Below are 60821 nucleotides of genomic sequence, written 5' to 3' on the forward strand. Positions count from 1 at the left end.
TTAGGAATCTGGAGAACTGGTGCCAGAGGAACAACCTCCTTCTAAACGTCAGTAAGACAAAGGAGCTGATAGTGGACTTCAGCACTAAGCAGGAGAGGAACTACCAGACCCCCGTCATCAACGAGTGCCCAGTGGAGAGAGTGGACAGCTTCAAATACCTCGGAGTTCACATCACGCAGGACCTGTCATGGTCCTGTCACATCAACACCGTGGTGAAAAAGGCCCGACAGCGTCTCTACCACCTCAGACGCTTGAGAGACTTCCAACTGCCCTCCAAGGTGCTCAGGAACTTTTACTCGTGCACCATAGAGAGCATCCTGGCGGGAAACATCTTAACCTGGTTCGGGAACAGCACCATGCAGGACAGACGAGCTCTACAGAGGGTTGTGCGGTCAGCTGAGCGCACCATCCGCTCCGAGCTCCCTGACCTGCACTCAATCTACAGCAGGCGGTGCTGGACCAAGGCCAGGAAGATGGTGAAGGACTTCAGCCATCCCAACAACAGACTGTTCTCTCTGTTGAGGTCAGGAAAGCGATTCCGCTCCCTGAAGACCAACACAGAGAGACTGAGGAGGAGCTTCTTCCCGCAGGCGATACGGTCTCTCAATCACACCACCACACAGTACTGACCCACACATATGGTTCTTACACACACACTGGACTTTCTAGACTTTGGTTTTGCACAACACTGGTCACTATATTCTTCATTTCCGGTTAATACTTGTACAGCTGCTGTTATTGTGTATATATTTATTTATATTTAGATTTCTTCATACATTCTTATATAGTTCTATATTGTGTCTTTTGTTGTACAGTTATTTTATTTTCAACTTTAATTTATATATTTATCTTTATCTTATTCTTCCCAGTTAAATTTACCCTTCATTCTAATTTGTGTTGTACAGTTATTTCATTTTTAACCTTAATTTATATTTTATTCCTTCCTAGTTAAATTTACCCTTTTTAATTTTTCATATTTATTTCCTATCTTATTCATAGCCTTTTCCTTTTTTGTTCTCTTTAGGTCACGAGCAGTTGTCCAAGCATTTCACTACATATCGTACTGTGTATGACTGTGTACGTGACAAATAAAATTTGAATTTGAATTTGATGGCGTTGCAAATATTCCTTTCATTCCTTTAATATTCCTTTAAAACCAAGGAAATATTTGGTTTCAACGCTCAGTTTATTTTCAGGGAATATTCCAGCAGTTAAAAGTGTTGATAAATGAACTCGAGTGTCTAAAAATGGGCAAAAAGGGCAAATTGCAAACATATGTACATTGTGTGTAATGGGATTTGGCAAGATTGAGAGATCTGCCGGACATAAAGAAAAATGTAAATATGAGACTGACAAAAAATTGATAAAAAGAAAGACTAAATGAAGCAAAACACTGGATGGTACAGCTCATGAAGGCACAAACATGGCCTGCTACTGGATGTGTGAGAGGCAGAGAGAAGGGGGTGGGCTCCCAGACATCGCAGTGAAGGTCAAAGGTGAAAATAAGACATGCAGAGATTCAGCAGAGAGAAGACGCTCACTGTCTGTGCATGTTAAGAATATCATGATTAAATAAAGTTCGTTTAGGGATTTTTATACATTGCAACGCTCTATTAAGAGTTGGCCCTCCATGTAATAATGGGGTAAAAGCGTGAATTTAGCTCTTTGATTGAACTGAATTTTTGAGACTGACATGCAAAGCTGCAGAGGGATTTCCAAACATGCTTACATATCATAACCAGTTAAAGTCAGGGTGCAATTTTCCTGGGCTAAAGGAGTCTGAACACAATATCCCAGACTTAGATAATAAGTACAAAATAAGGTTATTTTAGTTACTCTCATAAATTCTGTGTAATTATCTGCGGGCGGTTTATCCTTCAAGCTCGGGTCCTCTACCAGAGGCCTGGGAGCTTGAGGGTCCTGCGCAGTATCTTAGCTGTTCCCAGGACTGCGCTCTTCTGGACAGAGATCTCCGATGTTGTTTCCGGGATCTGCTGGAGCCACTCGCCTAGCTTGGGAGTCACCGCACCTAGTGCTCCGATTACCACGGGGACCACCGTTACCTTCACCCTCCACATCCTCTCGAGCTCTTCTCTGAGCCCTTGGTATTTCTCCAGCTTCTCGTGTTCCTTCTTCCTGATATTGCTGTCATTCGGAACCGCTACATCGATCACTACGGCCGTCTTCTAATGTTTGTCTACCACCACTATGTCCGGTTGGTTAGCCACCACCATTTTGTCCGTCTGTATCTGGAAGTCCCACAGGATCTTAGCTCGGTCATTCTCCACCACCCTTGGGGGCATCTCCCATTTTGACCTCGGGACTTCCAGGTTATACTCGGCACAGATGTTCCTGTACACTATGCCGGCCACTTGGTTATGGCGTTCCATGTATGCCCTGCCTGCTAGCATCTTGCACCCTGCTGTTATGTGCTGGATTGTCTCTGGGGCATCTTTACACAGCCTGCACCTGGGGTCTTGTCTGGTGCGATAGACCCCAGCCTCTATGGATCTTGTACTCAGAGCTTGTTCTTGTGCTGCCATGATTAGCGCCTCTGTGCTGTCTTTCAGTCCAGCTTTGTCCAGCCACTGGTAGGACTTCTGGATATCAGCCACCTCCTCTATCTGCCGGTGGTACATACCATGCAGGGGCCTGTCCTTCCATGATGGTTCCTCGTCTCCCTCCTCTTTCTTGGGTTTCTGCTGCCTGAGGTATTCACTGAGCACTCGGTCAGTTGGGGCCATCTTCCCAATGTATTCTTGTATTCTTGGGGCTACATGAATAGGATGAGGGACCTATGGATTCTTCAATACCCAACATCCACAATGACGGCGAAACAACTAGTAGCTCAGTGTTCCAACATTCGAAAGAAGGGACTGCTCTCACAGCTAGAGATTGACGAGGTACAACATAAATGCTACGGCAAGGAGGAGTCAGGACGCCAGGTCAGGGGGGAGATATCATCACCCCCACCCGAGATTGGGTACATAGCCCCAAGTGCGATAGGAGAAGGATCGTTGAGTGCGAGAGGAACTGACCTGAAAAATAGGATCATGGCCAAGCTTGAAACCTGGATCCCTGGATTACGTGAAGTACCCTCAGAAGGTCTGCTAGATGATGTTAATGCAGCACTACGGGCAATACCTACAACCACGATTACCGACACTAACAAGCTGATCTACAATACGGCAGCAGTGATCAGTGAGATGCTTGGCTACAAGTTGAACAGCGACAAGGGGCAGTACCCTCCATGGAGAAGGAGGTTAGAGGACAAGATCAAAGTAGCACGGAGGGAGGTTAGCCAACTAACGGAGTTGCAGAAAGGTGCGACAAATAAGGTGCCTAAGAAATACAGCAAGCTGTCCATACCTGAGACCTTGGAAACTGCCAAGCAAAGACTCACAGCCTTGGCCAGCCGCTTGAGGAGGTACACCAGAGAGATAGAAGGCAGGAGAATAAACCAGCTGTTCTCCACAGAACCAGCAAAGGTGTACTCTCAGTGGCAAGGGAACAATAAGAGAACAGCACCACCAAGGCTGGAGACGGAGCAATACTGGAAGAGCATATGGGAGAAGGACGCAACCCATAACGGCAATGCTCAGTGGCTAGAGGATCTGAGGGCAGACCACAGCGACCTCCCTGAACAGGGTCCAGTAACCATCACAGTGGCAGATATCCAAGAAAGGGTCTCCAGTATGAAGAGTTGGACAGCACCAGGGCCCGACATGGTTCACGCCTACTGGCTGAAGAAGCTGACTGCACTCCACGAGCGTCTGGCAGCACAAATGAACCAGCTGCTAGTTAACGAGAGACACCCGGAATGGCTAACTGAAGGCTGGACGGTCCTGATCCCCAAGGACCCCAAGAAGGGACCGGTCCCCTCCAACTACCGACCAATAACCTGCCTCAGTACTACATGGAAGCTCCTGTCAGGCATCATATCGGCTAAGATGAACAGGCACATGGGTCAATACATGAGCGGGACACAGAAAGGAATTGGCAAGAATACCAGAGGCGCAAAACACCAGCTACTGGTAGACAGAACAATCAGCCGAGACTGCAAGACCAGACTGACCAACCTGTGCACTGCCTGGATCGATTACAAGAAGGCCTATGACTCAATGCCCCACAGCTGGATACTGGAATGCCTAGAATTGTACAAGATCAATGGGACCCTAAGAGCCTTCATCAGGAACTCAATGGGGATGTGGCGTACAACACTAGAGGCCAACCTCGAGCCCATAGCACAAGTCACCATCAAGTGCGGGATCTACCAAGGAGATGCTCTGTCCCCACTGCTGTTCTGCATAGGCCTGAACCCCCTCAGTGAGATCATTAACAAGACTGGCTACGGATAATGACTACGGAACGGAGCAGTTGTCAGCCACCTCCTGTACATGGATGACATCAAGCTGTATGCCAAGAGTGAACGAGACATCGATTCACTGATCCACACTACCAGGCTATACAGCAATGACATTGGAATGTCGTTCGGACTGGAGAAGTGTAGTCGGATGGTAACAAAGAGAGGGAAGGTAGTCAGAACTGAGGGGATTGAACTACCAGAAGGCAACATTGCAGACATAGAGGACAGTTACAAGTACTTGGGGATCCCGCAGGCAAATGGGAACCATGAAGAGGCCGCTAGAAAAGCTGCAACCACCAAGTACCTGCAGAGGGTCAGGCAAGTCCTGAGGAGTCAGCTGAATGGTAAGAACAAGATCCGGGCCATCAACACGTACGCCCTGCCCGTGATCAGGTACCCTGCTGGGGTAATAGGCTGGCCAAAGGAGGAGATAGAAGCCACTGACATAAAGACAAGAAAGCTCCTTACCATGCATGGAGGGTTTCACCCCAAGTCCAGCACCCTGAGGCTGTACGCTAAACGGAAGGAAGGGGGCCGGGGACTGGTGAGTGTCAGCACCACAGTCCAGGATGAGACAACGAACATCCAAGAATACATTGGGAAGATGGCCCCAACTGACCGAGTGCTCAGTGAATACCTCAGGCAGCAGAAACCCAAGAAAGAGGAGGGAGACGAGGAACCATCATGGAAGGACAGGCCCCTGCACGGTATGTACCACCGGCAGATAGAGGAGGTGGCTGATATCCAGAAATCCTACCAGTGGCTGGACAAAGCTGGACTGAAAGACAGCACAGAGGCACTAATCATGGCAGCACAAGAACAAGCTCTGAGCACAAGATCCATAGAGGCTGGGGTCTATCACACCAGGCAAGACCCCAGGTGCAGGCTGTGTAAAGATGCCCCAGAGACAATCCAGCACATAACAGCAGGGTGCAAGATGCTAGCAGGCAAGGCATACATGGAACGCCATAACCAAGTGGCCGGCATAGTGTACAGGAACATCTGTGCCGAGTATAACCTGGAAGTCCCGAGGTCAAAATGGGAGATGCCCCCAAGGGTGGTGGAGAATGACCGAGCTAAGATCCTGTGGGACTTCCAGATACAGACGGACAAAATGGTGGTGGCTAACCAACCGGACATAGTGGTGGTAGACAAACAGAAGAAGACGGCCGTAGTGATCGATGTAGCGGTTCCGAATGACAGCAATATCAGGAAGAAGGAACACGAGAAGCTGGAGAAATACCAAGGGCTCAGAGAAGAGCTGGAGAGGATGTGGAGGGTGAAGGTAACGGTGGTCCCCGTGGTAATCGGAGCACTAGGTGCGGTGACTCCCAAGCTAGGCGAGTGGCTCCAGCAGATCCCGGGAATAACATCGGAGATCTCTGTCCAGAAGAGCGCAGTCCTGGGAACAGCTAAGATACTGCGCAGGACCCTCAAGCTCCCAGGCCTCTGGTAGAGGACCCGAGCTTGAAGGATAAACCGCCCGCAGGGGCGTGCTGGGTGTTAAAATATATATATATAGGCTGGGGTCTATCACACCAGGCAAGACCCCAGGTGCAGGCTGTGTAAAGATGCCCCAGAGACAATCCAGCACATAACAGCAGGGTGCAAGATGCTAGCAGGCAAGGCATACATGGAACGCCATAACCAAGTGGCCGGCATAGTGTACAGGAACATCTGTGCCGAGTATAATCTGGAAGTCCCGAGGTCAAAATGGGAGATGCCCCCAAGGGTGGTGGAGAATGACCGAGCTAAGATCCTGTGGGACTTCCAGATACAGACGGACAAAATGGTGGTGGCTAACCAACCGGACATAGTGGTGGTAGACAAACAGAAGAAGACGGCCGTAGTGATCGATGTAGCGGTTCCGAATGACAGCAATATCAGGAAGAAGGAACACGAGAAGCTGGAGAAATACCAAGGGCTCAGAGAAGAGCTGGAGAGGATGTGGAGGGTGAAGGTAACGGTGGTCCCCGTGGTAATCGGAGCACTAGGTGCGGTGACTCCCAAGCTAGGCGAGTGGCTCCAGCAGATCCCGGAAACAACATCGGAGATCTCTGTCCAGAAGAGCGCAGTCCTGGGAACAGCTAAGATACTGCGCAGGACCCTCAAGCTCCCAGGCCTCTGGTAGAGGACCCGAGCTTGAAGGATAAACCGCCCGCAGGGGCGTGCTGGGTGTTAAAATATATATATATACACACACAGGGAGTGCAGAATTATTAGGCAAGTTGTATTTTTGAGGAATAATGTTATTGAACCCAAAAAACTCATTAATATCAAAGCTGAATGTTTTTGGAAGTAGTTTTTAGTTTGTTTTTAGTTTTAGCTATTTTAGGGGGATATCTGTGTGTGCAGGTGACTATTACTGTGCATAATTATTAGGCAACTTAACAAAAAACAAATATATACCCATTTCAATTATTTATTTTTACCAGTGAAACCAATATAACATCTCCACATTCACAAATATACATTTCTGACATTCAAAAACACAACAAAAACAAATCAGCGACCAATATAGCTACCTTTCTTTGCAAGGACACTCAAAAGCCTGCCATCCATGGATTCTGTCAGTGTTTTGATACCAGCCCAAACCAGTACTCCACCTCCACCTTGCTGGCGTCTGAGTCGGACTGGAGCTCTCTGCCCTTTACCAATCCAGCCACGGGCCCATCCATCTGGCCCATCAAGACTCACTCTCATTTCATCAGTCCATAAAACCTTAGAAAAACCAGTCTTGAGATATTTCTTGGCCCAGTCTTGACGTTTCAGCTTGTGTGTCTTGTTCAGTGGTGGTCGTCTTTCAGCCTTTCTTGCCTTGGCCATGTCTCTGAGTATTGCACACCTTGTGCTTTTGGGCACTCCAGTGATGTTGCAGCTCTGAAATATGGCCAAACTTGTGGCAAGTGGCATCTTGGCAGTTGCACGCTTGACTTTTCTCAGTTCATGGGCAGTTATTTGGCGCCTTGGTTTTTCCACACGCTTCTTGCGACCCTGTTGACTATTTTGAATAAAACGCTTGATTGTTCGATGATCACGCTTCAGAAGCTTTGCAATTTTGAGACTGCTGCATCCCTCTGCAAGATATCTCACTATTTTTGACTTTTCTGAGCCTGTCAAGTCCTTCTTTTGACCCATTTTGCCAAAAGAAAGGAAGTTGCCTAATAATTATGCACACCTGATATAGGGTGTTGATGTCATTAGACCACAACCCTTCTCATTACAGAGATGCACATCACCTAATATGCTTACTTGGTAGTAGGCTTTTGAGCCTATAGAGATTGACAGACCACGTGACTTTTGCGCATTGCATGCTGGGAACTTGTGGCAAAACAATCCAAGTGTCATGGTCCTGGGTCGGTGACCCAGCGCTTTTAGTTTGTTATCATTTTCTAGATGATGATTGTTTAAGTTCTGTGTTCTATTCAGTCTGCCTCTGAGTCTGCGTCTGTATCTGTCTGTCTATGGTGTCACCCCATCTGTTTGTGAATCTGTCTGTTTAGTTCAATGTCTTGTCTGGTTCCATGTGTCTGAGTTTCCTGTTTTATTGTGAAGGTCCGTGTCGTATGTGAGTGTGATCAGTTTACGTTTCCCCTGTCCCATCAGCCCAGATTCCTCCCAGCTGTGTTGCCCTCCTGTCTCTCATCCCCTGATTACTGGTGTGTGTATTTAAGCCCTGTGTGTTCTCCTGCCTGTTGCCGGTTCGTCTGTGTAACTCCGCGTCAGTCTGTGTTCCTCGGTGTCCTGCTCGTCTCTCTGCCTCTCTTCCCTTTTTGTTTCATCTCAGGTTTGTCATTTAGCTTTCCCAGTTCAGGTCTTTAGTTTTGTCTTCCCTCTTGCCTGTTTTGCCTTCTCACCACTGTGTAAATAAACTCACCGGCATCTCATCCACTGCCTGCATCTTGGGTCCTTCTTCTAACTCCACACGGCTCGCCTCGGCAGCCGTGACACCAAGTACCGCATCAAATGCAAGCATTTGCAGCACCGCAAAACGTTCATTCTTCGGTTCCAATAAATTCTTGCTTTTTCTTTGCCCCCCAAAAAGGTATGTACAAAACGAAGGAGAACAATGCCGGTCCGTACAAAGACAGACTTGATGAAAAGTCAAAGAAAAGATACGAGGAAAAAAATCAAACCAGTGAAAGGGTTAGATCCTTACGAGCACACAGAGGGACAAAATACGTTAGCGTGCTGCCCAACTTTCACCATGCTCATATTTATAATTATACGGTTCTTGGAGTGAGTGCATACACTCATGAAGTTTAGTAACTTCAGGTCACTGCAACAAGCCCAGGTACAGTTTACCGACGGATGGGTACAGGACCTTGAAATGCACCGTGTAGAAAGTAAAGACCATCGTACGTATCATAAGTTTACCAGTCTCACAAATCGTCTTCATAAATACACATTCGTTAACAGTTTATTAATAGGACCTTTGAGCTCAATGGTAATTAATTAGTAGTGGAAATAATTTCTGGTACGCGTTACAGAAATGTAGCAGTGACAATAATATTGTATGCTGTAATCGTACTGGGCAATTAGTGATACAAAACAACTGTTTTATCCTGTGAATAAAAGTATGTTTTTGTCAATGTACCATAATAACAGAAGCGAAACACAATATTGTGTCAGGACAATTTACTATTTATGCACAATAAACAAAGGAGCATAGCACGACAATTTCTGTTCGGCGCCAGACTTGCTTGTAACCTATATCACCAATTATGTTATGAAAAATGACGTATTAACTACAACAGCAGACTGACGTCACATTTTCAATCTCTATACAGCTTGGAGTAAGACAGCATGCATGAAGAGGATGATGTGGACAAAATACTCATTTGCCTAATAATTCTGCACTCCCTGTATACAGTGGGGCAAAAAAGTATTTAGTCAGCCACTGATTGTGCACGTTCCCCCACCTAAAATGATGACAGAGGTCAGTAATTTGCACCAGAGCTACAAATCAACTGTGAGAGACAGAATGTGAAAAAAAAATCCATGAATCCACATGGTAGGATTTGTAAAGAATTTATTCGTAAATCAGGGTGGAAAATAAGTATTTGGTCAATAACAAAAATACAACCCAATACTTTGTAACATAACCTTTGTTGGCAATAACAGAGGTCAAACGTTTACTATAGGTCTTTACCAGGTTTGCACACACAGTAGCTGGTATTTTGGCCCATTCCTCCATGCAGATCTTCTCGAGAGCAGTGATGTTTTGGGGCTGTCGCCGAGCAACACGGACTTTCAACTCCCGCCACAGATTTTCTATGGAGTTGAGGTCTGGAGACTGGCTAGGCCACTCCAGGACTTTCAAATGCTTCTTACGGAGCCACTCCTTTGTTGCCCGGGCGGTGTGTTTTGGATCATTGTCATGTTGGAAGACCCAGCCTCGTTTCATCTTCAAAGTTCTCACTGATGGAAGGAGGTTTTGGCTCAAAATCTCACGATACATGGCCCCATTCATTCTGTCCTTAACACGGATCAGTCGTCCTGTCCCCTTGGCAGAAAAACAGCCCCATAGCATGATGTTTCCACCCCCATGCTTCACAGTAGGTATGGTGTTCTTGGGATGCAACTCAGTATTCTTCTTCCTCCAAACACGACGAGTTGAGTTTATACCAAAAAGTTCTACTTTGGTTTCATCTGACCACATGACATTCTCCCAATCCTCTGCTGTATCATCCATGTGCTCTCTGGCAAACTTCAGACGGGCCTGGACATGCACTGGCTTCAGCAGCGGAACCCGTCTGGCACTGCGGGATTTGATTCCCTGCCGTTGTAGTGTGTTACTGATGGTGACCTTTGTTACTTTGGTCCCAGCTCTCTGCAGGTCATTCACCAGGTCCCCCCGTGTGGTTCTGGGATCTTTGCTCACCGTTCTCATGATCATTTTGACCCCACGGGATGAGATCTTGCGTCGAGCCCCAGATCGAGGGAGATTATCAGTGGTCTTGTATGTCTTCCATTTTCTGATGATTGCTCCCACAGTTGATTTTTTCACACCAAGCTGCTTGCCTATTGTAGATTCACTCTTCCCAGTCTGGTGCAGGTCTACAATACTTTTCCTGGTGTCCTTCGAAAGCTCTTTGGTCTTGGCCATGGCGGAGTTTGGAGTCTGACTGTTTGAGGCTGTGGACAGGTGTCTTTTATACAGATGATGAGTTCAAACAGGTGCCATTCATACAGGTAACGAGTGGGGGACAGAAAAGCTTCTTACACAAGACGTTACAGGTCTGTGAGAGCCAGAGATTTTCCTTGTTTGAGGTGACCAAATACTTATTTTCCACCCTAATTTACGAATAAGTTCTTTACAAATCCTACCATGTGGATTCATGGATTTTTTTTCACATTCTGTCTCTCACAGTTGAAGTGTACCTCTGGTGCAAATTACTGACCTCTGTCATCATTTTAAGTGGGGGAACTTGCACAATCGGTGGCTGACTAAATACTTTTTTGCCCCACTGTATATATATATATATATATATATATGTGTGTGTATAACTAGACTTTTTGCATATTATGTAAGGTGTGGCTATATAAATATATGTACAACTCTGTGTATATGTGTTTATGGACAGGCATGCAATGTAGTGACAAGAAAGTAGCCTTGCAGGGAAGGAAAGACCTGAATCTCTCATGGTTGGGGGTTGGGGGATGGTGTGTTTGCACAACAAAAGCAGGAGAACAATGGAGCTGAAGACCTGTGAAAATCTCAGCGGGGTGCCAAGAGGTGTTAGGGTCGGGGGAATTTGCGCAGGGCTAGTAAATCTAGTAGTAGGGACTTGCACCAGGGAAAAAAAGGCTCAGTAATTCTAGTGTTATGGATCAAACCTCTACCAACATGACATTGATTATGCAACTCTAAGCATATATGAGTAGATATTTCTAAGCATAAATGACAATCAACAATACAAATCTAACATCTGCAGTTCCACACTCTCATGGGAAACTACATTCTCCCCCTCCAGTCTCTTATCCTCCTGCTCCTGCAGTAACAAAACAACACAAAGCATCCACCGTCTGTTGCAGGCTGGATGAATTGTTGCTCAACATTTACTACTCCTAAGGTCGGCTCGGGACTCATGTGATCAGTGTCCCCTATAAGTGAATTTCTCCCAAGCCCATTATAATCATGGAGAAGCACACTTTGCGACTGTTTTCAGTAAGAACATTTCATAGCGCTTTAAATTTCAATCTTTCAGGCCTGGTTTAAAGAGCTAATTATTAAATCACGAACTCACAAAATATCAAAATATCACCTCTTGTGGATCACACCTCTCAGTGCACTGTAACAAAAGCAAAAACAAACGTAACCAATAAAATACTAATATAATAACATATACTAGGGCCCGTTGCAGACATGTCCAAACATAAAACCATCTCTCTCTCTCTCGTAGAGAAAGAAAACAACCCAAACCTCACTGATAAAATCAACCTACTACTCAGCAAAACCCAAAAATCAGTGAGACATTCACAGGAAGGTTTTGCTTCCTCCCGGGACAACATTGTGTGGGAATGAGAACATCAGGTACTGTAGCACCTTTTGTTCCTTCTTGAATTAAGTCTCAATCACAGAAAATGTGGCGCTCCGAAATAAAACTTACATTCAAACTTCATCATTTTCACTCTGTACCACTGCTCCTCATCAGGGCTGTGTCAAGCACAGTAAACATTTCAGTCGAGGCCTTGAGCCATAAAGAGACATCACGCACAGACATTCTTTTCATAACCAGACAATTTTAGACCTTGTTCCTTAAATCTACCTAAATGCCCCCTGGGTGACATAAAACACATTCTAAGTAATCAATGGCTTCTTGTAACAGATTCTGTATTTGGATGTTTGTGTGCAGCATTTCACATATCAGCATAAGCATTTGTTAGCAAAGCATTCTTCATTGCATCAGCGTGTGTGTGTGTGTGCATCACTCTTCATTGCATGAGCATGTGCACGTGTATTTGTGTGTGTCACTTCTCAGTGAATCAGCGTTTCGGTTTAGGTGTGTGTGTCATTTCTCACTCAATCAACGACTGCGCACGTGTTCATGTGTGTGTATCACTTCATTCTGGATCAGTGTGTGTGTGTGTGTGTGTGTGTGTGTGTGTGTGTGTGTGTGTGTGTGTGTGTGTGTGTGTTCATCACTTTCCTGTTTTTGTGTTTTGGGTAAACCACTGCCTGAAGCATACAGAGAAAAAACAAAAAACAAAACAAAAACAGACGAACAGGAAAATGATGTTGTGTTGGTTGTGTTACAAAGAGAGGGAAGAAACACCAAGCCAGGCCCTGTGTCAGCCTTCCCTTCCCCCCCTTTTTTTTCTCACAATATAATCAACTCCTAGCCCACCAAGTTGACAGGACAACACAGATACATGTTTAAATTCTTAAGATCATGTTTAAACTCACAAAAGAGAATTTTCCTTCCTTCATTAATTACTTGTGTTGTTCAATCAGCAGAAAACCTCTCACAATTTGACTCTCTTAACCACTAAATTTATTGTTTCATCACTGGTTGGTCATACCAGTCTCTTTCTTTTCTTTCTTTTTTAAGTTGTTGTCCTGCAACCCAGAGAGTTCATTTATTAGTAGCATATAAACTTCACCATTTAATAACAGGTGTATTTTAAGTTCTCTCTCTCTGTGCCTCCCCAGGCCAAACATTGTTCAGACTTGTTATGATGGGGCTTATGGGCACATTCTTATGGGTACCAGCGCATCGTGGAGGTAAAGGAAATGAAATGGCAGATAGGACAGCAAAAGTCGCAACAAGGAGACCGATGGTAGATATGGTTATTAGTGTGAGTAGGACGGAGCTCAAGAGTACAGTACGATACAAAATGAAGGAAAGGTGGCAAAAGCAATGGGAGGAAGAGAGGAAAGGGCGATGGTTTTATAAAATCTAAAGGAAAGTGGGGAAAATGAGAAGTACAGGCCGAAACATGATAGAGGATACGATTATATCTCGACTGAGATTCGGACACACTGGTTCAAATAGCACCTTGTTTTTAATAGGTAAACACTGTACAGGGGAGTGACTGCAGTAGGGAACAGGAAACAATAGAACATGTTTCTTGAATTGTCAGAGGTTTGAACACCATGAGACCGGACAGTGTGCGCACCGCGGATGACGTCAGTGCGCACACTGTGTCTGAGGAGGATGTGCGGAAGTGCTTCAGGAAGGTGAACGCACGCAAAGCTACTGGTCCGGACGGGATTCCCGGCCGCGTCCTCAGGTCATGCGCGGCTCAGCTGGCTGGAGTGTTCACGCACATCTTCAACCTTTCCCTCTCTCTGTCTGTAGTCCCAGCCTGCTTCAAAATGGCCACCATCGTCCCTGTACCCAAATCCTCCACCATCTCCTCATTGAACGACTGGCGACCTGTAGCCCTGACCCCCATCGTAAGCAAATGCTTCGAGAAGCTGGTCAGGGACTTCATCTGCTCTGCACTACCCGACTCACTGGACCCTCTACAATTTGCATACCGCCACAACAGGTCCACTGATGATGCCATAGCCCTGACACTACACACTGCCCTGTCACACCTGGAGAAGAGAGACACGTATGTGAGGATGCTGTTTGTAGATTACAGCTCAGCATTCAATACCATCGTTCCCTCGAAGCTGGACAGGAAACTGCAGGATCTAGGACTGAGCAGCTCCCTCTGCAGCTGGATCCTTAGCTTCCTGTCTGACAGACGCCAGGTGGTCAGACTGGGCAGTATCACCTCATCCCCCGTCACACTGAACACTGGTGCTCCACAGGGGTGTGTACTGAGCCCTCTCCTGTACTCACTCTACACCTACGACTGCACAGCCACTAACAGCTCCAACATCATTGTGAAGTTTGCGGACGACACTACAGTGGTGGGTCTTATCACCAACGGTGATGAGACGGCTTACAGGGAGGAGGTCAGTGCCCTGACCCACTGGTGTCAAGACAACCATCTCACCCTCAACGTCGCAAAGACAAAGGAGTTGATAGTGGACTTCCGGAGGTGCAGAGAAGTACACACCCCCATCACCATCAACGGCGCTGCTGTGGAGAGAGTGAGCAGCTTCCGCTTCCTTGGAGTACATCTGGCTGAGGATCTTACGTGGTCAGTACACACAAACAAAACAGTGAAGAAGGCGCAGCAGCGCCTCTTCTTTCTCAGGAGACTGAAAAGATTCGGCATGAGCCCCCGCATCCTCAGGACCTTCTATCACTGTGCCATTGAGAGCATCCTCACTGGATGCATCACCACCTGGTATGGCAACAGCACCGCCTACAACTGCAAAGCTCTCCAGCGAGTAGTGCGGTGCTCTGAACGGATAATTGGAGGTGAGCTTCCCTCCCTCCAAGACATCTACAGGAAGCGGTGCCTGAGGAAAGCGGGGAGGATCATCAAGGACTCCAGTCACCCCAGCCATAAACTGTTCAGACTGCTTCCATCAGGAAGGAGGTTCTGCAGCATCCGGTCCCGTACCAGCAGACTGAGAGACAGCTTCTTCCATCAGGCCATCAGACTGCTGAACACGTCATGGACACCTCAGCTTCACTACTGGAACTTCAACATTATGCACTCCATACTGTACAGTAATGCCACTGTTTTGCACATGTCTCACTCTGTATATTTTATATATTTTATTATTATTATTATTTTTTTTTTTACTATTTAATTTGTAAAAATGTGTACACACACACACACACACACACACACACACACACACACACACACACACACACACACGTAGGAAAATATTTAGTATACACATCCAGAAATGCATACACTATTATATATTGTACATATATTTATTAGTTTCAGGTTGGCCATTCTTGTATTTTGCTCGTTTGTGTTGTTGTGTTTGCACATCTCTGTTGCTTGTGGGGCTCGCACACAAGAATTTCACTCGCATGTGCTGTGCCAGTGTGCCTGCACATGTGATGTGACAATAAAAAGTGATTTGATTTGTGATTTGATTTGTGATTTGATATTGAAAGGAGACAACTGATCAAAAAGCTGGACGGTATGGAAGTGAAGTTGGACTTGATTGATCTGTTTTGCACGACCTCTTTAAGTGAAAGTTATCAGGCTGTATTTTGGTTTTTAAGGCAGACCCATTTGTTCGAGAGGATTTGATTTATTATTATTTATTTTTATTGTCTTTTCTGTCCACACTCCACACCAGTTAGTGGCGGTAATGCACCATTTTGCTGTTTGCCAACCGCCAGTAAACCCTATACGGCAGAAGAAGAAGGGGGCGGAGCAAAATTTGTTAGCAGGAGAGGAGCCGAGCAGAGAGAGCTGCTTTGTCATGAAACGGGAGTAAAGTAGTGAACTTAGAGGAGAGAAAAAAACTAAAGTATCGATCATAAACCACTACCAACGTCCTGATCGATATCTGCTTCGATCTGCCCACCCTTGTCTCCTGGATCGTAGCTGCGATCAGCGTGAACCACGTGGGTCTCTGCTCCCTGATCTGTTTCCTGTGTTTGGAAAGAGTTGCAGCTTCATCGCGGAGTTTCTCTCGGTTTGTGGGCTCATCTAAAGGTAAGCACCGAGCTAACTTTACTGTGAGTTCAGTTCATGTTGAGTTTAGCTCCTGAATGAGGTCTTCTGCTGCTCTCCTCGGTGTCTGTTCACAGTTTATTGTGAACACGTTGAGAGAAGAGTGAGAGAGTGTTTGGAGAAAAACACCAACTAATCATTAGCTCAGCATGCTGGGAGAAGTTGGAGCAGAAAAGTCTTTTCATTGTCCCTGCAGCTGTTTTTTTGCCTGCACCAAACCTCTACAGCCTCGTTTCTATTTGAAGTGATGACAGGAAACCAGAGCGATCTGCTGCAGTATCAGGGTCACAATAAACTTTATTGTCCAGCTGCTGTGGATGAACACATGAGAGGAAGTGAAATGCCTGGCTGACAACTGTATAAAACAAAAAGTACACACAATATTCGAGGCACACAGTGTGTTACACCCCTGAAAACGAGAAATATATCAACTTTTAAACACTTTTACCTGAAAACAGGGGAAAAGAATCACGAGAGTGATCATGACTCATGCACTAGTTTATTGCAGTGAAAATGAACAGAGACGTTTCACATTCTGTACTGCTAAATGTCACGTGGTGGAAGAAAAACACTAAATAATAAACCAAAACACTAAAGTGATTACAGGGCAGCTGTGGCTACAATGTAGCTGCCATTGCCAGTGTGTGAATGGGTGGATGACTGGATATGTAAAGCGCTTTGGGGTCCTTAGGGACTGAGTAAAGCGCTATACAAATGCAGGCCATTTACCATCTTACCATATATGCCAGAACAGGTTTCCTGACAAAATGGCTGACAATAGCGGCGTTTTTAGTTCCTGCCGTCATCTTACTGGCCATTACACAGTACAAAACTGACGCTCAAAACCGCCACGTATATGCGGACAAATACAATGTTTCTAAACTCTTACAAAACAATGAAGGATTACCTCTTAAATATCTTAACAGTGTACACATGGGAAATATATCAACTTTTAAACACTTTTACCTGAAAACAGAGGGAAAAGAATCACGAGAGTGATCATGACTTGCGTCTCTCATGCAGTCGTTTATTGCAGTGAGGAAAACGCACGAAACTCTTAACCATTTTCTTACCATATTTACATTATTTTTTTCCTTATATCAGCTGATATGAATTAGTATTAACTGAACAGTTTTATATGCAGTAGTCCTTCAACCTGGCACAAGTGCACACTGTGGGAATTTACGACTGTGCGTAAATCCCCCCTAATTTTGGTATGATCCGAGCTCAGACACTAAGCGACTGAGCGAAGGGGCGGGGCAGCTGCTGCCTGCGAGTGGGCTGTTGGAGAAACGCAGACAGAGCAGAACTGAAGTTTGAGCAGGTACCAAAGCAAATCATTCGTGCCGTACAAATAATGTAAATATGACGGTGTATCACGAAAGATTGATATCAAACTGATCACTTGACCAATATTACGTTACTTGCTCTTCAAGTGAATCAACAAATGGTAAAATGAAAAGCCGAACAACAACAATGCTGTTTTTTAGAGAGTCTTAGCTTACATGTGTGTTTATTTCATATTTTCAGTTGTTACCCTCCACGGCTAAATAAATCGGTTTCCGCTGTCTATTTTAATCACTTTCATCAAGTGTACATATGCACTAGGTTTATTGTTAATTAATAAGAAACTCCAGACGATTCCATTCTGAGCTGAAGAAGCTTCTGATTGGTTCGTAGAGTCCATGTGAGTAAACTGGTGGCACAGCTGTGGATGCATATAAGGCAAAACACAGAGCCTGTTTCTGTGACATGGGAACATCAAGAGATGTCAACAAAACACCAGGGCCCTATTTCAGGAAGCCGGTTTAGAAAACTCAGAGTGAAAAACGACACTCACGGTTGAGTAACCCCGAACTGTCCAACTCGGAATATTCGGTTTCAGAAAGGCTGATAACAATTAGTTCAGTCAACGCGGAGTTGCTTTAACCCCAAGTGAAGCGCGCGGACGAGGATACATAAAGCCCTGATAAGCGGAGCACAGATTAAGCGAGTCACCATGGAGACGGAGGGAAAGAAGGCGCGGTCAATGTATCTTACAGCGCTTGAGGCCGAAATTCTGATGGCAGCATATGCCGATAACATGCAAATTTTGCAGAAAAAAAGGTAACACAGCCTCAGCTGCAAAAGACAGGGAGCATGCATGGCAAAACATAGCCGACAGAGTCAATGCGTGAGTGTTAATTTAAACATTGATCGAGGGATTTCCACCCATTTAACACGTTATTTTATCATATGTTATTTTATTTGTTATTTTATACATTTTATGTTGTGATGTGATGTGAGCGCAGGTGCAACCCAACAGGCCCCAAACGTGCCTGGCAGCAAGTAAAAATGAAATATAAAAATATAGTCCAAACAGGTAAGGTGTAATTGTATTATGAGCCATAGTGCTTGGTCTGTTTGTCCCATGTAAATCAATTGCAGTTAGAGGCTACATTAATTTTCTTTCTGTAAGCACTTATTGAAATTATCTGAGCACATTACAAGTACATATTTGCTTACTCTGTATGCTCAAATGTGACCCCGTTATAGCCAACAGAAAAAAAGCGGAGGCCCGAAAAACAGGTGGGGGTCCACCACCACCACCACTCACAGAGGCTGAGCAGTTGGCCCTCAGCCAAAACAGTGGGCGCCCTGTGGCTGAAGGCATCTCTGCGGGGACATCCTCTGAGTCAATAACCCCGCAAGACACAAGTGCCTACATAGGGGGTAAATTCAAAATAATACATGATGTGCATACATCCTTTCTTCACAGTCACCTTTGCAGTGCTGCTCATTCATTTGATAAACTCTTCACCATAATGAATTTGTTTGTAGTGAAGTTATTTTCCTACTGATTTTGCCTTCCCTCAGTCTTGGTTGTCTTTGAGAGCATAATGACAATGAAGTGTAAGGTGATTGGTATGTTTGTTAATTGCCATTTGGTCCCTTGTAAGTTATAAGTGACCTGTGTAAACCTCATATTCTATCAGTTGATGGTGGTGGTGTACTGCATCTGGTGCAGCCTCCTGTTGAGCCAGACCAACATGCAGTTGTGAGTAATACTCCACAGATTATATGAGTTTACAGTAGAACAGCAATGTTGTTTATTTCTTTACTGCAGGAAAATAATGAAGAAACATTGACAGCTGTTACAGAGGAGGAAGCAACAGAGACACTTTATGAGGTTTACATCTTTTAATACTTTGTGTACAGGAAACACAGGCGACCAATAAAGCCAGTTGAACAGAAAATCTGTTTATTCGTCTTTCAACATGTTGAGGTGATGGGTCAAAAGAAATGATTGTGACATATGGTGTCTCTGACTGTGCTTCCATCTTGTATGTCCGTGGGAGGGTTAGGATGTTCATGGTTTGGATCACTGCTGATGTTTGGTTCAGAAGGACAGTGTTCTCCTCTAATTGTGGCAATGTTGTGAAGAATCACACATGCCACAATAATGTCACATGCCCTTTCTGGGGTGACCCTGAGTCTTTGCAGGCACTGGAACCGGGCCTTAAGCATTCCGATAGTCATTTCAATTCTGGCTCTTGTCCTGCAATTACCGTATTTTCACGACCATAAGGCGCACTGTGCTAAAAGGTGCAGTCTCAGTTATGTGTGCCCTTACTGTATTTAACACACACATAAGGCGCACTGGATCATAGGGCGCATACAAGTACCGTATGCGTATTTAAAAATAAAGCGGGAGCAAACCTGAATTCGGTACCTTACTCACATTTTTATTACCAATAATCGTCATCATCAACAACACACAAGCATACAAGTGTGCGTATTTAAAAATAAAGCAGGAGCAAAACAAAGTTTGGTACTCACATTTTTATCATCAATCAAACCCATCGAAGTCCTCATCCTCTGTGTCTGAATTGAACAGCTGCGCTAAATCTCCATCAAACATGCCAGGTTCACTTTCTTCACCGTCAGAGTCACTTTCCGTGCCGTGCGGCTCCTCGGAAACGATGCCGACTTTTGCGAAAGCTCGAACAACAGTGCCAGCAGACATGTTAGCCCAAGCATCTACAATCCATTGGCAAATTGTGGCGTAACTCGCCCGGCGCTGCCTTCCACTCTTAGTGAAACTGTGGTCTCCACCGGTCATCCATCGCTCCCAGGCCACTCGCAGCCTTACTTTGAACGGGCGGTTCACACCGATGTACAGCGGTTGGAGTTTCTTTGTCAGGCCTCCCGGAATGACAGCAAGCTCACAGTTCATTTGTTTCACTAGTTTTTTCACATCGGCTGTGAGATGGGCACGCATAGAGTCACAGATTAAGAGCGATGGTGATGCGTGGAAAAAACCACCTGGTCTCCTTACATACACCTCCCTCAGCCAGTCTTTCATCATTTCCTCATCCATCCAGCCCTTTTCATTTGCCTTAATGATGATTCCTGCTGGAAACTTCTCTTTAGGCAAAGTCTTTCGCTTAAAAATCACCATAGGCGGCAGTTTCTGTCCATTAGCATGGCAGCCAAGCACAACAGTAAAAGAAGACTTTTCATACCCCGTTGTGCGTATCGCTACCGTGCTGGTCCCCTTCTTCTCCACAGTGTGACTCACCGGGATGTCAAAAGTGAGCGGGACCTCGTCCATGTTAGTGATGTGGCTGGGCTGGATGTTTTTGTCGCCGATGTGTTTGCTGCAGTAGGAGCGGAAGATGGCCAGCTTTTCCTTATAATCCGCTGGAAGTTGCTGCGCTACCGTAGTCCTCTCATCTCTTCAGCTAGTGAAACTGCTTTTAGCCGAATGGTGACCGTCGAAACGCTTCTCCCGCTCGTTCTTTGCTCGATGATCCACCGCTCGAGTCTTTCTTCCAACTCGGGCCACCTCGCCTTATGTCCGCGGAAACTCAGCTGCGTTTTCTTGACCTGCCGGAGCTTGTTTTCCAGCTTCCTCCACTTGCGAACCATCGATTCGTTAATCTTAAATTCTCTCGCCGCTGCTCGATTTCCATGTTCCTCCGCGTAGCTGATGGCCTTCAGTTTAAACTGTGCTTCGTAAGCGTGTCTCTTTGCCATTTTCAGGGTTGTTAAAACAACGATGTCCTGCATAATGCACATACCTGTTCTTTTATACAGGTATGTGCGATTGTCCCGGTATATACGATCAACGCCCACACTTCAGCCTTTAGCGTTCTCATGGTGTTCTCTACTACGTCCTCCTTACAACACAGAGGGCGCACCGCGCTATAGGGCGCGCCGCACTTTTTGAAGAAAATCTAAGACTTTTAAGTGCGCCTTATGGTCGTGAAAATACGGTAGCCAGATTATATCGCTGCTGTGGGCCCGGGTCAGGGTAAGGGGTAAGCAAATAGGGTAAACATGGATACCCCCTATCACCAAGCAAGTAGCCAGTGAACTCTCCTAAGACAGAAGGATACACTTCTGAAGCAATTGGTCTTTATATATTTTAAAGTATTCTCAACTCACCATGTCCACATTTTGTGCTCAGTGTACATTCACGGAATATTTGTGAGTCATGGACAGAGCCTGGCCACTTGGCTTCCACATTTGTGATAATGTTGGCAGCATCACATATGATCTTCACAGTGCAGAGAACACAAATTAGCATCCATTACTATAATGAAATAATTTGTTAGTTTGAAATGCTACAGGGAACTATGTACCTGTACATTAATGCTGTGGAAAGACTTCCTGTTCACATAGTCTCCTTCATTTACTGAAGGAGCAATGATTGGAATGTGAGTGCCATCTATACAGCCAATCACGCCTGGGAACCCTGAAAATAAATGTAAAATTTAAGTAGTAGTCCAAGTATCACCACATCATAAATTAAGTTTTGGTCATCCTGATACCTGCAACTTTGTGGCATCCCTCTTTGATGAATCTTGTGGGTCTATGACCGGGGAACACCACAAACGAGTACAGGAGACGTTTCAGTGCAACTGTAACATTCCTGACTGCCCGACAGACGGTAGCCTTGGAAACGTGCTCAGCGTCACCAATATTATACAGAAAGCTCCCGTTTGCAAGAAACCGAAGTGCAATACAAATAATATGTAATGAACTGAGAGCATGTCCGCGATGTCACATGCGTAATATATGGCCTGAGGATGTTATCCAAATAACTTATAGATTGTGCTGAGAAACGGTAACGTTCACACAGAAAATCATCAGGAAATGATAAAATGTCCAAACGCGCTCTGATCACTCTCTCCCGGCGGAGAGCTCTGCGGAGAATTTGGGCTTCACGATCTACTGGCTCTTCAAGGACGGGGCACGCCATGTCCGACACTTCCTACTGTCAGGTTTCCGACAAAGGGGCGGAGACAGTCAGGGTTAGTTGTAGTAAACCTGCTAGGGGGCAGGTTAGCTTCACGGAGTGTGTCGTCATAGTGACTCACTCAGAATTAATCTAAACTCGCTTTGTGAAACCGAAAACCCAGAGTTTTCGTTAACTCAGGGTTTACTTACTCAGATTTTCCACTAAACCGGCTTCCTGAAATAGGGCCCAGGAAGACAACTGTGGAGCTCCATAAGTGTGGCTCAAGTTTGAATACAATTTGGTGCCATTTACAATTAATACAGATAGTTTCTCTCTTTACTCTTAAAGTTAACAAATATGTTTTTTATATTTATCAATCTAAAAAAATAAACATTTAGTCTGATTTGATGTTACAATTAAGAAAGTGTTTTTATCCGAAGAGTGTGTAAATATCTGGTTTCCACTGTATATTTGATGATGTTGGTGTTTGGCTTGATTGTCAGCACAGAGAGGGAGAGAGAGGAGAATGAGGACAGAACAGAGATGGAACAAGAGCAGGTGAGACACACATGTTAGTCCAGGAGTGGGCAATCTCAGTCCACGAGGGCCGGTGTCCCTGCAGGTTTTAGATCTCACCTTGGGTCAACACACCTGAATCACATGATTAGTTCGTTACCAGCCTCTGGAGAACTTCCGGACATGTTGAGGGGCTAATTTAGCCATTTAAATCAGCTGTGTTGGTTCGAGGACACATCTAAAACCTGCAGGGACACCGGCTCTCGTGGACTGAGACTGCCCACCCCTGTGTTAGTCAAATGGTTGTTTACCAAAAGTATCACTGTATCATAGGTCCTCATGTATCTCGTACCTAGTGTTTCTTTTTAGGTTTGTTATTTTTCAAATTCTATATTTATTAAGTTATGCAGCTTGTTTGCACAACAAGGCTAAATAATTATATAAACTTTTCTCAATCTAAATAGTGGACTTTGGTAGAATTAAAAAATAAGTGTAGTGCAGGTCTATGATGATTTTTAGTTCTACTATCATCTAGTTCTGATTCTGGTTCTGTCTTGGTTAAATCCTCATTAGTCCTGTTTTAATTCCGGATCAGTTCTGGGTCTGGTTGAATTGGGGTTTAGTCCGCGTGTCATGATACAGCCCTGGTTTTGTTCTGCCTTGCCTGCCAAAACGGAGCCTATTAATCTTTCAGTCATTTCTAACCCCCCCCCCCCCCCCCCACCCTTTAGGGCTAAGCCCTGGGTGTATCAAATGTCTGCCTCCGCCTCTGCCTGAAACACTTCCTGCTTTTCCAGCCTCAGGCTCCTTTAGCTTAGCTGTGAACCAGAGCTGGTCAGTATTCTAACTCACCCTGGTGTGTGATGCTGTGCAGCTTCCTCACAGATGCTGATGTTACAGGACGTCACAGCATCTCTATAATAATCCAAACTGTTGATAACAATTCTGAAAACCTGCCAGTCGGTGCAGTCCAGACACGCCTGCAGATTCTCCACAGCCTCATCAGTCCACTGCTTCAGTGTCTTCACAAAAGCTTTAGACAGTTTCAGTTTGTGCCTGTTTGCAGGGATCAAGTGAACCGTGACATGGTCTGAGAATCTTGATGTAGTTTGAGATGATGATACTCTTACCATCAGCTCACCTTCTGTTTTGTAGAGTATTTTTTATCCATTTTGTTTAATAAAATCTATGAGGTTCAAATGAAGCACCAAACTGCAGTTACTCAGTGGAGGTTCATTACTGCAGTTTCTCACCACTGTTGTTAACTGTTCCAGCTGATCATCAGGAGGAGACGAGCCATTTAGACTCAGCTCAGCCACTACAGAGGAAACAATGACTTCAACCCAAAAGGTGAGCAAGAATATCTCTGTTATTGAACCTGTGTGCAAGTTACAACTCTCATTGTAGCTCATAATTGTAATGTCATACTATCACTAGAAGGTGGTGGTAACACACCTACGACGTGTTTGTTGACATCTTTGATTCCACTAATGGAGTTTCAGTTTGTTCCACGACTGCATTTCACTCACTGCCTCTGTTTGTATCTCTGTCACTGCAGGACCAACATGGAGCGAGAAGTCAGCGCTCTCAGGAGGCCGACAAACCTCACAGAAGAAAGGGGCAGAAAAAATACAGCTGTGACGAGTGTGGGAAGAATTTTACCCTGGCTGGAAACTTAAAAAAACACAAAGTCATCCACAGTGGAGTTAAAGCTTACATCTGTAAGTTGTGTGGAAAATCTTTCAACCGGGCTGGAAGCTTAAAAACACACCAACTCATCCACAGTGGAGTTAAAGCATACAGCTGTGACTTGTGTGGAAAATCTTTTACTTTGGCTGCTAACTTAAAAAGACACCATCTCATCCACAGTGGAATTAAACCGTACACCTGTGACTTGTGTGGAAAATCTTTTACCCACGCTGGAAGCTTAAAAAGACACCAACTCATCCACAGTGGAGTTAAAGCGTACACCTGTGACTTTTGTGGAAAATCTTATACCCACGCTGAAAGCTTAAAAAGACACCAACTCATCCACAGTGGAGTTAAAGCATACACCTGTGACTTATGTGGAAAATCTTTTACCCAGCCTGGAAACTTACAAACACACCAACTTATCCACAGTAGATTTAAAGCATACAGCTGTGACTTGTGTGGAAAGTCTTTTGCCCACGCTGGAAGCTTAAAAACACACCAGCTCGTCCACAGTGGAGTTAAAGCATACACCTGTGACTTGTGTGGAAAATCTTTTGCCCACGCTGAAAGCTTAAAAAGACACCAACTCATCCACAGTGGAGTTAAAGCATATACCTGTGACTTATGTGGAAAATCTTTTACCCAGCCTGGAAACTTACAAACACACCAACTCATCCACAGTGGAATTAAACCTTACACCTGTGACTTGTGTGGAAAATCTTTTACCCAGGCTGGAAACTTACAAACACACCAACTCATCCACAGTGGAGTTAAAGCATACACCTGTGACTTGTGTGGAAAATCTTTTACCCAGGCTGGAAGCTTAAAAAGACACCAACTCAGCCACAGTGGAGTTAAAGCATACAGCTGTGATCAGTGTGGTAAAGCTTTTACTCACAGTGGCCTCTTACAGCGTCATCAAGTTATCCACTCTGGATTTAAGGCGTACAGCTGCCACATATGTGGAAAAACCTTCCACTTGCTAGGCAGCCTAAATATTCACCTCCGCATTCATACTGGAAATGACGTTTACTGCTGTGATCAGTGTGGGAAACTGTTTGTGAGATATAAAGACTTAGAACGCCACATGTTTACCCACACTGTGGGGAGACCTTATAAATGTGACCTGTGTGAGAAGACTTTTAAAGCTCCACGTTACCTTAAAATCCACCAACAGAGCCACACCAGAAAGAAACTGCAAGTGCAGTTACTGTGAGGTATGTATGTATATTATTATCTTCTTGTTTAAGACTGACTGTTTCGTTCAAGTGTGCTCATTAAATTGTGTTCGCATGTTAGTAATTCTACTGGACTCAATTTTGGAATTTTGGAAATAGTGCATTTAGATAATGACTGAAACCAGCCCACTGAAGGAACAATGTGCTGGGAGTTCAGTTCCTTAAGCTTAATTATGCAGATTCTCATGACCATTGATCAACAACCACTGACCATTATGCAAATGTACTGTTTATAAGATTGGGGGAAACTTGCAGTCAGCTGAGACTGAAGGAGTCACTTGGATGAGTGACGAAACGTTTCTCCCACAAAATTATATGTCCAGATGAACAGAATCGATTTTTGGAGGTTTACTTACCTGGATGATTGAGCATGCATCAAGATGGGTTGACAATGTTTCTTTCTCGCTGATATAACGGGACACCTCAACGAGTTACAAAATATGATCCCCAGATAACACAACTTTCAAATACAAAGCAGCGGCAGGGATCACATTAATCTGCAAATCCTTGTATAAAGATAAGTCATATTAGCCCAGTTTATTTTTTCTTATCATTGTTTTTGGGGCGAATGTGGCTCAAGAGTTGGCAGTTCTTCTTGTAATCGGAAGGTTGCCGGTTCGAGCCCCGGCTCCGACAGTCTCGGTCGTTGTGTCCTTGGGCAAAACACTTCACCCGTTGCCTACTGGTGTTGGCCAGAGGGCCCGGTGGCGCTAGTGTCCGGCAGCCTCGCCTCTGTCAGTGCGCCCAAGGCAGCTGTGGCTACAATGTAGCTTGCCATCACCAGTGTGTGAATGGGTGGATGACTGAATGCAGTGTCAAGGTCCATAGGGATTAAGTAAAGCGCTATACAGGCCATTTACCATTGTTGTGAGGCGACCATTAATAGCATCTGCATTTTCTGTTTGTATAGTTCCTTTGCTGTTATGGTGTTCTTGTTATGGATAAAAAAAATTTTTTTTTTGAAATATAGCAAATCTATTTCTATGAAGTTGTTCTATATAGTGTGTAAGATAAGATGACCTTTATTAGTCCCACAGGTGGGAAATTTGTCTCGTTACAGCAAAAGTGCAAAGTTATGTAGCACTTAGCAGTTATGTAACTGTTGATATGCAGCATTATTAAATTTATTGTTAATGCAATTGTTGATATGGTAAATTGACTTTTGAGGAAATTTTAGATGGCACTCATCATCAGAAAGGTTGCCTACCACTGGTAGAAAGGTTGCTCTACAACAAAGACATTTATTGAGTCTCAGTACCAGGTCACTTTACTCTAGCATGCAAAGTGCTTTACCGTGTTGTATAAAGCACTTTGAGTGCTCAGGCAGAGTGAAAAAGTGCTTTATAAGAATCAATCCATTTTACTTGTATTTACTAAATGAACAACAGGAGGGTCATCTAACTAAAACCAATCAGTGTATCCCACCTGACCCCCTCAGAATCAGCTTACTTTTTATTTCAGGCCACTTTCAGAATTAAAATGTTGAAGGAATTCCCTGTGTAACACTGATGGAGCGCTAATGAAGTAATACAGGCTAGGGATTGAGTGTGATTTTATGGTTATTATTAATCAGAAGATTTAGGGATGCCACTGGAGCTGATGGGCAGTGATTAATAAATACACACAACACAAAAAATGGTTTTGCAGGTACCATGTATTTAACCAAACCCCAAAAAAAGAATAACAAGAAAAGAAACTTAATCACTCCTGCTGCAGCTATCCAATTAATCAAAAACCCAGTGAGGGTGCACAAAGACAACTAAACAGATTTGTCTGGCTTATACCAAGCAACACAGGTTCTCAAAAAACAGTTCCCCCATAAATACCACATGTTAATATCAAATCCACTGATCCACATTGAAGTCCATGAGTTTAATCTGAATGTCCATGAGAGATGTCCAAGCGCTATTGTCCATAAATGAAGGGAATGGTGTGTATGATTGCAGAAATCAGTGTATTTGGAAAATGGGGACAGAGCGTTGTCTTTGATAGCTTCCTACCCAACCGGTGGAAGCGTCATTTGCAGAATGTGTCCTGCTTCTAGCCGTTCATTGGCTCGCCATCCTTTTTCATACCCCAAAAAGGTTCACCTGGCCTGCATTAAATAAACAAGGCCAATAAGAAATCACAAGAATAATACAAAAATGTCAGCCAATTAAGCTAAATACATTACGTTATTCTTGTTCCTGTGTACACAATTTATAAATAAATAAACAAACAATATATTGGTTAAATATAATATTCCTAACCATTAAGGATTTAACTGAAAACATTTCAACTGCTACATACATACATACATACATACATACTATGTAGCTCCACAACATTTGTTATTCAACAACTATCAGTCAAATCAAAATCAAATTGTTTGGACCGGCAGCAGCCGATTAGCGTCAGCTGGTAGCAATACAAACAGTCAATTAAAAGTTCAAACTCACCAATTCCGTTCTGTTCAGTGCACAACAACATTATGGCTCTGGCTCACAGTAATCAGCATCTAAGTTGCATAAGTTAGTTGGTGTTAAAAAAATGCATTAAAACGGGAAAAGCAAATGTTTGCCAATACACACCTGCAACAGCTCTGTCACCTGGCTTGCCTCCACGCATCTGACGGAAGGAAGCCGGGACAGGCTTACTATGACCTACATGCCATCCGATTGGCTGAGCAAAGTCATGTGGTTGGAGTCATGCATTTGTGATGCGTTCAATGGCAGGAAATAAGTGCAGGAAATTACTCTGGGTTACACCTGACTTACACTGTCTTTGTGTCTTTGTTTAGAAGCAGAGCAACACAGAAGGATCCAGTTCTCAACCCTGTCATCACTGTGGTGGTGGGAAAGAGTTTCACTGTGACCTTTTGTGGAAAAACTTTCACTCTGCAACAGACCCTAAAAATCTGGACTTCTTTAAATTGCTTGAAGATTATTTCACCTCTCAACCGAGAATCTTCTTCAGGTCTAAGGTCAAATGGTGGAGAGTTCCAGATTTAAGCTCTGTGGGAGCGTCCCCCTTAGAGGGACCTCCTAATGATCCTCTACCTAATCACACAAGAGAAGGTGTGAAAACGGGTGTAGGTAGGATACAATTTATACAAGGAGTATAAAAGAGGTGATATTTTTGTCAATGCTGGTGTGAAGATTGTGCTGTTTTGATTGCTTTGCAAATATTCATTTCAATAAATCCAAGGAAATATTTGGTTTCAACGTTCAGTTTATTTTTAGGAAATATTCCAACAGTTAAGTGTTGATAAATGAACTTGAGTCTCTAAAAATGGGCTAAAGGAGATGTGAAGTGCAAACATATGTACATTGTGTGTAATGGGATTTGGCAAGGTTGAGAGATCTCCCGGATATAAAGAAAAATGTAAATACGAGACTGACAAAAAAATTGATATTAAAGACTTAATAAAGCAAAACACTGGATGGTACAGCTCATGAAGGCACAAACATGGCCTGCTACTGGATGTGTGAGAGGCAGAGAGAAGGGGACGGGCTCCCAGACATCGCAGTGAAGGTCAAAGGTGAAAATAAGACATGCAGAGAGAAGTCACTCACTGTCTGTGCATGTTAGGAATATAGTGATTAAATAAAGTTCATTTAGTGATTTATATATATATATTAGGGGTGCAACGATACACAAAATTCACGGTTCGGTTCGGTTCGATACTTTGGTGTCACGGTTCGATATTTTTTCGATACAAAAAAAATGTTCATGCCTTTTTAATTTGTCATTTATTAAAATTATAAATATATATTTTAACTCAAAAGTACAGTTTTTAAATTTAACCCTAACCCTTGTGCGTGTTTTTTATTTTGACAGCGAATGCGCACCTGTGGACCATTTATGTGCAGCCCTGGTTATTTAGCTCGTCATATTGCAGCCACAGAAATTATTTTGTCCATGAAATCATAAAGCTGCACTTTCTTTTTGCCTTATAGTCTGATTTGTCATAACTTCTCCGTTTTGTGGTAAGCTTTTCTTTGGCTGTCACTTCTTCACCCTGACCTGTCTTATTTGGCTCAGCAGAACTAAAATATATATCCTGCTGCTTTTACACACGCACTCACATAAGCTCAGCGATTCTCTGCGATCAACCTCTCACATGTTTAAGCTGCGGGAGATTTCACTTGTCATGTTTGCATAGTAAGCTAACGATTAATAAGACGATGTCAGAGGAATTGGTGCACAAATTATCATCACTCACAGATCAGTGCTGTCGCTCTCTATACACAGTTCGCACGATTGCAAAGTGAAAGCAAAAAAACAAGCGCAAATTCAAACGCATTTCAATATGTCACATATTGACAGTGGCTCACCGATGCCAATGACATAATTACCCAGCTACATTTCTGAAAGAATGCAAAAGCATTGACATATATTTTTCCTTCTTACAATAGCCCGACGGGCAGGGAAGAGATAGATTTTGGTAGCCCGACTGAAAAAATCGCTAGCCCCAGGACGTCAGGCTAGCGATATTGCGAGCCCTGTATCTGATTGAGGAATCATGCATCTTTGGAAAAGAGAGTTTATTACAGAGAAATGTCTCTTTCCAAAATAAAAGCTATACTATCCGCTTCTTCTGGGTTATATTCTCAGCAACATAAGGAGAATCATGTGCTAACAGCTGTCTAAATGACTCGGCTAAAGTTAGTAGCATGCTTGTTGTTTTTGTCTTTGCACTAGGATGATGTCGGCGTAAATGTGCAGTCATATTCGTTGTGTTCCCACTAGTGCTTTCAGGTTAATCTCGTTGAAATGACCTTAACGCCACAACACGGCAAATCTCCGTTAACGAGCTACCGCCGATCGCCCCGTGCATGGGGCTAGACGGCCAACACGTTAACGAGCTAACTGCGCTAACACACTAGTTCCCACCCATGTAATTGAGCATTGCATGGCACATCCAACATACTGTTTTACTTTAGTCCATGACGCACTTACTTTCAGGGTCATACGTCACATGAAAACCAAAATAATTCCAAACACCACATCTGAATGAGGGTGGGGGAGGTGCCCTGCGCTCTTCCTTCTGACGATGCTGTCTGTGTGGAGCGCTCAGTGGATCTGCGCTCGACAGTGCAGCCTAGGCGGAGTAGTCGAACGCAGATTCACTGAGCGCTCCACACAGACAGCATCGTCAGAAGGAAAGTTGATAAAATAAATTACAAATGTTGTATTGTTCGATACATACGCGTACCGAACCGAAAGCACTGTATCGAACGGTTCAATATCGATACGAATATCGTTGCACCCCTAATATATATATATATATATATATATATATATACACACACACACACACACACACACACACACACACACACACACATTGCAATGGTTCTCATTAAGAGTTGGCCCTCCATGTAATAATGGGTAAAAGAGTGAATTTGGCTCTATGATTGAACTGAATTATTGAGACTGACATGTAGAGCTGCAGAGGGATTTCCAAACATGCTTAGATATCATAGCCAGTTTAAGTCAGGGTGCAATTTTCCTGCGCCAAATTAGTCTGAACAGAATATCCTAGACTTATATAGTAAGTACAAAATTACAGGCTGAGAATTGTTAGATAATAGTGTAACCCATGTGAAATACAGGGCCGTAACCCCCCCCCCCCCCCTTTTTTTTTTAAATCTAAGGCTATAGCCTGTTATTGTCAGAAGGGGGTGCTGTAATGCAGTTTTGTGTTCTGACAACCGTGCGTCTAGTGCGCAGGAAGCATTACCTGTCTCTTCCTATGAGATCTTCCCTCTCTGATGGCAGTCAAGTGTGTGTCGGAGCTCACCGAAAAGTATTTGGTATGCAATGCTGCAACCTGATTAATGAGACCAGATTGTTTTACGTATAAATGCTAATAAGCTACTCTTTTATTAGGCCCCGAACTCTGACCACAAAGGGAATAACGTCTGTCCAGTTATTTGTGTTGGAATATCCCAGTGAGTGACATGCCGTTTGTTCATCAAATTTGGTGTGTTGTTTTACTTTTCTTGTTGTTCTTTACAGTGTGTTATAAGTGTTGAATGCTTTGAGCTAAAGGTGTTTTACTGCCGATGCTAGCTGCTAATAGCTGTTAGCTACCCTACCCCCACGAAGCCATATTCCGATCGGGGAGGTATTCAGATAGAAGCACTAGCTCTGTTTATATTAGAATGGTTAAGTCTTAATAGAAATGAGCATATTTCAAGTTCATTAGTACTTGCACTGTGAATTAAGTTACCTTTGCTTGTTAGCCTTATGGATGAATGTAACCTTGATTGCGATGACTATTTACATTACTGTTTAAGCTGCTGATGTTCTTTATTGTGATATAATTGTGATAAAATAGTTGATACTGGTACAAACAAGTTACTGTAACTCTTGTAACTTGGTAAAGCTAAATGGAATGCCATTTGTTATTAATACATTTGGAAAAGAAGTTCATGAGCTCATGTTAAGAACACAAGATGGAAAAGAAATTCATTGTTCTGCACTGTTTGTGTAGATTGGTTTTTTGAACTACTAGAAAGGATTCTGGAGAACCACTGACGGCGAGAACAGCCCAAATGAGATCCTGAATGATCATGAAATGATGTGGCCAGCCATGCGATCGGATTGTAGGATTTGCCTGAGAAACTGATTCAAGCATCCCTGTATTTCAGACAAGCCCTATCCCAGATAATAGGGTTTGCACACTGACACTTCCGCTACAGGTTTCAACGACTTTAAAGGACAATTCAGACTGGACAATTCAAACTTCACAACGGGAACACTTCCATCCGTTTTATGCATTCAAAAGAGTTCTGATACAATTCAGTATAAGTCTTTCATTCGACTGTCTTTATTTTATTTGGTTCTGCTTTATATCTATTCACCTTTAAAATGCACTATTAGTGTGCAGTTTGGTTTATTGTGCTGTATATGTTTATGAATGGTACTGAGGCAATAAAGGTCTCAGTTGTTCATTTCCAAGCCAATTCCTTTTGTGAGTCTCCAAAACAAAACCTCCTTCTGAACCTAGTAAGATGTTTAGGGTCTCTATTTGAAGTGAAAGTGTACTGGTCCTGAGTAGAGGTGCTACACAAATGTGGCGCACCAGCCAGGAGGTTTAATTCCTTTTATTTTTGGAAGTTTAGCAACTGGTGCTTTCATGCCTTTTGGGTCAAATCATTACATTTGTCAATGACATTCTGGGTTGGAGTAATAAGAACATGGATGTAATCCAAACTGAAGGTGTCAAAGTACCTAACTCTGTCCTAGTAGGAGGGTAACAGGTGATGAGGTTGACAATGAGGTTATTGATTACTTAGGGTAGTTTGGTTCCATTGGAAGAGTAATTAAAATAACTAGCACAGAGGCACATTTTAAAAACACAGCCATTGTGGAGTTCCAATCAGGTGAACCAGTCCAGTTCCTTAAGGATAGCTTACCTTGCAAAAGACAAAGCCATAACCCAAGTGTTGTCCATCATATCCAGCTGCTGTCTGGCTGTATGCTGCAGACAGGGGTTCGTGTTTAATCCATTCTTACCCAACTGAACTAAAAGGTCTTGCCGAACTGAGTGGTGCAGATTTTGAGGTTTTGTTAGGTGAGCTGGCCAAAATGAAGAAGTCCACTGAGAGTAACCCCACAGTTGGACCAAATGCATCAGTGCCTAGTCAAAATCCGCAGTTCACTAGTGACACAGACTGAGATGAACCAACCATCATTGAGGATCAAAGTCCTGTTAAATTGGGCAGTGGTTCAACCCACTCGCCTGAGCATGGCTCTCACTCATCCTCTCCAAGTGTAGAGGTGACTGCCTCGCACAGAACAACCACTATCTACTTACCACCTGAACAGCTCACTCCACCTGAAGTACAGAGAGTAGTAGTTGAGGATGTCATTATGAACAATGAAATGCCTTCTCAAGGTCACGCAAAGGCCCTTCTCGGAGAAAACCCCTTGCTCTACTTTCGAAGCTGATTATGATACGTGGCGCAACAATGTTGAATTCCCCCTCACAGATCGTACCATATCTGACAAACTTAAGGTAACGAAAATAGTTGAGAGCCTTCTTCCGCCAACTGCTGACATTGCAAAGCACCTTGGTCCTAACGCTTCTTGATTATATCAGCCTTCTTTTTCAAGTCAAGTCAAGTCAAGTCAACTTTATTTGTCAATTCTGCCACATGTACAGGACATACAGAGAATAGAAATTTCGTTACTCTCAAACCCTAGATGAAATAGCAAATGAACATTTAAATATAAGAGAGTGATTAAAAAATGCAAATAAAATAATTAAAGAGTAAAAATTTTAATAAATACAATACAATTTTACGTATAACAAGAAAGCTATGCAATATACAATATACAATATTCAAGTAAGGGTAAATGACATTGAGTGTAAACCAGGCAGAGTAGTGCAAATAAGCAAATAGTGCAAATGGAGATTTAGTAATGTACGGTAAGAGATAGTGTAACAACAAAGTCTTATGAGGTAATGGCAGTCCAATGCTCCACAAAGTGACTGGTAACTGGTGCAGGCCAGTGAGTGAGTCAGAGAGTGTGTGTGTGTGTGTGTGTGTGTGTGTGTGTGTGTGTGTGTGTGTGTGTGTGTGTGTGTGTGTGTGTGTGACAGAGTTCAGTGAGACCGTGGTGGAGAAGAGGGGAGAGGGGGCAGAATCGGGAGGGAGTTAAGCTTCCTGACAGCCTGATGGATGAAGCTTCAGTCTGCTGGTCCTGGCCTGGAGACTCCGCAGTCTCCTCCCCGATGGCAGCAGCTTGAAGAAGCTTTGCATTGGGTGCGTGGGATCAGCCGCTATGCAAAGGGATTTTTTAGTGAGACGGGTGCTGTAAATGTCCTGGAGGGAGGGGAGAGAGACACCAATGATCCTCTCTGCAGCTCTCACTATGCGTTGGAGGGTTCTATGACAGGACGCATTGCAGGCTCCAAACCACACAGTGATGCAGCTCGACAGGATGCTCTCGATGGTGCCTCTGTAGAAAGTGTACATGATGGGGGCTGGTGCTCCTGCTCTTCTTAGTTTGCGGAGAAAGAAGAGACGCTGCTGTGATTTCTTGGCCAGTGCTGTGGTGTTGTACGTCCAGGAGAGATCCTCTGTGATGTGCACACCCAAGAACTTGGTGCTGCTCACTCTCTCCACAGACGCTCCGTCAATGGTCAGAGGAGCATGTTGGGTGTGCATTCTCCTGAAGTCCACGACAATCTCCTTCGTCTTCTCCACATTCAGAGAGAGATTGTTGTCAACACACCACGTGGCCAGGCGTCTCACCTCACTTCTGTAGTCGGTCTCATCCCTGTTGCTAATGAGACCCACCACCGTTGTGTCGTCCGCAAACTTGACATATCTTGACATATCCTATGGCACTGTTGATGATGGGGATGAGCTTTTTGCCAAATTCTTGAGCACAAACCAGAACTCAGGTGAAAAGCCTTCTGCCTATTTACAGCGGTTGCAGATAACCCTGAGTAAAGTCATTAAAAGAGGCGGCATCACTACAAATGATTCACTTCCGCTTCCGGCTGCATGGAGTGAAGTAGTGGGTGTGTCCAGCTCCGCTTATTAATTCTAAATATTGCATTTTCCAGACAACGTAATTCTTATTCTTGGTTAGCTGAAACCACACTAAAATGGATACTAAGAAGACCAGAAAATGTCTGTGAAGGTTCTCAGTCATCCAGGTCATCGTAGTCAAAGGAGCTTGCAAAGAAAAGCGTCTGGACTTCTTTAAGCTGCTTGAAGACGTTTCACCTCTCATCCGAGAAGCTTCTTCAGTTCTACACATCAGAAAATACACACAAAAGACCATAGACATCGATTCGACCACCTCAAGGACCTGAAGGACAGAATTGTTTAATTCCATGTGTGTGTCTCTTGCAGTCCTCCATAAGAGTCCTTCCGGGCGTAACATTGTTACAGAGAGACGGGTGTAAGGCTGTTCCAATTCTCAGCAGCGCTCTTCGCTTTTCCTGAGTCCTTAGCAATTCTTCTTCCTACGATGACGTTTTCATCAAGGCCAATGAAAAGAAGTTAGGAAAAAAGGAGAATGGAGGAACTTTTGGAACATACCCCATGTGGTTAAAATGTGCTGCTGAGTCACGTGACTGCACAACAATAAGTCACAGTAGAGCAGTAAGAAGAAGGCGGAAGCTTGAATGAATACCCTGAGTGTATTCATGTGTTCACGGATGGTGCTAAAAGTCCAGATACTGGAAGTACAGGGTTTGGAATAGCAGTTCCGTCGAAAAATATTGAAATAAACAGACGCACTTCAGATGGACTGGCAGTGTACTCGGTTGAAATGGTAGCAGTTTTGGTAGCATTGAAATGGGTAGAGTGTTCAAAAATCAGGCAGGTGGTAGTGTGGTCTGACTCGGCAGCTGTTCTTTCAAGTCTACAATCATTTTGTTCGAAGACAAGGCAGGGCATGCTGTATAGTATTCTGGAGACTATAAGCAGAATAAGGTGTTGTGGTGGCAATATTCACTTTCTTTGGGTGCCAGCTCATGTAGGGATCAGTGGAAATGAAAAGGTGGATAGGTTGGCAAAAAGAGTGTTGACTAAAAATAGGACTGAGATGGAAATTACAAGCAGCGGATCTGAAGCGAAAGGTATTGTTTGGAGGCAGGTTGTTCAGGAGTGGCAGAAGCGGTGGGATACAGGGAGTACGGGCAGGCAATTGTATCATCTTAAGAAGGAGGTGGCAGTGAGTAGGTTGTATAGGGGTAATAGGAGAGATGAGGTGGTCATTACCAGGCTTAGACTGGGACATTGTGCATTAAATAAAACACTACAGATGATAGGAGAACATGAGACGGGGCTTTGTGGAGTGTGCCAGGAGGAGATGGAGACAGTAGAGCATGTAATACTGCGGTGTAAGGGTTATGATGTGGAGAGGTCAGTTCTGCAGAATAGATTGAAGGAGCGGGGAATTGGGAAATTTTTGTTTTTGTTTTTTGTTTTGTTTTTTGGATACAAATTGTAAACTCACTGTCTGACCCATACTCCGGAACAGTAGGAGGCGGTAATGCTCCTTTACGTTGGTTGCCAACCGCCGTTAAACACAAAGAAGAAGAAGAAGAGAAGAGGGCGGAGCAAAGTGTGTGTGCACGAGAGGAGCCGAGCAGAGAGAGCTCCTTTGTCATGAAACGGGAGTAAAGTAGTGAACTTAGAGGAGAGAAACAAACTAAAGCATCGATCATAAACCACTACCAACGTCCTGATCGATATCTGCATCGATCTGCCCACCCTTGTCTCCTGGATCGTAGCTGCGATCAGCGTGAACCACGTGGGTCTCTGCTCCCTGATCTGTTTCCTGTGTTTGGAAAGAGTTGCAGCTTCATCGCGGAGTTTCTCTCGGTTTGTGGGCTCATCTAAAGGTAAGCACCGAGCTAACTTTACTGTGAGTTCAGTTCATGTTGAGTTTAGCTCCTGAATGAGGTCTTCTGCTGCTCTCCTCGGTGTCTGTTCACAGTTTATTGTGAACACGTTGAGAGAAGAGTGAGAGAGTGTTTGGAGAAAAACACCAACTAATCATTAGCTCAGCATGCTGGGAGAAGTTGGAGCAGAAAAGTCTTTTCATTGTCCCTGCAGCTGTTTTTCTGCCTGCACCAAACCTCTACAGCCTCGTTTCTATTTGAAGTGATGACAGGAAACCAGAGCGATCTGCTGCAGTATCAGGGTCACTATAACTTTATTGTCCAGCTGCTGTGGATGAACACGTTGTTTTTGTAGATCTGGGGTTTATAATAGCAGCAGTATTAATGAGACAAGGACAGCTCTGTCTTAACATAGTGAGTCCCTTTATTGGCAGACCACAACACAAAAAACCAGACGGTGCTGCATGAACATTTAATTAGTCCCTACCATAACACCCCTCCTCTGAGTATTCAATTCAGTTATATTTATATTTTTTTTTATATAGCACCAAATCCTCAAGGCGACTGTTGTTGTGATTTGGCTTCTAGGATATCTTCTTTCCGTAGTTTGGTTACTTGGTGGTATATGAGACTTGGGTGGGTGGGGGATTGTCTCAATGAGATAATATCGTGGAGAATTCCGCTCTGCTTTATATTGTCCCGTTTTCTTTTGTAGCCAAGTACAGGATAGGGTAGGGGAAATTAAAGTAAGATGGAGAGAATGGGCCAATAGCTAGATTCGCAGGAGGGATAAAGGGAGTTGCGTGGAGAAGAATGACTGGAGCCACAGGTAAAGTTGCTATGAATTGTATTAAACTATTTAGCAACAATTTAACAGCATTTTATGAACAGGAATGAAAACATAAAATAAAATACAGTGACAGCAATAATAATAACAGTCAGAATCCTATCTGAGCTCAGATATGTCAGTCTTGCCGGCTTAATAGTCAGTGTTCAGTCAAGTCAAATCCAACAGGTCAAAAGTTTGTGATTGGTGCGATTTCGTCCTACCGCACTGTTGCAATTGTTCGTGAGAGAAGAGCAACCTGCCCTTCTGGGCCAACTCAGAATGGCTGTGGTTCGGTTCGGTTCAAAGGGAAAGGCTCGCCATCTTCCTCGTCAGGAAGAGATCCAGGTCTCACGATCCCATAAAAAAACCTAGCCTGTAAACAACAGGACTATTACTAATTCAGTTCACACTCTAATGATATACATGGCCATATGTAAATAATGTAAGTGCTATAACAAAACAAGCACAAAACATTAATTCTAATTTCTAACTATAGTCTATACAGTGCATCTTAATCATGAATGCAATCTTTAAATCACAATCAGCTTATTCTATCGTCAAGGTGCACATTTCTATCAGAAATCAGAAATAAACCATAAACTATGGTAGATTATTTTTTTACAGTATTGCCCTTTAACTGAATTACAGGAGCATTGCTTTACACTGCATAGCAATGAAGCAATATATTATTTACACTCAATGTACAGAATAAAATTACCAAAAGAATATACAAAAACCCACAGGCTGTAGTTTTACAGTATGTGGTAACGTATCAGCACAGTAAGAATACACACTGACATCTATCCAGTGCCGCTCGAGCATCAAATGTAACAAAATAAAGTAGATTCATGACCTTTAAGATCAACATTAACTTATTCCATCATCTAATTTTAGTGCATTTAATATTCAACAAGTAATACTAGAACATCATCAGCACACAAGCTGAGTGCTCAAAATGGCTGAACTCAGTGAGAAACCCCGTGTGTTCTCCCACAGTGAAAACGTGGTCAGCTACAGCTATGAGCATTAGGCTAGTTAGCTTTTCAATTAGCCTGATTCGCCCAGTCCCAGTTTAACTCACCAGCACACTTCTAATGTTCAACTCTCAGAGAGGATCTTGTTCAACTCTCAGAGAGGATCTTGTTCAACTCTCAGAGAGGATCTTGTTCAACTCTCAGAGAGGATCTTGTCCACTTCATCCGCTCCCGCGCAGATCTACAACATTGAAATCGGGCCATTATATTCCCTGTTAACTTCTTGTTAGCTTTTTAGCTTCAAGGTTAGCTTAACAGCTTCTGACTCACCGCGATGGTTTCAAGGTCCGAAATGTTCACAATAAATCAGGTCCGTTTCTCCAAGGTCCATGCAGATCTCCGGTATGGATATTTGCTCAATTTATCAAGTTAATAGTTATTTTCCAGCGAAAAGCTTGGCGGTGAAAATCAGTAATGGTCTCGTGCACCTCCGTCTCTCTCTGTGTCTGAGCACGTGACGGTACAGAGCAGGGGAAGGCGGGGCTTGTTCCTTCCTAACCAGTAGGGGTGTTAAATATACTCTTTGGGTTTTATTCTTATATTTATAGTATTTATCTTTTATTATTGATTTATTTTTGATCAACTCAGTGATTAACAGAGTAATGATAAATCCCAATTAACAATAACATGTTGTAGTGCATTACTGAGTCGTGTAAACTCACTGGGTTACATCCTCCCCTCTTAAATCTCATGCACGTCCCCGTGCATGGCTCTGGTGGAATAGGTAACATCATGAGCAAGGGAGTCGATGAAAGCTTTGTTCAATCCTTGAAAGAGTGATTTAACCACTGTTACTAGTGGGTTACCTAGCTGAGGATAAGTGAGTCTTTGGGATGGTTGGCGAATTCTTTCAGATCTTCTGATCTGTGTTTCTGTTTGCAAGGTTTCAGGTTCATCATCGTTTTCAACTTGTCTTTCAGGTGAAAGTTGATGAGTTGAGTTCTCTGACAACGGTGAATCTGACAAACTGGTCGACAAAACATTTTTGTCTTTTCGAGTGTCTGTTTCAGACTCACTTGGTGTGTTATTTTGTAGGCTTGTGTCACTTTCACTTGGTGATACGTTTGCTTCACTTTCACGTTCTGTCTGAGGTAGGTCTGTTTCACGGTCCATTTCAGGTAAGTTGGTGTCAGTTGAACTTCCAATTTCGCCTTCAGGTAAGTATGTTTCAGTTTCGTTCTCAGTTTCCTTTTCAGGTAAGTCTGTCATGTCCGGTAATGTGTTAGGTTGTTCGTTATCATTTACAGGATCTTTGTTTTGTTTGAATCCTTGGGTTGGCGGTATGGCGCATACTTGGTAAAAATGTCTGTTTTTCACTTGTGGAGGTTCAGGGTAAGAAAACTCATCTTCCTCTTCCTCAAGTGCTTGGTCGGAGTCAACTTCCAAAGCTGAACTTTGTCTTGTGCATGGTCTGTTAGTTTTTGTGACTCGCTCGGGTTCATGCTCTGTTGGTGAGAGAAATCCACAGGGAAGTAACAGATCTCTGTGGAGCGTTCTGTTGGGTCCATCTCCGTTTTCTGGTTTTACAGTGTATACTGGTAAGTTTTCCATTTGTTTGGTAACAATATACACTGTTTGCTCCCATTTGTCCGCTAATTTGTGCTTCTCTCTCAGGCGGAGATTTCGAACCAAGACTCTGTCTCCCACATGTAGTGTGGATTCACGGATGATTTTGTCAAACCGTTTCTTGTTTTTGTCTGCTACTTTCTGGGAGTTTTTGATGGCTATTTCGTAGCTCTGTTCGAGGTAGCTTTTCAACTGCTTGACGTATTGAGAGTGAGTCAACTGTGGCTTGTTTGGCTGTGGCAGGCCAAAGGCAATATCAATGGGCAAGCGAGGCTGTCTACCAAACATTAACTCATAAGGAGAATAGCCTGTTACATCATTTTTTGTACAGTTATAAGCGTGAGTAAGTGGTTTTACGAAGTCACGCCAGTGATGTTTCTCGGTGTCTTTCAAGGTACCAAGCATACTGAGTAATGTGCGATTGTATCGCTCAACAGGGTTGCCACGAGGATGATAAGGACTTGTTCGGACTTTGCGGATACCGAGCAGAGAGCACAGTTCTTTGATTGTACGCGATTCAAAGTCTCTCCCTTGGTCGCTATGAAGTCGCTCTGGAAAGCCATAATGAACTAAGAAGTTCTCCCATAAGTTCTTTGCAACGGTGGTGGCTTTCTGGTCTTTGGTTGGAATGGACACAGCATACTTTGTAAAATGATCCGTGATCACTAGGACATCTTTAGTGTTTTTACTGTCTGGTTCTATTGAGAGGAAGTCCATGCAGACTAGCTCCATGGGCCTGGAAGTTTTAATATTTACCAGAGGAGCAGCCTTGTCTGGCAGGGCTTTTCTACGGACACATCTCTCGCAAGCTTTCACTTTCTTTTCGACATCAACTGCCATTTTTGGCCAGTAGAAACGTGACCGAATGAGTTCCAGTGTGCGTTCGACCCCTAAATGCCCCATGTTGTCATGAAGATTAAGCATAACTGTAGGGCGTAAGGAATCAGGAAGGACTAACTGCAACAAGGTCTCTGGCCCCAACTGGCGTTTCCGGTACAGTAAGTCATTTTGGAGGTCAAGACGTTTCCACTCCCTTAAAAATAAGAGAACATCGTGAGACTCAGACTTAGTATCGGCTGGTGGACGTGAGTCAGCTGCCAGCAGCTTGATGACTTTACTAATGGCTGGATCTTTTCTCTGCAGGTTGACAAGATCAGTATGGGTGTATCTGGGTAAGGCTAGGAGATTGTTATCATTGCCTTCTTCTTGAAACATGTCTGGAATGGCACCTGCAGACATGGCAAGTGACTGGACTAGAGCACAAGAGGGTTCAGTCTGATCCATAGCCATATATCTTTGACAGGCTGCCATCACGGTATCGGATTGAAGTTGGAGCTCGACATCTTTGACTGAGGACAAGAGATGGAATCTGAACTTATCAATGCGCTGACATTCCTGGGTAAAAACTGGATCGTCTTCAGGTTTGTCATGTGGTTTCCTAGATAGTCCATCTGCATCAAGATTTTGTCTCCCAGCTCTGTACTTAATGTCAAAGTTATAGGTGGACAATGCAGCCAACCAACGATAACTCGTGGCATCAAGCTTTGCTGTGGTCAGAAGGTAAGTCAATGGGTTGTTGTCGGTGATGACTGTGAATGTGTTTCCATATAAATAGTCATGAAACTTGTCAGTTATGGCCCACTTTAAAGCTAGAAATTCTAACTTGTGGGCGGGGTATCTAGCTTCACTACGGGATAGACCACGACTTGCATAGGCTATAACCTGTGTGGTTCCATTCTGCACTTGATAAAGAGCTGCCCCAAGTCCGGTTGTACTGGCATCTGTGTGTACCAGGTAAGGTAGCTTTGCATCAGCATACCCAAGGACTGGTGAGGTGGTGAGTTTTTCAATAATAGTTTGAAACGATTTCTGGCACTCTGGTCCCCAACGATCACCAAAGGGCTCTTTGGGGTTCAGATACTTTGGATCACTGGGTGGGTTTTTACTATGCTTTCGTCTCGGAGGATAGCCAGCTGTGAGGGAGGTGAGGGGCTTGACAATTTTTGAGTAATCTTTGACAAATCTCCGGTAATAACCGGTAAAACCAAGAAACGATTGGAGTTCTTTTAAGGTTTGGGGTCTCGGCCAAGTCTTGAGTGCTTCAGTTTTTTCGGGATCAGTCTTTACGCCGTCTCTAGATACAATGTGGCCTAGATAACGGACTGATGTTTGGAAGAAACGACATTTGTTGGGCGAGAGTTTCAGCCCGTACTCTCTGAGTCGCTCAAGAACATGAATGAGTCGGGTCTCATGATCTTCAAGGGAACTGGAAAAGACTATCAAATCATCCAAAAAGACTAACACTTCTCTCAGATTGATGTCTTTCATACACTTTTCCATAAGCCTTTGGAAAGTGCTTGGGGCATTTGTTATTCCCTGGGGCATACGATTAAATTCGTAGAAGCCGAAGGGGCACACGAAGGCTGTCTTTGGCTTATCTTCTTCACACATCTCGATTTGATAGTACCCTGACTTAAGGTCCATCACAGAGAACCACTGAGATCCTGCAAGAGCAGAAAATGACTCCTCTAAGTTTGGCAAGGCATAGGCATCGCGGATGGTCTGCAAGTTAAGCTTCCTAAAATCAATGCATAACCGCACATCACCATTCTTTTTGCGGACCACCACTATCGGTGATGAGAATGGAGATTCAGATTCTCTGATTATGCCTGCATCTAAGAGGGCTTGTAAGTGCTTTTTAACTGCCTCGTAATCATGGGGATGAATCGGGCGAGATCTCTGTTTGAAGGGGGTTTCATCTTTTAAGTTGATGTGATGTTTTACATGTGTGGCATGCCCAAAATCAAGATCATTGTGTGAGAAAACATCAGAGAAGGTGTTTAGCTTTTCAGCTATCTTCTCTTTCCACTCTTCAGATAGTGGTGATTCACCAAAGTCGAAACTGAGAGGGGGTCTTGAGGTTGAAGTCTGCTGCTGAGAGTTACACGTTGCAGACACCTTTTGGTCGCCTTTCTCAGGCTCAGGACATGGCATGACACAGTCAGGGGCAACTAGCTCAGCAATTACACAGTTAGTGGGCAATGTAATGTCATGGTTAGTCTCGTTTCTCAGCAACACAGGAACTTTATAAGGTCCGTGCTTTGGCAGAGATATAAGGCAACAATCTACAAACACACCACCAGGTAGGGAGCCGGTAGTGGGCTGTTCAATAAGTGCACACTGTTCAGGCTTAGCGTGGCTAGCATGCATAAAACCTTCCACTAGTAGCTTTTGATTTGCAGGAAGGACTTCTTGGGTTCTACTTTGAAGTTTTACCAAGCCGATCTTGCCACTGTCACTTTGTCTTTTTCTGGATGCTAATGTCTTTAGCACTTGTTGGTATCCATAAGGGAGTACCTTAAAGTCAGGTAAGGTGTTCTCACAAAGATGCTCATATAAGGGGTCAAGTGTATTTGTGCCAATTAGTAGAGGTGTGTCTGAGTTTGAGCGAATGTCAGGGACAACTAAGGCAAGAGTAGATAGTTCAAGCTCTGACTGATCGAGATCTTTGGGGAACATGATACTCGTCTCAATGTATCCCAAGTAAGGGACTGTCTGACCATTCGCACCTTCGACCTCTAGGAGATCACTGATGGGTTTTATAGGATGATCAGGTAAGTGTTCTTGATAGAAGGATTTGGCAATAGTGGTTACTTGAGAGCCTGAGTCGAGCAAGCAACTACATTCAACGCCATTGATAACAACTCTGGCTGTGCATTTTCTACCCACAAGTCTTTTGGGAAGTTTAGGCACTGAGTGAACATTAGCTGTTTCACATTGGGCTTTTGTTGTCTTTTTCTCAGTGGGATTTGGTTCAGATTTAGCACCCATCTGTCCCGCGACAGGGGCTCCTTCTAGTTTAAATTAAATGACTCATCAACTGGTCTGGATATTTCCCATTCTCGCTGCTTCTGTCTGAGGGCATTCCTTTTAGCTGCTACTAATGCTGGGTTGGGATCATTACTACAGCTGGAAGCGATATGACCATCTTCTCCACACTTGAAACAGTATCCAGGTTTGGGTTTGGCTGACACTGCAGCAATTTGTGGTATCTGTCCCGGCTTGTTCTGAGTTTTGGTACTTGGGTTCCTTTTTGCTTCCTTTTGAAGTTTCTGCGATCTTTTCTCTGTTTTATCAGCTCTGAGCTGTGCGATTTGAGACCTGAGGTCAGCAATTTGCTTCTGGAGGTCAGACGAATTGCTGTCCATTTCATGCTCATAATCGTTCCTACCTTGAGAGCGTGTGGTTTGCACGTTAGAATAAACACGAGTCTTTTGGATCCCCAAATGTTGTTTCATGCGGGTTGCTTTACTTGCCTGTTTGTCCTCCTCGGTGCGTAGGTGGAGGAGTAGCTCTGCAAAATGAGGTGGGTCGTCTTTCTTTTGTTCAAGTTGAAGGTTTGCAATCAATGAGCTGTCCCAACACCCTCTACAAAACTGTCTCAGGAGCTGTTTATTGATGTCACTAGAAGCAATTCCGTCTCTTTTTATGACTAGGTTTAGCACTGTGTGCAATCTTTGCAGGTAATGTGAGGGTTTTTCACCTCCATTCTGATTGGTGTTTAAGAAGCGAGCAAAGAGTTCGTCGCCGTCCTCTACAGTTGCATAGGCAGAATCAAGATGTTCAAGGTAAGTTTTGGGGTTTGCTTTTGGACCAAAAGCTTTCACCAGGTCCGCTGCAGGGGGTGAAAGACTTTCAACAATCTTTCGCACAACTTGAGTTTCGGTGAGCGAAGGATCAGTCAAGCAAAACTCTACGCTGCTGCGCCAAGTGTCATAGTCAGTTTCGAAAGGAGGATGTGGAACTCTCCCTGAAAAAGGTTTCAGTCTGTATTGCGAGTTTGGTGGGGGAATGACTTCACTGCTTTTAACAATGTGCTCTACAATAACCCGCTGCACTTCAGGTGTGCTTAAAAGGTTGGTGGGAATCTGAGGGGTTTGTTTCTCAGCCTCTGCCGGTGGGTGAGTATTCAAGGCACTTACATGGTTGCTATTGGGTGTTAAAGGAGAAGAAGGTAGGGCCTCATCACTGTGGGGCACTGGCTCTTGTTCAGTGGAAGGCTCAACTGTGTGGACATCCCCTCCCAATGACTCCCCAATTTTAGCTAGTTCATCCATCAAAAGGTCTTTAAACGATCGGTTGCTTCGTGCTGCCACATCTTTAAGCTGTGACAGGTAAGTTACAGTAGCTGATGCGCTGGTTTCAATGCTATACGCACTGGCTAGGTCTCGAACGTGATAGACAACTTCAGGTTTCACAGTGCAAGGTCTGTCATAAGGCAAATATCTTTTCTCTAGTTCTTTAGCAGTAGCCTCATGTTGAAATTCCACAATAATCTGACCACCAGTTGGTAGCTTAATCTGCCTACTGACAGGACCGAAAGCTTCTAAGAACTCAATTATTTCTTTATCAATGTCTGTGTTAGTTAAACCACTGACCAAGACAGCATTTTGAACTTTAACATTCTCTGTTTTCACAACTTCCATGGTTAGGACACGTAAAAGTACCAGTAGAAAAAAAAATACAAGTCACTGTGAAGCTCCAGGCACTCTTAATCGTTTTATTAAATTTTGGGTGGACTAACAACTCTGCAAACCCTCCTGGCTGGCTCGCCACTTTCTGTAGCCAAGTACAGGATAGGGTAGGGGAAATTAAAGTAAGATGGAGAGAATGGGCCAATAGCTAGATTCGCAGGAGGGATAAAGGGAGTTGCGTGGAGAAGAATGACTGGAGCCACAGGTAAAGTTGCTATGAATTGTATTAAACTATTTAGCAACAATTTAACAGCATTTTATGAACAGGAATGAAAACATAAAATAAAATACAGTGACAGCAATAATAATAACAGTCAGAATCCTATCTGAGCTCAGATATGTCAGTCTTGCCGGCTTAATAGTCAGTGTTCAGTCAAGTCAAATCCAACAGGTCAAAAGTTTGTGATTGGTGCGATTTCGTCCTACCGCACTGTTGCAATTGTTCGTGAGAGAAGAGCAACCTGCCCTTCTGGGCCAACTCAGAATGGCTGTGGTTCGGTTCGGTTCAAAGGGAAAGGCTCGCCATCTTCCTCGTCAGGAAGAGATCCAGGTCTCACGATCCCATAAAAAAACCTAGCCTGTAAACAACAGGACTATTACTAATTCAGTTCACACTCTAATGATATACATGGCCATATGTAAATAATGTAAGTGCTATAACAAAACAAGCACAAAACATTAATTCTAATTTCTAACTATAGTCTATACAGTGCATCTTAATCATGAATGCAATCTTTAAATCACAATCAGCTTATTCTATCGTCAAGGTGCACATTTCTATCAGAAATCAGAAATAAACCATAAACTATGGTAGATTATTTTTTTTACAGTATTGCCCTTTAACTGAATTACAGGAGCATTGCTTTACACTGCATAGCAATGAAGCAATATATTATTTACACTCAATGTACAGAATAAAATTACCAAAAGAATATACAAAAACCCACAGGCTGTAGTTTTACAGTATGTGGTAACGTATCAGCACAGTAAGAATACACACTGACATCTATCCAGTGCCGCTCGAGCATCAAATGTAACAAAATAAAGTAGATTCATGACCTTTAAGATCAACATTAACTTATTCCATCATCTAATTTTAGTGCATTTAATATTCAACAAGTAATACTAGAACATCACCAGCACACTTCTAATGTTCAACTCTCAGAGAGGATCTTGTTCAACTCTCAGAGAGGATCTTGTTCAACTCTCAGAGAGGATCTTGTTCAACTCTCAGAGAGGATCTTGTCCACTTCATCCGCTCCCGCGCAGATCTACAACATTGAAATCGGGCCATTATATTCCCTGTTAACTTCTTGTTAGCTTTTTAGCTTCAAGGTTAGCTTAACAGCTTCTGACTCACCGCGATGGTTTCAAGGTCCGAAATGTTCACAATAAATCAGGTCCGTTTCTCCAAGGTCCATGCAGATCTCCGGTATGGATATTTGCTCAATTTATCAAGTTAATAGTTATTTTCCAGCGAAAAGCTTGGCGGTGAAAATCAGTAATGGTCTCGTGCACCTCCGTCTCTCTCTGTGTCTGAGCACGTGACGGTACAGAGCAGGGGAAGGCGGGGCTTGTTCCTTCCTAACCAGTAGGGGTGTTAAATATACTCTTTGGGTTTTATTCTTATATTTATAGTATTTATCTTTTATTATTGATTTATTTTTGATCAACTCAGTGATTAACAGAGTAATGATAAATCCCAATTAACAATAACATGTTGTAGTGCATTACTGAGTCGTGTAAACTCACTGGGTTACACTTTCATGTCCCAGATCCAAACTTGATCTCCTGGTTGTAGTCCAGTGAGGTCTTGTGCTCTCTGTTGTTGAACCATTTCCACTGTTTCTATCTCTCCTCTCTCTCTTTTTTTCTTTTTTATGTCTCTCAGCATAGTGATGTTTATCCTGCCTGGTTTGAGGCAGGATGGAAGTATAGGGGCTGTGGTACGAAGTTTCCTCCCCATTAGAATCTCTGCAGGGCTATGTCCATTGGCAAGTGGTGTGGTGCAATATGCCATGATGGTGAGAGATGGGTCTGCTTTCTGTAGAAGGCTTTTTACTGTTCTCATTTCTCTTTCAGTCTCACCGTTTCTCTGAGGGAATCTCAGGCTGGAAGCGGTGTGGGCAAAGCCCCACTCTAGAGCAAACGTTGGGAAGAGTTCTGAGGAGAATTGTGGGCCATTATCTGACTTTAATTATGTTGGTATGCTGTGGCGTGCAAATACGGACTTTAAGTGTTCAATCATTGCTGCTGATGTGTTAGAAGACAGCTCAGGTATTTCTGTGTATCTTGAGAAATAGTCCACTACAACCAAATACTGGCTGTTACTCCAGTCAAAAAGATTTTGCAGTAGAGTTGGACATGTTTTATTGTTTCTGTCATGATCCTGGGTCCTTTTGACCCAGCATTTTGTGTTTTCTCTTCGATTTTGGTTCTGTTCTTCCTTTGTTTAGTGTTTACTCTGTTCTGCCCGTGTGTTCCTGTTTTATTGTGAAGGTCTGCGTCTTATGTGAGTGTTTTCAGTTTGCCTCCCTAGTCTCGTCACGATAATCACTCCCAGCTGTGTTCCCCACCTGCGTGTAATCTCCCTGTGTTCTCTGGGTGTATTTAAGTTGTATTTTCTGTCTTAGTAATTGCTGGTTCGTCTGTGTTGTTTCCCCTCGGTCTCCCTGCGTCTTTTCATATGTATTTCCCCGGACCTCCCTGCATCTTCGTTTCTAGTTTGTTTTGTTAGTTTTACCCAGTTTAGGTTTTCCTGTTTCACCTTCACCCACGCCATTGCTGTTTGTATTTTCTTTTGTTAAATAAATACTCATCTGCACCAGAGCTGCTGCCTTTTGGGTCCTTCCTACATTCCACACGGCTTGCCCCGGCAATCCGTGACAGTACGAACCAGCCACCATGGACCCAGCGGCAGTAAATCCGTCCGAGGAGCTCCAGGACGACATCGCGTATAATGTGGAGATTCTCCTCGGGCTATGGCTAGAGAACCCTCCAGAGGAGCTTCGTCGTGCCGTGGAAAGTCGGCTACAACGGCTCTTTTCTGGCCTGCCATGGCTTCTGCAGTCACTTCCTCCGACCATGCAGACTTTTTTCCGGCTCACACCGCACCTTCTCTCAGCCACTCCTGCCTCGCTGCCCGACTCGCCGGATGTGGTCTTGCCCGGCCCGTCGGTGCCATCTGTGGGGAAGAAACGCCGATCGCGCCGCGGGCGCGCCACCCCACAGCCGGACGTTCGGACTTCTAATTCGCTGGCTGTGGTGAGTGAGGACTCTGTGTCTTTTCCAGACGTTGTGACTGTTCATTCGGGGGCTGTGTCTTGTGTGGCGGATGTCAACGCGAGCTGCTTATCGCCTGTGCAGCTACCAGCAGCCCAGTTAGCCGCCCCGCAGACACACTCTGCTCAGCCAGCTCGGTTAGCTCCCCCGCAGCTACTCCCAGTTCAGTTAGCTCCCTCGCAGCCACCCTCAGTTCAGTTAGCTCCCTCGCAGCCACCCTCAGTTCAGTTAGCTCCCTCGCAGCCACCCTCAGTTCAGTTAGCTCCCTCGCAGCCACCCTCAGTTCAGTTAGCTCCCCCGCAGCTACTCCCAGCTCAGTTAGCTCCCCCGCAGCTACTCCCAGCTCAGTTAGCTCCCCCGCAGCTACTCCCAGCTCAGTTAGCTCCCCCGCAGCTACTCCCAGCTCAGTTAGCTCCCCCGCAGTCCTTCACAGCTCAGTTTCCAGCGTCCCCCTCAGCTCAGTTTCCAGTACCACCCGTGCCGCCTGTAGCGCAGGCCCCAGTAGCTCCAGTGCCGCCTGTAGCGCAGGCCCCAGTAGCTCCAGTGCCGCCTGTAGCGCAGGCCCCAGTAGCTCCAGTGCCGCCTGTAGCGCAGGCCCCAGTAGCTCCAGTGCCGCCTGTAGCGCAGGCCCCGATAGCAGTACGGTCCGCTGGTCAGCTTAACATTCAGCCAGGGGTCTCAAATCTCTCTGGCTCTGCATCAGCTCCTGCTGGGAGCTCGGATGAGCTCATCCAGGACTCCGCGGCTCCCACGCCGCCATCTACCTCGTCAGCTGGAGGGTCCGAGGGGCCCGTTCAGCCTCCTGTCTCCGCTGGAGGGTCCGAGGGGCCCGTTCAGCCTCCTGTCTCCGCTGGAGGGTCCGAGGGGCCCGTTCAGCAACCTTCCTCGTCAGCTGGGGGTTCAGGAGAACCGCACCAGCACCATGCCACATCAGCTGGAGGGCCCGAGGAGCCCATCCAGCCACCTTCTGCTACGCCTGGTCCAGCCTGTGCTTCGTCAGCTGCAGCTCCAGCCTGTGCTTCGTCAGCTGCAGCTCCAGCCTGTGCTTCGTCAGCTGCAGCTCCAGCCTGTGCTTCGTCAGCTGCAGCTCCAGCCTGTGCTTCGTCAGCTGCAGCTCCAGCCTGTGCTTCGTCTGCTGCAGCCTCAGAGCCTTCGTCTGCTGCAGCCTCAGAGCCTTCGTCTGCTGCAGCCTCAGAGCCTTCGTCTGCTGCAGCCTCAGAGCCTTCGTCTGCTGCAGCCTCAGAGCCTTCGTCTGCTGCAGCCTCAGCCTGTGCTTCGCCTGGTCCCGCCTTGACTGGTCCCGCCTCGACTGGTCCTGTGCCCACCGGGCCTCGGCCAGTACGCCTGACACTGGAGAGCCGCCGCCGCTGCCTTCCGCACGGCCGGCCCCCGGACCGCCATCGCCTGAGTGGCCGCCGTTGCCTTCCGCACGGCCGGCACCCTGAACTGTTTGGACTCCTGTGCTGTCGGCCCCCTGGCCGGCCCCCTGGTCTTTTCTGTTTTGGACTCGGTTTTCCTGTGCTTTGGTGTGCTTTTCTTTTGGTTTTGGACTTGTGTTTTGTTTTTCTTTTTGTCTTCTGGCCTTCTGGTGCTCCTGTTTTGTTTTGCCTCGAGCCCTCCGTCCTGGACCCCCTCCGCCCGCCCTGGTCGGGTTGTTTTCTGGTTTTTTTTTTTGTTTTGTTTTTGGGCTGTCGGGAGCCAGCCCTTGAGGGGGGGGGGGGGTTCTGTCATGATCCTGGGTCCTTTTGACCCAGCATTTTGTGTTTTCTCTTCGATTTTGGTTCTGTTCTTCCTTTGTTTAGTGTTTACTCTGTTCTGCCCGTGTGTTCCTGTTTTATTGTGAAGGTCTGCGTCTTATGTGAGTGTTTTCAGTTTGCCTCCCTAGTCTCGTCACGATAATCACTCCCAGCTGTGTTCCCCACCTGCGTGTAATCTCCCTGTGTTCTCTGGGTGTATTTAAGTTGTATTTTCTGTCTTAGTAATTGCTGGTTCGTCTGTGTTGTTTCCCCTCGGTCTCCCTGCGTCTTTTCATATGTATTTCCCCGGACCTCCCTGCATCTTCGTTTCTAGTTTGTTTTGTTAGTTTTACCCAGTTTAGGTTTTCCTGTTTCACCTTCACCCACGCCATTGCTGTTTGTATTTTCTTTTGTTAAATAAATACTCATCTGCACCAGAGCTGCTGCCTTTTGGGTCCTTCCTACATTCCACACGGCTTGCCCCGGCAATCCATGACAGTTTCATCTCTGTGTTGCTGCTGTCTTATTTGTTGTTGTCTGTCCTCTATTTCAGGAAGGCCTGATGTGCATACAAGTCCATTTCATCTCTTAATGTCGTGTTAGAAACCGCTCTTTCTGGCACTCTGGGCAGCACGTCTGCAATTGCTGCGTGTATGACATGTGAGATGGTGAAAGAGAACCTCATTACCGTATTTTCATGACCATAAGACGCACTGTACTAAAAGGCGCAGTCTCAGTTATGTGTGCCATTACTGTATTTAACACACACATAAGGCGCACTGGATCATAGGGCGCATACAAGTACCGTATGCGTATTTAAAAATAAAGCGGGAGCAAACCTGAGTTCGGTGCCTTACTCACATTTCTATTACCGGTAATCGTCATCATCAACAACACACAAGCATACAAGTGTGCGTATTTAAAAATAAAGCAGGAGCAAAACAAAGTTTGGTACTCACATTTTTATCATCAATCAAACCCATCGAAGTCCTCATCCTCTGTGTCTGAATTGAACAGCTGCGCTAAATCTCCATCAAACATGCCAGGTTCACTGTCTTCACCGTCAGAGTCACTTTCCGTGCCGTGCGGCTCCTCGGAAATGATGCCGGCTTTTGCGAAAGCTCGAACAACAGTGCCAGCAGACATGTTAGCCCAAGCATCTACAATCCATTGGCAAATTGTGGCGTAACTCGCCCGGCGCTGCCTTCCACTCTTGGTGAAACTGTGGTCTCCATCGGTCATCCATCGCTCCCAGGCCGCTCGCAGCCTTACTTTGAACGGGCGGTTCACACCGATGCCCAGCGGTTGGAGTTTCTTTGTCAGGCCTCCCGGAATGACAGCAAGCTCACAGTTCATTTGTTTCACTAGTTTTTTCACATCGGCTGTGAGATGGGCACGCGTAGAGTCACAGATTAAGAGCGATGGTGATGCGTGGAAAAAACCACCTGGTCTCCTTACATACACCTCCCTCAGCCAGTCTTTCATCATTTCCTCATCCATCCAGCCCTTTTCATTTGCCTTAATGATGATTCCTGCTGGAAACTTCTCTTTAGGCAAAGTCTTTCGCTTAAAAATCACCATAGGCGGCAGTTTCTGTCCATTAGCATGGTAGCCAAGCACAACAGTGAAAGAAGACTTTTCGTGCCCCGTTGTGCGTATCGCTACCGTGCTGGTCCCCTTCTTCTCCACAGTGTGACTCACCGGGATGTCAAAAGTGAGCGGGACCTCGTCCATGTTTGTGATGTGGCTGGGCTGGATGTTTTTGTCGCCGATGTGTTTGCTGCAGTAGGAGCGGAAGATGGCCAGCTTTTCCTTATAATCCGCTGGAAGTTGCTGCGCTACCGTAGTCCTCTCATCTCTTCAGCTAGTGAAACTGCTTTTAGCCGAATGGTGACCGTCGAAACGCTTCTCCCGCTCGTTCTTTGCTCGATGATCCACCGCTCGAGTCTTTCTTCCAACTCGGGCCACCTCGCCTTATGTCCGCGGAAACTCAGCTGCGTTTTCTTGACCTGCCGGAGCTTGTTTTCCAGCTTCCTCCATTTGCGAACCATCGATTCGTTAATCTTAAATTCTCTCGCCGCTGCTCGATTTCCATGTTCCTCCGCGTAGCTGATGGCCTTCAGTTTAAACTGTGCTTCGTAAGCGTGTCTCTTTGCCATTTTCAGGGTTGTTAAAACAACGATGTCCTGCATAATGCACATACCTGTTCTTTTATACAGGTATGTGCGATTGTCCCGGTATATACGATCAACGCCCACACTTCAGCCTTTAACGTTCTCATGGTGTTCTCTACTACGTCCTCCTTACAACACAGAGGGCGCACCGCGCTATAGGGCGCGCCGCACTTTTTGAAGAAAATCTAAGACTTTTAAGTGCGCCTTATGGTCGTGAAAATACGGTAGCCAGATTATATCGCTGCTGTGGGCCCGGGTCAGGGTAAGGGGTAAGCAAATAGGGTAAACATGGATACCCCCTATCACCAAGCAAGTAGCCAGTGAACTCTCCTAAGACAGAAGGATACACTTCAGTTCAAATGTCCCTGAAGCAATTGGTCTTTATATATTTTAAAGTATTCTCAACTCACCATGTCCACATTTTGTGCTCAGTGTACATTCACGGAATATTTGTGAGTCATGGACAGAGCCTGGCCACTTGGCTTCCACATTTGTGATAATGTTGGCAGCATCACATATGATCTTCACAGTGCAGAGAACACAAATTAGCATCCATTACTATAATGAAATAATTTGTTAGTTTGAAATGCTACAGGGAACTATGTACCTGTACATTAATGCTGTGGAAAGACTTCCTGTTCACATAGTCTCCTTCATTTACTGAAGGAGCAATGATTGGAATGTGAGTGCCATCTATACAGCCAATCACGCCTGGGAACCGTGAGAATAAATGTAAAATTTAAGTAGTAGTCCAAGTATCACCACATCATAAATTAAGTTTTGGTCATCCTGATACCTGCAACTTTGTGGCATCCCTCTTTGATGAATCTTGTGGGTCTATGACCGGGGAACACCACAAACGAGTACAGGAGACGTTTCAGTGCAACTGTAACATTCCTGACTGCCCGACAGACGGTAGCCTTGGAAACGTGCTCAGCGTCACCAATATTATACAGAAAGCTCCTGTTTGCAAAAAACCGAAGTGCGATACAAATAATATGTAATGAACTGAGAGCATGTCCGCGATGTCACATGCGTAATATATGGCCTGAGGATGTTATCCAAATAAATTATAGATTGTGCTGAGAAACGGTAACGTTCACACAGGAAATCATCAGGAAATGATAAAATGTCCAAACGCGCTCTGATCACTCTCTCCCGGCGGAGAGCTCTGCGGAGAATTTGGGCTTCACGATCTACTGGCTCTTCAAGGACGGGGCACGCCATGTCCGACACTTCCTACTGTCAGGTTTCCGACAAAGGGGCGGAGACAGTCAGGGTTAGTTGTAGTAAACCTGCTAGGGGGCAGGTTAGCTTCACGGGGTGTGTCGTCATAGTGACTCACTCAGAATTAATCTAAACTCGCTTTGTGAAACCGAAAACCCAGAGTTTTCGTTAACTCAGGGTATACTTACTCAGATTTTCCACTAAACCGGCTTCCTGAAATAGGGCCCAGGAAGACAACTGTGGAGCTCCATAAGTGTGGCTCAAGTTTGAATACAATTTGGTGCCATTTACAATTAATACAGATAGTTTCTCTCTTTACTCTTAAAGTTAACAAATATGTTTTTTATATTTATCAATCTAAAAAAATAAACATTTAGTCTGATTTGATGTTACAATTAAGAAAGTGTTTTTATCCGAAGAGTGTGTAAATATCTGGTTTCCACTGTATATTTGATGATGTTGGTGTTTGGCTTGATTGTCAGCACAGAGAGGGAGAGAGAGGAGAATGAGGACAGAACAGAGATGGAACAAGAGCAGGTGAGACACACATGTTAGTCCAGGAGTGGGCAATCTCAGTCCACGAGGGCCGGTGTCCCTGCAGGTTTTAGATCTCACCTTGGGTCAACACACCTGAATCACATGATTAGTTCGTTACCAGCCTCTGGAGAACTTCCGGACATGTTGAGGGGCTAATTTAGCCATTTAAATCAGCTGTGTTGGTTCGAGGACACATCTAAAACCTGCAGGGACACCGGCTCTCGTGGACTGAGATTGCCCACCCCTGTGTTAGTCAAATGGTTGTTTACCAAAAGTATCACTGTATCATAGGTCCTCATGTATCTCGTACCTAGTGTTTCTTTTTAGGTTTGTTATTTTTCAAATTCTATATTTATTAAGTTATGCAGCTTGTTTGCACAACAAGGCTAAATAATTATATAAACTTTTCTCAATCTAAATAGTGGACTTTGGTAGAATTAAAAAATAAGTGTAGTGCAGGTCTATGATGATTTTTAGTTCTACTATCATCTAGTTCTGATTCTGGTTCTGTCTTGGTTAAATCCTCATTAGTCCTGTTTTAATTCCGGATCAGTTCTGGGTCTGGTTGAATTGGGGTTTAGTCCGCGTGTCATGATACAGCCCTGGTTTTGTTCTGCCTTGCCTGCCAAAACGGAGCCTATTAATCTTTCAGTCATTTCTAAACCCCCCCCCCCCCCCCCCCCCACCCACCCTTTAGGGCTAAGCCCTGGGTGTATCAAATGTCTGCCTCCGCCTCTGCCTGAAACACTTCCTGCTTTTCCAGCCTCAGGCTCCTTTAGCTTAGCTGTGAACCAGAGCTGGTCAGTATTCTAACTCACCCTGGTGTGTGATGCTGTGCAGCTTCCTCACAGATGCTGATGTTACAGGACGTCACAGCATCTCTATAATAATCCAAACTGTTGGTAACAATCCTGAAAACCTCCCAGTCGGTGCAGTCCAGACACACCTGCAGATTCTCCACAGCCTCATCAGTCCACTGCTTCAGTGTCTTCACAAAAGCTTTAGACAGTTTCAGTTTGTGCCTGTTTGCAGGGATCAAGTGAACCGTGACATGGTCTGAGAATCTTGATGTAGTTTGAGATGATGATACTCTTACTATCAGCTCACCTTCTGTTTTGTAGAGTATTTTTTATCCATTTTGTTTAATAAAATCTATGAGGTTCAAATGAAGCACCAAACTGCAGTTACTCAGTGGAGGTTCATTACTGCAGTTTCTCACCACTGTTGTTAACTGTTCCAGCTGATCATCAGGAGGAGACGAGCCATTTAGACTCAGCTCAGCCACTACAGAGGAAACAATGACTTCAACCCAAAAGGTGAGCAAGAATATCTCTGTTATTGAACCTGTGTGCAAGTTACAACTCTCATTGTAGCTCATAATTGTAATGTCATACTATCACTAGAAGGTGGTGGTAACACACCTACGACGTGTTTGTTGACATCTTTGATTCCACTAATGGAGTTTCAGTTTGTTCCACGACTGCATTTCACTCACTGCCTCTGTTTGTATCTCTGTCACTGCAGGACCAACATGGAGCGAGAAGTCAGCGCTCTCAGGAGGCCGACAAACCTCACAGAAGAAAGGGGCAGAAAAAATACAGCTGTGACGAGTGTGGGAAGAATTTTACCCTGGCTGGAAACTTAAAAAAACACAAAGTCATCCACAGTGGAGTTAAAGCTTACATCTGTAAGTTGTGTGGAAAATCTTTCAACCGGGCTGGAAGCTTAAAAACACACCAACTCATCCACAGTGGAGTTAAAGCATACAGCTGTGACTTGTGTGGAAAATCTTTTACTTTGGCTGCTAACTTAAAAAGACACCATCTCATCCACAGTGGAATTAAACCGTACACCTGTGACTTGTGTGGAAAATCGTTTACTCACGCTGAAAGCTTAAAAACACACCGACTCATCCACAGTGGAGTTAAAGCATACACCTGTGACTTGTGTGGAAAAAGTTTTACTTTTGCTGCTAACTTAAAAAGACACCATCTCATCCACAGTGGAATTAAACCGTACACCTGTGACTTGTGTGGAAAATCTTTTGCCCACGCTGGAAGCTTACAAACACACCAACTTATCCACAGTAGATTTAAAGCATACAGCTGTGACTTGTGTGGAAAGTCTTTTGCCCACGCTGGAAGCTTAAAAACACACCAGCTCGTCCACAGTGGAGTTAAAGCATACACCTGTGACTTGTGTGGAAAATCTTTTGCCCACGCTGAAAGCTTAAAAAGACACCAACTCATCCACAGTGGAGTTAAAGCGTACACCTGTGACTTTTGTGGAAAATCTTATACCCACGCTGAAAGCTTAAAAAGACACCAACTCATCCACAGTGGAGTTAAAGCATACACCTGTGACTTATGTGGAAAATCTTTTACCCAGCCTGGAAACTTACAAACACACCAACTCATCCACAGTGGAGTTAAAGCATACACCTGTGACTTGTGTGGAAAATCTTTTACCCAGGCTGGAAGCTTAAAAAGACACCAACTCAGCCACAGTGGAGTTAAAGCATACAGCTGTGATCAGTGTGGTAAAGCTTTTACTCACAGTGGCCTCTTACAGCGTCATCAAGTTATCCACTCTGGATTTAAGGCGTACAGCTGCCACATATGTGGAAAAACCTTCCACTTGCTAGGCAGCCTAAATATTCACCTCCGCATTCATACTGGAAATGACGTTTACTGCTGTGATCAGTGTGGGAAACTGTTTGTGAGATATAAAGACTTAGAACGCCACATGTTTACCCACACTGTGGGGAGACCTTATAAATGTGACCTGTGTGAGAAGACTTTTAAAGCGCCACGTTACCTTAAAATCCACCAACAGAGCCACACCAGAAAGAAACTGCAAGTGCAGTTACTGTGAGGTATGTATGTATATTATTATCTTCTTGTTTAAGACTGACTGTTTCGTTCAACTGTGCTCATTAAATTGTGTTCGCATGTTAGTAATTCTACTGGACTCAATTTTGGAATTTTGGAAACAGTGCATTTAGATAATGACTGAAACCAGCCCACTGAAGGAACAATGTGCTGGGAGTTCAGTTCCTTAAGCTTAATTATGCAGATTCTCATGACCATTGATCAACAACCACTGACCATTATGCAAATGTACTGTTTATAAGATTGGGGGAAACTTGCAGTCAGCTGAGACTGAAGGAGTCACTTGGATGAGTGACGAAACGTTTCTCCCACAAAATTATATGTCCAGATGAACAGAATCAATTTTTGGAGGTTTACTTACCTGGATGATTGAGCATGCATCAAGATGGGTTGACAATGTTTCTTTCTCGCTGATATAACGGGACACCTCAACGAGTTACAAAATATGATCCCCAGATAACACAACTTTCAAATACAAAGCAGCGGCAGGGATCACATTAATCTGCAAATCCTTGTTTAAAGATAAGTCATATTAGCCCAGTTTATTTTTTCTTATCATTGTTTTTGGGGCGAATGTGGCTCAAGAGTTGGCAGTTCTTCTTGTAATCGGAAGGTTGCCGGTTCGAGCCCCGGCTCCGACAGTCTCGGTCGTTGTGTCCTTGGGCAAAACACTTCACCCGTTGCCTACTGGTGTTGGCCAGAGGGCCCGGTGGCGCTAGTGTCCGGCAGCCTTGCCTCTGTCAGCGCGCCCAAGGCAGCTGTGGCTACAATGTAGCTGCCATCACCAGTGTGTGAATGGGTGGATGACTGAATGCAGTGTCAAGGTCCATAGGGATTAAGTAAAGCGCTATACAGGCCATTTACCATTGTTGTGAGGCGACCATTAATAGCATCTGCATTTTCTGTTTGTATAGTTCCTTTGCTGTTATGGTGTTCTTGTTATGGATAAAAAAAATTTTTTTTGAAATATAGCAAATCTATTTCTATGAAGTTGTTCTATATAGTGTGTAAGATAAGATGACCTTTATTAGTCCCACAGGTGGGAAATTTGTCTCGTTACAGCAAAAGTGCAAAGTTATGTAGCACTTAGCAGTTATGTAACTGTTGATATGCAGCATTATTAAATTTATTGTTAATGCAATTGTTGATATGGTAAATTGACTTTTGAGGAAATTTTAGATGGCACTCATCATCAGAAAGGTTGCCTACCACTGGTAGAAAGGTTGCTCTACAACAAAGACATTTGAGTCTCAGTACCAGGTCACTTTACTCTAGCATGCAAAGTGCTTTACCGTGTTGTATAAAGCACTTTGAGTGCTCAGGCAGAGTGAAAAAGTGCTTTATAAGAATCAATCCATTTTACTTGTATTTACTAAATGAACAACAGGAGGGTCATCTAACTAAAACCAATCAGTGTATCCCACCTGACCCCCTCAGAATCAGCTTACTTTTTATTTCAGGCCACTTTCAGAATTAAAATGTTGAAGGAATTCCCTGACTTACACTGTCTTTGTGTCTTTGTTTAGAAGCAGACCGACACAGATGGATTCAGTTCTCAACCCTGTCATCACTGTGGTGGTGGGAAAGAGTTTCACTGTGACCTTTTGTGGAAAAACTTTCACTCTGCAACAGACCCTAAAAATCTGGACTTCTTTAAATTGCTTGAAGATTATTTCACCTCTCAACCGAGAATCTTCTTCAGGTCTAAGGTCAAATGGTGGAGAGTTCCAGATTTAAGCTCTGTGGGAGCGTCCCCCTTAGAGGGACCTCCTAATGATCCTCTACCTAATCGCACAAGAGAAGGTGTGAAAACGGGTGTAGGTAGGATACAATTTATACAAGGAGTATAAAAGAGGTGATATTTTTGGTGTCAATGCTGGTGTGAAGATTGTGCTGTTTTGATTGCTTTGCAAATATTCATTTCAATAAATCCAAGGAAATATTTGGTTTCAACGTTCAGTTTATTTTTAAGAAATATTCCAACAGTTAAGTGTTGATAAATGAACTTGAGTCTCTAAAAATGGGCTAAAGGAGATGTGAAGTGCAAACATATGTACATTGTGTGTAATGGGATTTGGCAAGGTTGAGAGATCTCCCGGATATAAAGAAAAATGTAAATACGAGACTGACAAAAAAATTGATATTAAAGACTTAATAAAGCAAAACACTGGATGGTACAGCTCATGAAGGCACAAACATGGCCTGCTACTGGATGTGTGAGAGGCAGAGAGAAGGGGACGGGCTCCCAGACATCGCAGTGAAGGTCAAAGGTGAAAATAAGACATGCAGAGAGAAGTCACTCACTGTCTGTGCATGTTAGGAATATAGTGATTAAATAAAGTTCATTTAGTGATTTATATATATATATTAGGGGTGCAACGATACACAAAATTCACGGTTCGGTTCGGTTCGATACTTTGGTGTCACGGTTCGATATTTTTTCGATACAAAAAAAATGTTCATGCCTTTTTAATTTGTCATTTATTAAAATTATAAATATATATTTTAACTCAAAAGTACAGTTTTTAAATTTAACCCTAACCCTTGTGCGTGTTTTTTATTTTGACAGCGAATGCGCACCTGTGGACCATTTATGTGCAGCCCTGGTTATTTAGCTTGTCATATTGCAGCCACAGAAATTATTTTGTCCATGAAACCATAAAGCTGCACTTTCTTTTTGCCTTATAGTCTGATTTGTCATAACTTCTCCGTTTTGTGGTAAGCTTTTCTTTGGCTGTCACTTCTTCACCCTGACCTGTCTTATTTGGCTCAGCAGAACTAAAATATATATCCTGCTGCTTTTACACACGCACTCACATAAGCTCAGCGATTCTCTGCGATCAACCTCTCACATGTTTAAGCTGCGGGAGATTTCACTTGTCATGTTTGCATAGTAAGCTAACGATTAATAAGACGATGTCAGAGGAATTGGTGCACAAATTATCATCACTCACAGATCAGTGCTGTCGCTCTCTATACACAGTTCGCACGATTGCAAAGTGAAAGCAAAAAAACAAGCGCAAATTCAAACGCATTTCAATATGTCACATATTGACAGTGG

At 44.2% G+C, this 60821-nt stretch overlaps 3 protein-coding genes and 1 long non-coding RNA gene across 14 annotated transcripts; 3 read left to right on the forward strand and 1 right to left on the reverse strand.

The window, feature by feature from the left end:
* Positions 1-15635: 15635 nt before the first annotated feature.
* On the forward strand, positions 15636-30927 carry LOC146662726 (uncharacterized). 9 transcript variants are annotated; one of them, XM_085419356.1, is made up of 7 exons: positions 15636-15901; positions 18455-18631; positions 18895-18956; positions 22649-22703; positions 23936-24011; positions 24220-25550; positions 28371-30927. In XM_085419356.1, the coding sequence occupies exons 5-7, from the start codon at positions 23994-23996 to the stop codon at positions 28579-28581; spliced, it is 1560 nt and encodes a 519-aa protein (XP_085275482.1). In that variant the 5' UTR covers positions 15636-15901; positions 18455-18631; positions 18895-18956; positions 22649-22703; positions 23936-23993; the 3' UTR covers positions 28582-30927. The 9 variants fall into 9 exon arrangements, with proteins under 9 accessions (XP_085275482.1, XP_085275481.1, XP_085275484.1 ...); XM_085419355.1 differs by lacking the exon at positions 18895-18956 and adding an exon at positions 19026-19088; XM_085419358.1 differs by lacking the exons at positions 18895-18956; positions 22649-22703 and adding an exon at positions 19026-19088.
* A 2209-nt stretch (positions 30928-33136) lies between these two features.
* Positions 33137-51390, forward strand: LOC146662727 (uncharacterized). The gene is made up of 2 exons (XM_085419341.1): positions 33137-36950; positions 48742-51390. Exon 2 carries the CDS (start codon positions 48818-48820, stop codon positions 50942-50944), a length of 2127 nt encoding a protein of 708 aa, XP_085275467.1. The 5' UTR covers positions 33137-36950; positions 48742-48817; the 3' UTR covers positions 50945-51390.
* Positions 45120-47666, reverse strand: LOC146662728 (uncharacterized). Its single transcript, XR_014913420.1, has 3 exons — positions 47274-47666; positions 47051-47184; positions 45120-46491 (listed from the first exon to the last, which is right to left on the reverse strand). It is a non-coding gene; the product is annotated as an uncharacterized LOC146662728 (long non-coding RNA).
* A 172-nt stretch (positions 51391-51562) lies between the features above and the next one.
* Positions 51563-60529, forward strand: LOC146662729 (uncharacterized). Of its 3 annotated transcripts, XM_085419375.1 has the most exons (4): positions 51563-54869; positions 56110-56185; positions 56394-57744; positions 59287-60529. In XM_085419375.1, the coding sequence occupies exons 2-3, from the start codon at positions 56168-56170 to the stop codon at positions 57741-57743; spliced, it is 1368 nt and encodes a 455-aa protein (XP_085275501.1). In that variant the 5' UTR covers positions 51563-54869; positions 56110-56167; the 3' UTR covers position 57744; positions 59287-60529. The 3 variants fall into 3 exon arrangements, with proteins under 3 accessions (XP_085275501.1, XP_085275502.1, XP_085275500.1); XM_085419376.1 differs by lacking the exon at positions 51563-54869 and having other exon boundaries at positions 55569-56185; positions 59290-60529; XM_085419374.1 differs by lacking the exon at positions 51563-54869 and having other exon boundaries at positions 55571-56185.
* The last annotated feature ends 292 nt before the right edge of the window (positions 60530-60821 follow it).

This window comes from Rhamphochromis longiceps, linkage group LG9 (assembly GCF_057381845.1).
Source record: "Rhamphochromis longiceps isolate RC_006_pf linkage group LG9, R_longiceps_female_GT1.1, whole genome shotgun sequence".
NCBI lineage: Eukaryota > Metazoa > Chordata > Actinopteri > Cichliformes > Cichlidae > Rhamphochromis > Rhamphochromis longiceps.

What these genes read in the sequence shown, in the direction of transcription:
- LOC146662726 (XM_085419356.1), top strand. An exon ending in AGCCACACCAGAAAGAAACT is followed by an intron (nt 25,551 to 28,370) that starts GCAAGTGCAGTT and finishes GTCTTTGTTTAG; the next exon opens with AAGCAGAGCAACACAGAAGG.
- LOC146662727 (XM_085419341.1), top strand. Translation starts at nt 48,818, where the DNA reads ATGGACCCAGCGGCAGTAAATCCGTCCGAGGAGCTCCAGGACGACATC.